This window comes from Malus domestica, chromosome 15 (assembly GCF_042453785.1).
Source record: "Malus domestica chromosome 15, GDT2T_hap1".
NCBI lineage: Eukaryota > Viridiplantae > Streptophyta > Magnoliopsida > Rosales > Rosaceae > Malus > Malus domestica.
In genome coordinates, this window is record NC_091675.1 from 12,586,364 (window position 1) to 12,647,311 (window position 60,948).

The window sequence follows — 60,948 nt, forward strand, 5'->3', positions numbered from 1 at the left end:
CCAGGGCGACTGATGCCAACAACTTCAAACGGTCGATCCCAGTTTGGACTAAGTGTTTATTCACTCGGGACTCTATCGTAGAGTAATCTTGTCTTCAATACCCAGTCCCCCACTTTGAAAGAACGAGGTTTAACCCTTAAGTCATAGTAGTTGGAGATGCACTGCTTGTAGGTGACATTCCTCAAGTGAGTCTGGTTTCTGTGTTCCTCGACTAGATCTAACTTGAGGGTAAGTTGTTTATCATTTTCGCTTTGCAGGTAGTTCTGGACTCGGAACGTTGCTTGCTTAAGCTCAACTGGGACAACTGCCTCTGTACCAAAGGCAAGTGAGAATGGGGTTTCTCCTGTTGATGTCCGATATAAAGTGCGGTATGACCAAAGAACTTGGGGTACAAATTCTGGCCAACAACCTTTAGCCTTATCCAAGCTGGTTTTCAAAGTTCGCTTGATTATTTTGTTGATGGCTTCAACTTGTCCATTAAACTGGGGATGAGCTGGGGAGGCAAAACATAAGTTGATGTTGAAATTAGAACAGAACATCCTGAACTTATTGTTGTCGAACTATCGCCCGTTGTCAGTGATTATCGCATTGGGAATACCGAATCTGCAAAGGATGTTCTTCCATACGAAGTCTTCTATTTTTGCCTTAGTAATGGTCGCCAAGGGTTCTACTTCAACCCACTTTGTGAAGTAGTCAACTGCAACAATTGCATAGTGGACCTTACCTTTCCCTGCAGGCATTGGGCCGATCAAATCAAGTCCCCATTGGGCTAAGGGCCAAAGGCTGATCATAGGAGTGAGCGGGTCGGGAGGGGATTGATGAATAGTTGCGTAGCATTGACACTTATCACATGAGCGAGATATTCTGATGGCATCTTGGTGGAGTGTTGGCCAGTAATATCCTTGGCGAAAAGCCTTGTGTGCTAGGGATCGAGATCCAGCATGATCTCCGCAGACTCCTTCATGTATTTCCCAAAGGATAATTTCCGCCTCTGCGGGCGTAAGGCATCTTAGGTATGGTAGGTTAAAACCCCGCTTGTAGAGTTGGTCATTAATAATCAAGTAACCGGTAGCCTTGTATCGAATCTGCTTAGCTTGGACTTTGTCATTTGGAAGGGTGCCATGAGCAAGGAATCTATAAATCGGGGTAATCCAACTATCCCCTATTGTAAATTGCACACTTCCGCAGCCATAGTGCTTGGTGTTGCCAACAATTCGACCTGAATTTTTCTCCCAATCTTGTCTTCCACCGCTGAGGCGAGGCGAGCCAAAGCATCTGAATGACTGTTTGCCGCTCGACGAATTTAGGTGATATGGTAGTGGAAGTGCTTGAGCAACAATTGTGTTTGTGCCAGATATGCTGCCATGGAGCTATCCTTAGCGTCAAAGTTATTGGTGACCTGGTTAACCACCAATTGGGAGTCACTGAAGATATCAATTCGTTTAACCCCAAGGTGTTTGGCTAAACGTAAGCCTGTTATGAGGGCTTCATATTCGGCCTCATTGTTTGACGCTTTGAATTTGTAACAAAGAGCATACTCCATTGCCACTTTGTCAGGGGTAGTAAGGACTAATCCTGCTCCACAACCCTGTTGGTTGGACGAGCCATCAACATATAAACTCCATGCTGGGGCTGTTGGTTATATTTTCTGAGCTTCCGAGGGTAATGAAACCACTTCTTTAGGCGTAGAAACAATGTCAACAAGATATGTGAAGTCGGCGATGAAGTCTGCCACTGCTTGGCCCTTCTCAGCTGGCTTTGGTTGGTAGGAGATGTCAAAATCACCCAATGCTATCGCCCATTTTATCATTCACCCCGAAGTGTCAGGACTTTGGAGTATCTATCGAAGAGGATGATTGGTAAGCACGATGATGAAGTGTGCTTGGAAGTAAGGGCGAAGTTTTTGAGCAGACATGACCAATGCTAGAACCAATTTCTCAATGTTAGAGTATCGTGTCTCTGCATCTTGTAAGGCCTTGCTAGCATAGTAGACAGGCCGTTTGACATTACCATCATTTCGAATGAGAACGAAACTTACTGCTGAAGCCGATACCAACAGATAGATAATGAGAGTGTCACCAACCTCAGGTTTGGTGAGCAAAGAGGCTTTACTCATGTAGTCTTTGAGGTTCTTGAATGCCTCGGCACATTCATCAGTCCATGTAATGTACTTCTTACTTCCCTTAAGTGCTTTGAAGAAAGGAGCACATCTTCAGAATGGTGAAAGTTTCAGATAGGTTAGCGATGTGTTGGTCAGCATGTTTACTCTTGACTAGCATATCATCAACGTAAACTTCCATGCTCTTCCCAATTTGTTCGGCGAACATTGAATTGACTAGTCTCTGATAAGTCGCTCCTGCATTCTTTAGGCCGAAGGGCATGACTTTATAACAATATAGTCCCTTGTCAGTAGTGAAGGCTGTGTGTTCTTGGTCCGAAGGGTTCATGAAGATTTGGTTATATCCTGAGTAAGCATTCATGAAGCTCAGGAGTTCACACCCTGCTGTAGAGTCTATAAGTCTGTCAATGAGAGGAAGAGGAAAGCTATCATTCATGCATCTTTTGTTTAGGTCGGTGTAGTTGACACACATTCTCCACAAGACCTTTTGGAGCAAGACACTTTCTTTGGTCAGATTTTTCTTAACAAGGACCACATTTGCTACCTATGTTAGGTAATTGACTTCGCAGACGGAGCCTATGCCTTTGAGTTTTTCAACTTCTGCCTTCATTGCTTCGTATCGTTCAGCGTCATAAGATCTTCACTTCTGTCTCACCGGCTTAGTCTTGGGGTCAATACTCAAGCGATGACATATGATATCGGGAGAGATGCCTGGCATGTCCTCGTATGACCAGGCGAAGACCTCAGTGTTCTATTGCAAAAAAGAGATCAATGCCAACCGAATGAGTGGTGACCAGGTGGTGCCAATCTTCACCATGCGATCTGGATAATCTTTTGATATAGAAACCATCTCCAGCTCTTCAACAGGTTATGCTTGCTGGGTGAAAGAGTCATCTCGATGATCATCGGGTTGACTGTTGTCATCGTGAAGATCCAAGTTGGCTTCGTCCGAGGTGGTCTTTATGACTTGGCATGTATAAAAAAGGTTTCCTTGGGCATAAGCAGGTGTTGTTGCTTGACTGAAGTGTTGTAACATGACCGTGCACTAAGTTGATCTACTATGATGTAACCATTGCCATAGGGGGTTGGAAATTTCATCAACAACATATGTGTGGATATCATGGCCTTGAGATCATTGATGCCTGTGTGTCCAAATATGACATTGTATGCCGTTGGGCAATCAACTACCAGGAAGTTAGTGGTAATGGTAGCCGTGTAAGGGCATGTACCAATGGTAAAAGGTAAGTGTATGCTCCTTATAGGTTGCACGATATCACCGGAGAAGCTTATCAGAGGAGAAATCGAGCGATCGAGTAAGTGTTCAGCTACATTAAGTGCCCTGAAAGCTTCAGCAAACATGATATTGACCGAAGCCCCCGTGTCTACTAGGATTCGTCTTACTTCAAAGTTGGCTATGTGAGCCTCCACGATCAGTGGGTCATTGTGAGGGTAGATGATACATTTTTCTTCCTTAGGGTAGAAACATATTGGATCCCAGTTGGGCTTTTGATACTTGCCTCCCCTGATGTCTTCCACGTGAAACACTTGGTGACCAGGCCTTAAAGCTCGTTCGCTGTTTTTCATGGCCTTATTGGAAGATTCAGATATGGGTGCGCCGCCGCTTATGGAATATATCACATTCACTTGGTGTTGGTTACGGTTATCCCTTGAATGGTGAAGGAGGAATCAATCAATTTTTCCTTATTACGCCAAAGCTTCAATATGATCACGAAGGGTGATACACTTCTTGCCGTCATGGCCGTTATGCTCGTGCTAGCAGCAAAACGTGCCCGTGTTCTTCGTGGGCTTGTAACCCGACTGCCTCGGCATTGGCTTTGGTATCAAGTGTGCTATGCTGGGGTAAATGGCCACGCATGTGGCGTTCAAAGGTGTGTATGTCTCATACCTCGGGGTAGGGCCTGTCTTGACACGTGTTTGGCCCACTATGTTGACTGCCTGGGGGTGGGCATTATCATGGCGATACCCTTGGTTATCGTGATAGTGTCCTTTACTTCTTTTACTAAAATGAGACTGGTGAGGATGAAAATCTTTCCTTTTGCCCTGAGATTGATATGTCTGTTGACTTGGCGAAGTATTAAGTAAGGCAGGGAGAAGCACCGCTGCCATTTGGAAGGTCGAGGTCTTCTCATTTGGTTGGATCTGGCTTCCACTCCCTACTTGCTGATAAGGGGTGGCTATGGGGGTTTCCCTTGATATGTCCTTGCCTCAGCGGAGGCATGGTTGTAAGCATGTGCCATCACCTTAAAGTAAGTCTTCCAAGTGTTGGCATTGATCATGTACTTGAAGAAACAATCACGTAGGCCTGCCGTGAAGGCTTTGAGGGCAGTCTTGTCGTCTGCCTCGGCACAACGGGAATACTCATGGCTGAAGCGGCCAATATACATACGTAATGACTCATCCGGCTTCTGGCGAATAGTGTACAAGTCATCCGCAGAGTGCAAGCGATCGGTCTGAAAATGTGTTGAGAAACAAACAGTTCTTCAATTCCTCAAATGAGTCTACCATCTCAGGTGGAAGACGACAATACCAGTTTAGAGCTTCGCCAGAGAGGGTGGAGGGGAAGAGAAGACATCGCTCTTCGTCGGTGTGCATCTGGTATGCCATGGTGGACTGATAGGAGCATATTTATGCGACTTAGTTGGCTTGTTCTTGTGCATTTATGTCGTGTTTCCTTAGTTATTTTAATGTTTAAAGTCATTTTCGTGTGTTTTCAGATTTTATGGACAAAGTAGGCAAGAAGATGCATTTTGGAGCATTTTGGAGCAAAATGGAGCTTGGAATGCATGTCAAATGCATGGGCCAAAGTGGATGGACGAATTTGAGAACTAAAGAGGCCAAGAATATGAAGAATTATGGTCCAAAAGATGAAGAAAACAGCCCAAAAATATGTCACCCCAACTTGCATTCCTTGCCATGCAAACCACATAGAATTCCCTTTGGATTCTATGCCATGCTTGATCACTCTTGTCCCCTACATAATTTCTAATTTCATGCTTCAATTCATTTAATTATTACACTCAATTACTTGATACCTCTTGTTCCCTTCACTCATTAGATTTTAGACAACATTTACATCCATTACATGCACCAATTGATGCTCCATCATTCACATTTGGAATCCAATGCCATGTGCAACACATGTTGTTGCACCTTTGACCCATTTGTTGACACATTTCACCTCCCTTTCCATCTCTATGCAATGTACACAATCATTCATGCTCCCTAGCTACAACACCACTCCATTTTACCCTTCACACTTTGCATCATTACTTCATTTTCACCCTTGGACCATTGCACACCACACACACAAATTGCCATGCATTTCATCCTTAACCTAACCTGATTTTCTAAGGTTTTTGGGGCCTATAAATACATGTTTACACCCCTTGGCCAAAGGACAATCCCCCATATTCATCATTTTATCACAAAAATTCGTCCATACACACCCTAGGAAGCAAAACACCCCAAAAACACCAATCTAGTGCCTAGAAAACATAACAGCCACTCCACCTTCTTCCACCCTCTTTGCCTAGTTCTCCACCACCCTCCAACCATCAAACACTCCTCCACACTCACCCTAAACCCTTCCATACCATTCCCCATCCATTCTACATCATAAAACTACCCAAAATCTGTCCATAACCCAATCTGCCTCAAGCAAGGGAAATGAGGAATCTTGGATGCACTTGCTACCAAGTTGGAGCATTTTAGGTGTTTTCTTTCCTTTGATTTTAATGTCTAATTTTATGTATCTTTGCTTTGTGAATGTGAGGAACTAAACCCCTCTTAGTTAGGGGGTGATTCGAAACTATGTTCATACTTGCAATATGATTTGATTACATCCAGTTGTGATTCATAAGTTGTGAATTCAATTTACTTATCCGTTCATATAAAAACTAATTTGTGTATGTTGGTTAAGAGTGCACGCTTAATTTTCATGCATGAATTTGACGCTAGAATATAAGGAAGTTTCACCTAATCGTTATAAACTTATATTCACAAGTAGTGAAGGTTGCTAGTCACAATCACGTTAAGTAAACTCTTGGCATAAGTTTCATGCAAATCATAGTAACGAGTGCCTCGTCAATGTGATAGACGCATATTTATGCGACTTAGTTAACTAGTTTTCTTGCATTTACGTTATTAGTTCTTAGTTATTTTAGTACTTTAAGCCATTTTCGTGTGTTTGTAGGTCCAAAGGGCTAAGGTAGCAAGAAAGTGCATTTTGGTGCATTTTGGAGCAGTTTTGAGCTTGTAATGGATTACATATGATATGAGCAAGATGGATGGACGAATTTGAAGACAAAAGAGGCTAAGAACATGCTAAAAATCTGGTGAAACAAATACAAGTTGCAAGAAGGGATAAATTTCTAGAAGGATTGGCCAAAACTTCACTCAAAACACATCAATGCCGTGGCTTTTACTTCCACCTCCACCAGAAATTTGAGTAATGATGCAATACTTAGCTCACCATGACATGTGAGTGGATGATGCAATGCTTAGCTAACCATGACATGTGAGTGGATGACTCAATACCTAACCCACCAACAATTCCCACTCTTTGCCATGCTCACCTACTCAATTCCACCAACATTTTGTGTTAAACAAGTCCATCCTCTTCCTATAAATACCATGGCATCAACCTCATTCAAATCATCCAGAAATTAACCATTCTCCAAGCCTTTCCTTGCCTCTCCTACATATCTAAACCCCTTCCCATCCATTCCTCCAAATAACCAACCCTTCAACATCATTCCAACCTTGTTGTGGCGGCAAGGAGAAGGAGAAAAGTCCTTGGACGCGCTTGCTATCCAACATGGATCGTTGGAACGTTTAGGTGCTTTCTTCCCTTTGTTTTTCAATGGTTAAATTTGTTTATCTTTGTTTTGTAATAATGAGGAACTAAACCCCCATTGGCTAGGGGGGGATTCAAAACCATGTTTATGCTTGCTATATGATTTGATTACTTCCAATTGCGTTTCTTGAATTGTGAATTCAATTTACTTATCCGTTCGTATAAAAACTAATTTGTGTATGTTGGTTGAGAGTGCACGCTTAATTTTCATGCATGAATTTGATGCTAGAATATAAGGGAGTTTCACCTAATCGTTATGAACTTATATTCACAAGTAGTGAAGGTTGCTAGTCACAATCACGTTAAGTAAATTCTTGGCATAAGTTTCATGCAAATCATAGTAACGAGTGCCTCGTCAATGCTTATGTTTTTCATAGAACTTAATGATTCTTGCTTGTATCTCTATTATGCAATTCATGTAGGGAACTTGTAGGGAATGTTTTGGGTTGTCGTATGCAATCATCCAATCTAATAACTTGTTGAAAAACTGAGAGTTAATTAATGCAATTCACGGTTAATTTGGGGCGTTGAGAATTAATAAGTTATTGAAATGCAATTGGAAATCATTTTGTATGCAAGCAAGACATGTGTGGAGAAGAACCCCTTAGCTAGCCTTCCATTATCCATTCAACCCAAATTTGTTTAAAATCTATTTAAGTTTTTAGTTTATTCGTTTTTACTTTCAACTTCACCAAACTCAAATCCCCCTTTTACTTTCTTGTTTTAAAATCTTTTGTTTACATTTTTAACTTTGTTTCTTTTTGTTTTTGAGTCAGTTTAGAGGTTTTAGCAAGCCCTCCTAATCCCCGGTTTAGAACGATCCCTACTTACATACTTTGCTACAATTGTCAAAAAAAGGGTTTAATTTGTGTGCTTATTTTATTCGCATCAAATTTTGGCGCCGTTGCCGGGGATTAGCAACTTTGCTAATCCCTTGGTTCTTTTCTTTTTGTTTAGTTTGTTTTTGTTTTAGTTTCTGACTTAGTTTTGTTTTCCTTTTTTTGTGTTACTTTTGATATTTGAGTTATTTTTCTTTCTTTGATTTTAGGTACAAATGGAGCAAGACATGGCACTTGCGACCATTCAAGCTCAATTGGCACAGCTCACTGCTCAATTGACTCATAATGCCGAACGGACCACAATGCCAAGTGTCCCTACATTTGATGTGCCCTATGGGCAAGGATATCAACATCCTCAATTCACTGTGACGAAGATGCTTGGGGTTATCAAGGCTATGATCAACCAAGCAACAACATGTTTTCCAACGCTTACAATTTGGCTTGGAGAGATCATTCAAATTATATGTGGGGGGAACCTCAACAATTCCAACAAGAGGGATATTGGCAGCAAGAGGAGGATTTCTATTCAAAATCTATGCAATATGCTCAATCAAACTCAGGTTCGTCAATAAATTATAATCAAATTCTTAATGAATTAAATTCTTTGGTGCAGGGCTCACAAAATCAAGCCAAGGAGGCTCAACAAGATGGATATTGGCAGCAATCTGAGGAGTTTTATTTAACGCCTATGCAGCCACCACCGCATATCCCACAACAATTCCAATCAAATTCAAGTATGTCCATGGATAGTGATCAAATTCTTCAAGTACTAACCTCTTTGACGCAGGACCAACAAAATCAAGACAAGAAGTTGGATAAATTGAAGAGTCAAATGGGAGAGATTATGGAATTCATGGTACAAATTCAAGAGCAAAGTGAACTCTCCAACTCAACTGTTGAAAATTCGAAGGAAGATTTTGAAATCCACGATGCTATCACTTTGGGAAGTGCTATGAAGGATGAAGCTGTCCCAGAACCATCCAAACACAGCCCGAACATGGATGAATTGCTGCTGCAAGCAGAAGAGGAGGAGGACGACCTGGGCAGTTTAGAAGAATTCTTGCTGCAAGCTCCTCAAATCCCTATGTCATCCAACTCAGGTGAGGAAGTTCTAAATTCACTTCATTCTAACATTATTCCACCGAATGTCCTTTGTCCTTGCAGGTTTTTGATTCCAAATATTAAAGAGAGTGAAAAAGACATTGTGGAAGCTCTTCCAAAGGTGCAAAGTGATATCCAAATTCTTGGTGCACCAAAACAAGTTCCCGATGGTATTGAAACGTTCAAAGAACCTTGCACACCAAGAAAAGGGATTCAAGAGAATGAAGTGGTTGAAGCATATCAAGAATACATCCAAGAGGTTGTGCATGAGACAATCAAGCCCAAAGCAGTTGAGTTTGATGACACGGGACAAGCCACAACCATCATAGTAAACCTGGCCAAGTTCAAAATCCCGGAAATGTTCAAAGATGTGGGGTTTGTCATTGAGTTTGTGTCGGAAAAAGAAAGTAAGCCATCTTCTCCAATTTCAATTTTAATTTATACTAACATGTTTCTGATTTTGATGATTCAGGCACCCACTCTTGAATTTAAACCATTGCCGAATCATTTCAAGTATCACCTCCCATTAAAAGATAAATTCCATGCTTTGGAGCCGAGGGGAATTTAAAGGAAAGATTCGTCCAGCTAAAGACGTTAAATCAAGCGCTTCTTGGGAGGCAACCCAAGCATTCAACGAAGGGAGACTTTGGAATCGCTAACCCAATCAGATTTGCATTCTTACACCCTTATCTTTACTGCTTTCATTTTGTTTTGTTTAGTTAGTTGTGTTATTTGGTTGATTTATGTGAGTTTGTGTTATTTAGTTTAAGTGTGGGGGAAGGTTAACCAAAGTCTTTTTACATTAATTTACATTTAAAATAATAAAATAATAATAAAAAAAATTAAAAAAAAACAAAAAAAAAAAACAAAACAAAACACACCTAAAATTAAAAAAAAAAAAAAAAAAAAAAAACATTAAAGTAAAAATATTTTACAATGATGTGTAAACTAATAGCATTCATTGGTCAGGTGGTGCTTCAGTAGTCGGCGGTGCTTCAACAGTCGGCGGGGCCACAGAAGGAGGAGGCAACAGAGGTTGATCAGTTGGAGCTTCACTACGCGATGCCGCTCCAGAAGACGAAGGCAGATGCTGTTGGAACAAACCCACAAACCTCCGATGATCAAGTAAAATCTGACCATCAGATTCATGTATCTGGTCAATTTTCCTCTTCATGGTTGTGGCATAGTTGTGTGCAAGCTTATGCAATTATTTATTTTCATGCTTGAGTCCTTTAATCTCCTCTTTGAGACTCTGTATTTCAGCCACCAACGATTCAACGTGACGGGTTCGGGCAAATAGGCGTTGGGCCATGTTGGACACGGAACCGGCACACTGCACGCTAAGAGCCAGAGACTCCTTAACCGCCAATTCATCAGACCGTCTAGCGAGCAGTCTGTTATCTCTGGGGGTGACAAGGTTCCGGGCCACCACCGCAGCGATCATGTCATTTTTCATCACCGAATCCCCCACGGTAAGGGGACCGGTAGGGGATATGAAGGATGGGCGCCATATGTTGTCTGGTGAAGGCGGAGCTGCCTCTTCACCAATGTTCAAGTCAAAACGACAATCGGAAGGGCCAGACATTTTCTGAAGGTGTTGAGAAAGAAGAGATCGGACAGATTAAGATTTCGGAAGTGCAAGAAGGGAGTGTTTACAGGAAGGAGCTCAAGTGTGTTGTGGAACAAAATTAGCGCCTCTATAAAAAGAAGAAATCAAAGAGGCGCTCCTAAAAAATTGAAGAGGCGTCCTCTCGCAAATCGAAGAGTCGGGGCTCCGTTCTCAAACGCCTGATTCTTTTCTCAAAAGAGGAGTTTCCTTTCTCAAAAGCCGGATTCTTTTCTCAAAAGAGGCATTTCATTTCTTAAAGGCTGGGCTTGCTCAGAAACCACGAGCCGAACCCCGGATTTCAAAAGATCAATTTGTCCAGACGTGTCGTCACTTGTCACACGCAAATTGCTTTGCAAAAATCTCGGGCAGTTTGTCGAAGCACCAATTCAGAAATCGAAGAGGGAAATTCAACAGTCAAAGACACGCTAGCTTTCTCAAAAGCTGGGCTTCAACCCACGGGCAAATCTTCTTTTCCAGATTTATCCGCACGTGTCACATGCCACCTCTACAATCGACAATGCTCAGAGCTCGAAGCGCCGATTCCAGATATCAATGAGGAATCTGCTTTGCGGAAATTACGGGCAGCTTTGTCATAAAGCGCGTAATTTGTACTATTCATCCATCCACCGGCTGCCGACAATGAGTGAGGGAATAGTTCCGGTTGTGAAGAAAAGTCCCATAAGTATCTACCTTCGCCTTCCACAGCAAAGGCACACCCTCTCAGCACTTCTTCCTCTCTGAAATGGCTTTCCAACAAACCCTCTCAAGTCACTCTGTATTTTTCATCCCCTGGGATACCCCTGCAAACAACTCATCCAAAGCAAAAGTATTTCATATCATGAAGGTTGAAAGCAAGAGTATCCCATATCATGCTTTCTCCCTGTCCTTTCTCCAGCCAGCACTTGCTCTCGAGTACTCATCATCTTATGTTTCCTCTTCGTCTCTCACGTATAAGGGAAGTGAAGATGATACCTCGAAGCATGTGGAGACAACGTGCTGATTCATCCTCAGCTAGGGACAAGGAGAAAGAGAGCAAGAGGTGGGCACTTGGAAAGATTGAAGAAAGAAACAGACCAATACCTCTACCTCGTGCCTGCCCGCCATGCAGAGGAAACAAGCAGAGAAGAATGCAGCTCATACAATCATCCCAGCAGAAGGAGTCCGAGCTGAAGAACTAGAGAAGCTGCCACATCTGCTTGGAGAACAAATAAGGAACTGCAACATCACCAAAGAGCAAAGTTTCGCCGTACAATATCATCAAATCATCACTTGCAAGTAAAAAGCTAAGTGTCACCCTGTTCAAGAGGAAAGCTGTGGAAAGTCAACAAGCACGACCAATTATCACTTATTAGTTCTATTCATTGTCTTTTATCGTGATTTTCAATTTTTCGTTTGCAATTTTTTTTATATTTTCTTGTGTTACTAAACTGAATTATTTCTTTTCTTTGCAGGAACTTTTGGTTATTTCCACCCTTGAAGTTGATTGCAGAATTTTAGCTTGGGGGGTCATCACTTGGTTTTACTGCAAACTAGGGAAGTTTTCAGTCCAATTGCTTTATTTTGTTTCTTATTATTTATTTATTTTATTTTTATTTGCATTATAGTGTTTTCTGACATTGGGGTATAGATTTCATGGGTCCTTTCCCTCCATCTTTTGGTTTCACTTATATCTTGCTAGCTGTTGATTATGTTTCCAAATGGGTGGAAGCCAAAGCCACCCGGACAAACGATTCAAAGGTTGTTGCAGATTTTGTGAAAACTAATATCTTTGCTAGGTTTGGCATGCCTAGAGTTCTCATTAGTGATGGAGGCAACCCATGGAAATAAAGAAGACCTAGGAATTTCCGACTCCAAAACCAGGTGTTTGCGTTCTTTAACCCTCCTCTCTGTTGCTTTTACTTTGCCATGTTTATCATGTTTCCTCGTTGTTTGTTTGTTTGCTTTTGTGTGAGTTTATGTTTGAAACATTGAGGACAATGTTATATTTAAGTGTGGGGGGGTAAACAAGTTGCTGTTGCATGATTTTCGTGGGATTTTATTCACCTATCACTTACAATGTTGTTTCTTGCTGTTTTAAGTGTTTTTAGTGTGTTTTTAAGCATGTTAGTATGTTTTGACATAAAAATCCGAAAATTTGACAAAAATTTGAAAAAAAAATTGTTTTGAAAAAGCCAAAAAGAGTTGTTTTTGTGTGTTTGTTTGTGTCTTAGGGTACCTTCCAACACAAATAATGAGGATTTGGTTTTTAATTGCATGACTGTTAAAGAAAGTTATAAACATGGATGGAAGTTTGATATGCTCTTGATTTATGCTTGGTTATAGTTATAGTTTACGAATTCACATGTAATCACAAAGAAAAAAAATCAGTTTTTGTAACATGCTTGAAGGAAGGAACTCAAACTAACACTACAACCTTGAGAGACTTGAGCCTAATACGTTCTTTGGAGAGTTATTAATCTGTGCATTTTTGTTTTCTAAAGTCGTTGCATGATCTCATCATTCTTTACTTGGTTGCTACTTAGAAGGCGTTTCATCATTTAGTTCCAAATACTAGAACTTATGCCCGTTCCATTCAAAGCATGACATTGATTTGCATAACACATATTCAAGATGAAGTTGTGTAGTGAACTAGAGCCAAAAAGCTTATCCCGTGCATATTTGTTTAAGTTTAACCCCGTTGAGCCTTGTTTTGCCTGTTTTCTTTGTTAAACCACATTTCCCTTACCTAGCCTAGATTAGGACTATTCATACCCTTGTTTTTAAAGCATAATGAAGCATGACTTAAAATGAATTCCTTTTGATTGTCCTTATGCAGAAAACAAGTGTGGGGGAATGAGATTTTTGTGTTTTGTGTGCCAAAAGAAAATAATAAGGCACGGGTTAGAAAAGAAAAAAAAAAAAAAAAAGAAAAGAAAAAGATTTTGAAATAAGTGAGGAAAGGCTCACAAGTGTTGTTTGTAGTTGAAATCGGCCCTAAAAAGTTGAATGAATAACCCCATTGTGTTTAAAGTTAGTTGCTGCATTCAAAGGGAATTCTAAGCATCAATTTCATTACTTTGCTTATTATGCTTTAAAAACGTTTGTTTCCTTACCTTTCATTGTTAGCCAATCACCCCTAACCCCGTTACAACCCTTAACTTCAATCTTGAGTGTTATGTGTTTCAATATGTGGAGTTTGGGATTGGTACGAGCATATGGTGTCCCTGGTTCTCGCATCTAAGTAGTAGCATTCCAGTCATGAGATCATATCTATACATGCTTAATAACTCCAGAAATTGCTTTCTTTGCTATAAACATATGTGAGTGTTCGTTTTCATGTTTACATCAATCTTCTCACATACATCTAGTGTAGGGTAAGTAGTCAGAAAATCAGAGTGAAAATAAGAGTGTATCTTGTAAGGAATTGAGCAAATTCTCTAAGGCATGTTACTACATTCAAAACATCGTTTTAATTGGTTATATGTGAACTAGTATGTGGTGACTTTGATTAAGTATGTGCTCAAGGGTAGGGAAGCCAAAAAAAAATCTGTGGTTATGATGATCTTTTGCATGTCATGTTGCATTGAAAATCCCTAAGGTAATTGTTGGAAGGTTTAGGTTTTGTTTTGTTCTTATGTTTTGTTTCTTTGTTTTGCTCGAGGACTAGCAAAAGCTAAGTGTGGGGGAATTTGATAGACGCATATTTATGCGACTTAGTTAACTAGTTTTCTTGCATTTACGTTATTAGTTCTTAGTTATTTTAGTACTTTAAGCCATTTTCGTGTGTTTGTAGGTCTAAAGGGCTAAGGTAGCAAGAAAGTGCATTTTGGTGCATTTTGGAGCAGTTTTGAGCTTGTAATGGATTACATATGATATGAGCAAGATGGATGGACGAATTTGAAGACAAAAGAGGCTAAGAACATGCTAAAAATCTGGTGAAACAAATACAAGTTGCAAGAAGGGATAAATTTCTAGAAGGATTGGCCAAAACTTCACTCAAAACACATCAATGCCGTGGCTTTTACTTCCACCTCCACCAGAAATTTGAGTAATGATGCAATGCTTAGCTCACCATGACATGTGAGTGGATGATGCAATGCTTAGCTCACCATGACATGTGAGTGGATGATGCAATGCTTAGCTAACCATGACATGTGAGTGGATGACTCAATACCTAACCCACTAACAATTCCCACTCTTTGCCATGCTCACCTACTCAATTCCACCAACATTTTGTGTTAAACAAGTCCATCCTCTTCCTATAAATACCATGGCATCAACCTCATTCAAATCATCCAGAAATTAACCATTCTCCAAGCCTTTCCTTGCCTCTCCTACATATCTAAACCCCTTCCCATCCATTCCTCCAAATAACCAACCCTTCAACATCATTCCAACCTTGTTATGGCGGCAAGGAGAAGGAGAAAAGTCCTTGGACGCGCTTGCTATCCAACATGGATCGTTGGAACGTTTAGGTGCTTTCTTCCCTTTGTTTTTCAATGGTTAAATTTGTTTATCTTTGTTTTGTAATAATGAGGAACTAAACCCCCCTTGGCTAGGGGGGGATTCAAAACCATGTTTATGCTTGCTATATGATTTGATTACTTCCAATTGCGTTTCTTGAATTGTGAATTCAATTTACTTATCCGTTCGTATAAAAACTAATTTGTGTATGTTGGTTGAGAGTGCACGCTTAATTTTCATGCATGAATTTGATGCAAGAATATAAGGGAGTTTCACCTAATCGTTATGAACTTATATTCACAAGTAGTGAAGGTTGCTAGTCACAATCACGTTAAGTAAATTCTTGGCATAAGTTTCATGCAAATCATAGTAACGAGTGCCTCGTCAATGCTTATGTTTTTCATAGAACTTAATGATTCTTGCTTGTATCTCTATTATGCAATTCATGTAGGGAACTTGTAGGGAATGTTTTGGGTTGTCGTATGCAATCATCCAATCTAATAACTTGTTGAAAAACTGAGAGTTAATTAATGCAATTCACGGTTAATTTGGGGCGTTGAGAATTAATAAGTTATTGAAATGCAATTGGAAATCATTTTGTATGCAAGCAAGACATGTGTGGAGAAGAACCCCTTAGCTAGCCTTCCATTATCCATTCAACCCAAATTTGTTTAAAATCTATTTAAGTTTTTAGTTTATTCGTTTTTACTTTCAACTTCACCAAACTCAAATCCCCCTTTTACTTTCTTGTTTTAAAATCTTTTGTTTACATTTTTAACTTTGTTTCTTTTTGTTTTTGAGTCAGTTTAGAGGTTTTAGCAAGCCCTCCTAATCCCCGGTTTAGAACGATCCCTACTTACATACTTTGCTACAATTGTCAAAAAGAGGGTTTAATTTGTGTGCTTATTTTATTCGCATCACAATGCTTATGTTTTTCATAGAACTTAATGATTCTTGCTTGTATCTTTATTATGCAATTCATGTAGGGAACTTGTAGGGAATGTTTTGAGTTGTCGTATGCAATCATCCAACCTAATAACTTGTGGAAAAAACTGAGGGTTAATTAGTGCAATTCACAGTTAATTTGGGGCGTTGAGTATTCATAGCTTATCGAAAAGCAACTGGAAATCGTTTTGTATGCAAGTGTGACATATGTGGAGAAGAACCTCCTAGCTAATCTTCCATCCATAAGTTTCATTCAAATTCACTTACAATCTGTTTTGTTTTACAAAGTTTGTTTTGTTTTCAAATTCATTAAAACCAAAATCCCCCTTTTACTTTATTGTTTCAAAGTGTTTAATTTCTGTTTTGGTTATGTGTTAGAGTGTTTTGATTCACCCAAATTTGTCTAAGAATTTGTTTACTTTGTTCTTGTCTTAATTTAATTATTTTCGTCGAAAATCAACCCCATCTTATTTCTTTGAGTCATATTAATTAGAACTTGTCTTAGATTATGTTTTTAAGTGTTTTAGTTCATTAGAAAACCAAAATTTGTCCAAGTTTGTATGAGAGTCCCAAAATTGCCCAGATTGTGTTTTTAAGGTAGTTTTGAGTGTTTAGGGGCTGTTTTGAGTCTTTTGGTTTGTTTTAGTGTTTTAAAGTATAGTTTTGCATTCTTTGAGTCTAGTTAGTGTTTTAAACTTTGTTTTCACGTTTTCAAGTCAGTTTCCAAGTGATTTAGCAATCCCTCCTAATCCCCGGCCTAGAACGATCCCTACTTACATACTTTACTACAATTGATAAAAAGAGGGTTTAATTTATGTGCTTAGTTATTTTACGCATCAAATTTTGGCGCTGTTGCCGGGGATTAGCAACTTTGCTAATCCCTTGGTTCTTTTCTTTTTGTTTAGTTTGTTTTTGTTTTAGTTTCTGACTTAATTTTGTTTTCTTTGTTTTGTATTACTTTTGATATTTGATTTAGTTCTCTTTGTTTGATTTCAGATACTAGAGAAGTAAGAGATGGATTTTGCTAGCATTCAAGTTCAATTGGCGAATCTTACTTCTCAATTGTCACAGATTGCCGAAAGTACCACAATGCAAAGTGTCCCTACATGTGGTGTGTCCTATGGGCAAGGATATCCAACTCATCAATGTTCTCAATTCGCTGCAAATGAAGATGCTTGGGGTTATCAAGGCCATAGCCAATCATGGGACATGTTTTCCAACGCTTATAAGTCGGATTGGAGAGATTATTCGAATTACATGTGCAGAGAACCTCAACAATTCCAACATGAAGGATATTGGCAGCCATATGAGGAGTTCTATTCAGGACCTATGCAGCCACCACAACCTCATATACAATATGCCCAATCAAACTCAGACTCGTCAATAGATTACAATCAAATTCTTAATGAATTAAACTCTATGGTGCAGGGCTCACAACAAGAAGAATATCTGCCACCATCGGAGGAGTTCTATCACTGGCCATATCAACCGTCACAGTCACCACAACAATCTGCCCAATTCAATTCAGGTACGTCTTTGGATGATGATATGTTTAATAAGTTACTCACCTCTTTGAACCAGAAAGTAGAAAATCAAAACAAAGAGATACAAAATCAAGCCAAGAAGGCGAGTGAATTAGAGAAGCAACCTGGGCAGATTATGGAGTTCATGGCACAAATTCAAGAGCAGAGTGAACTCCCCAACTCAACTATTGAAAATTCGAATGAAGATTTTGAAATCCATGATGCTATCACTTTGAGAAGTGCTATGGAGGTTGGAGCTAACCTAAAAACATCCAAACATAGCCTAGAAGTGGATGAGGAGCTGCTGATTGAGGAGGAGGAAGAAGACATACACACGGAAAGGGTTGAACAACCCTTGCCGCAGCCCCTTAAGCCCTCTAAACCACCCACCACAAGTAAGGACGTCCCAATTTCATTTCATTCTAATGTTATTCCTCCGAACGTCCCTTTTTCTCGTAGGTTTTTTATTCCCAAGAAAGAAGAGAGTGAAAAAGACATCGTGGAAGCCTTCCTAAAGGTGCAAAATGATATTCCAATTCTTGGTGCAACAAATCAAGTTCCAAATTGTGTTGAAATGTTCAAAGGACCTTGTACACCAAGAAGAATGATTCAAGAGAAAGTAGTGGCTGGAGAAGATGTAGAATGCATCAAAGAGGATGTGCTTGAGACAACCATTCCTAAAAAAGTTGAATTTTATGACATGGGACAAGTCCCAACCATCACATTCAATCTAGCCAAGTCCAATGTCCCTGAAACTTTCAAAAATGTGGTGTTTGTCATTGAGTTCTTGTCGGACAAAGCAAGTAAGTCATCTTCTCCAATTTTACATACGTTTTCCACTAACTTGCTGATTTTGATGATTCAGGCACCCACACTAGAATTTACACCATTGCCGGATCACTTCATGTATCACCTTCCATTCGAAGATCACTTCTATGGAACCTAGGGGAATGTGACGGGAGGTATCGTCCGGCTGGAAGACGTTAAAGCAAGCGCTTTAAGGGAGGCAACCCATTTATTCTGCTTGATTGTCAATTTTATTACTTGTTTAATTATTTTTTGTTGTGATTTTCTATTTTGAAACATTAACAAATATGCAAAAGATTTTAACATTAAACTTCGTGGAAATGAACAGCAAACTGGGAAATAAAGAAACATAGCATAATACAAGAGGGAGCCTTCACAAAGGCTGCTTGGGAGAGGTCGCAGTAGTCGACGGAGTCTCAGCAGTCGGTGGGGCCACGGAAGGAGGAGGTATCAGAGGTTGATCAGTTGGAGCTTCACTACGCGGTGCCGCCCCAGAAGACGAAGGCAGATGCGGTTGGAACAAACCCACAAACCTCCAGTGATCAAGTAAAATCTGACCATCAGTTTCCTGCAGCTGGTCAATTTTCCTCTTCATGTTTGTGGCATAATTGTGTGCAAGCTTGTGCAATTGTTTATTTTCATGCTTGAGTCCTCTAATCTCCTCTTTGAGACTCTGTATTTCAGCCACCAACGATTCAACGTGACGGGTTCGAGCAAATAGGCGTTGGGCCATGTTGGACACAGAATCCGCACACTGCACGCTAAGAGCCAGAGACTCCTTAACCGCCAATTCATCAGACCGTCTAGCGAGCAGTCTGTTATCTCTGGGGGTGACAAGGTTCCGGGCCACCACCGCAGCGGTCATGTCATCTTTCATCACCGAATCCCCCACGGTAAGAGGACCAGTAGGGGATATGAGTGACGGGCGCCATATGTTGTCTGGAGAAGGAGGGGCTGCTCCTTCATCAAGGTTTAAGTCAAAACGACGGTCGGAATGGCCAGACATTTTTCAAAGGTGTTAAAGAAAGAGGAGATCGGACAAGTCAAGATCGTAGAAGTGCAAAACGGGAGTTTTTACAGGCAGAAATTCAAGTGTGCTTTGAACGTCCTGCATACCTCTATAAAAATCAGCACGCGATGGGATTTCAGAGATCGAAGATGTGAGCTCAAAAATCGAAGAAGCCATTCGGAGATCGAAGAGGCGCCAGCTTTCTCAAAAGTTGGGCTTGCTCACAAACCACCAATTCCAGATACCGAAGAGCGTCAACTGTCTCAGCCTCGTCAGCACCCATCACACGCAACTCAGCTTTGCGAAAATCACGGGCAGTCTGTCGAAGCACCGATTCCAACCATCTGTCTCTCTCAGCCTCGTCAGCACTTGTCACATGCAATCTCTACCCTCAACGAAGCTCAGAACTTGAAGCGTAAATTCCGGATATTAAAGAGACCTCTGCTTTATCGAGACGTGTCAGCATCTGTCAATTTGCACATCTGCGTTGTGTAAATCACGCGCAATCTATCAAAATTTTTTAGAGAAGCGGAATGCACGTGGAAACTACTGTTAAATTATCCCAGGCTTGCCGACACGAGTAATGGAACAATGCCTTCCCAGCCATTAAGAAAATTCTATAAATGTTGAACTTCAAAGTGAAGCAGTCTCACCCAACTTTCAGCCTCACTTAACCCTTCATCCTCTCTGAAATGGCTTTCCAACAAACCCTTTCAAGTCACTCTGTATTTTTCATCCCCTGGGATACCCCTGCAAACAACCCATCTAGAGCACAAGTATTTCATATCATAAAGGTTGAGAGCACGAGTATCTCATATCATGCTTTCTCCCTGTCCTTTCTCCAGCCAGCTCTTGCTCTCGAGTACTCATCATCTTATGCTTTCGCTTTGTTTCTCACTTATAAGGAAAGTGAAGATGATACCTCGAAGCATGTGGAGACAACGTGCTGATTCATCCTCAACTAAGGACAAGGAGAAAGAGAGCAAGAGGTGGGCACTTGGAAAGATTGAAGAAAGAAACAGACCAACACCTTTACCTCGTGCCTGCCCGTCGTGCAAAAGAAACAAGCATAGAAGAATGCAGCTTGCACAATCATCCCAGCGGAAGGAGTTTGAGATGAAGAACTAGAGAAGCTGCCACATCTGCTTGGAGAACAAATAAGGAATTGAGCCTGCACAATCAACTCGAGAGTAGAAGGAGTCTGAGTTGAAGAACTCAAGAAGCTTCAACAACATCGCCAAAGAGCAAAGCTTCGCCGTACAATTCCAATCCAGTTCAAGATCAAAGCTGTGGAAAGTCAACAAGATCAACTATCTCCAAAACCAGATTTGCGTTCTTAAACTCTACTCTGTCTGGTTTTTACTTTGCCATATTTGTCATGTTTATTTGTCGTTTATTATTTGCTTGTTTTTGGTGTGAGTATATGCTTGAAACATTGAGGACAATGTTTGATTTAAGTGTGGGGGGGGTAACCATTGTTTTGCATGAAATTCGTAGAAATTTATCACCCATTACTTCTAGTGTTGTTCCTTGTTGTTTTAAGTATTTTTTTAAGCTGTTTTGGAGTGTTTCAGTGTGTTTTGACATAAAAATCCGAAAATTCATAAAAATTTGAAAAATTGTTTTTGAAAATCCAAAAAAGAGTTGTTTTTGTGCGCTTATTTGTGTCTTAGGGTACCTTCCAACACAATGATGAGGATTCGGTTTGTAATTGCAATACTGTTAAAGAGAGTTATAAACATGGATGAAAGTTTGATTTACTCCTTATTTATGCGTGGTTGTGGTTATAACTTATGAAATCACATGTAATCATAAAAAAAAAAAATTAGTTTTTGTAACATGCTTGAAGGAAAGAACTCAAACTAACGCTACAACCTTGTGAGACTTGAGCTTAAACGTTTATTTGGAGAGTTAAAATCTGTGCATTCTTGTTTTCTAAAGTCGTTGCATGATCTCATTATTTTTTTTGCTTGGTTATTACTTAGAAGGCGTTTCATCATTTAGTTCCAAATGCTAGAACTCATGCCTATTTCATTCAAAGCATGCTATTGATTTGCATAAAACATATTCAAGATGAAGTTGTGTAGTTACCACCACCAAAGCCAAACTGCCATGTATCCCATATCGTTATATGTTTAAGTTAACCCCATTGAGCCTTGATAGCCTACATTCTTTGTTAAACCACATTATCCTTACCTAGCCTAGTTTAGGACCATCTATACCCTTGTTCTTGAAGCATAGTAAAACATGATTCAAATTGAATTTCTTTTGATTAATGTATGGCAGAAAACAAGTGTGGGGGAAGTGTGAGTTATTATGCTTGTTGAAAAGAAAAGAAGAGTTGAAAAAAAAAAAAAAAAAAAAGAAAAAGAGTTGAAAAATATGCGAAAAAGAGTTTTAAAGTGCTGCTTGTTGAAGAAAGGGTCCAAAACATAGAATTCGGCCCTAATTATTGCTTGAATTTTCCCTTCGTGTCTAAAAGCTGATTTCTGCAATCTAAGTGAATTCTAAGTTTCAATTTCATTACTTTACTTGCTATTGCTTTAAGAACGATTGTTATCCTTATCCTTCATTTGTTAGCCATCACCCCAAGCCCCGTTACAACCCTTAACTTCATCTTGAGTGTCATGCGTTTCAATATGTGGAGTTTGAATTTGGTATGAGCATATGGTGTCACTGGTTCTCGCATCTAAGTAGTAGCATTCCATTCATGAGATCATATCTAAACTTGCTTATTAACTCCAGAAATTGTTTTCTTTGTGATACATATATGTGAGCGTTCGTTTTCATATCTACATCAATCTTCTCACATATAACTAGTATAGGATGTGTAGTTAGAAAATCTGAGTGAAAATTGAGTGCATACTTTGAAAGGAATTGAGTAAATTCTCTAAGGCATGTTACTACATCAAAAACATTGTTTTAATCGATTAATTGTGAACAAGTAAGTAGTGACTATGATTAAGTACATGTTTAAGTGTGAAGATGATTCAAATCTGTGGGGATAATGATTTTTAACATGTCATATGCATTGGAATCCCTGAGGCAAATGTTGAAAGGTTTAGGTTGTATTTTATTTGTTTGCTCGAGGACTAGCAAAAGCTAAGTGTGGGGGAATTTGATAGGAGCATATTTATGCGACTTAGTTGGCTTGTTCTTGTGCATTTATATCGTGTTTCCTTAGTTATTTTAATGTTTAAAGTCATTTTCGTGTGTTTTCAGATTTTATGGACAAAGTAGGCAAGAAGATGCATTTTGGAGCATTTTGGAGCAAAATGGAGCTTGGAATGCATGTCAAATGCATGGGTCAAAGTGGATGGACGAATTTGAGAACTAAAGAGGCCAAGAATATGAAGAATTATGGTCCAAAAGATGAAGAAAACAGCCCAAAAATCTGTCACCCCAACTTGCATTCCTTGCCATGCAAACCACATAGAATTCCCTTTGGATTCTATGCCATGCTTGATCACTCTTGTCCCCCACATAATTTCTAATTTCATGCTTCAATTCTTTTAATTATTACACTCAATTGCTTGATACCTTTTGTTCCCTTCACTCATTAGATTTTAGACAACATTTACATCCATTACATGCACCAATTGATGCTCCATCATTCACATTTGGAATCCAATGCCATGTGCAACACATGTTGTTGCACCTTTGACCCATTTGTTGACACATTTCACCTCCCTTTCCATCTCTATGCAATGTACACAATCATTCATGCTCCCTAGCTACAACACCACTCCATTTTACCCTTCACACTTTGCATCATTACTTTATTTTCACCCTTGGACCATTGCACACCACACACACAAATTGCCATGCATTTCATCCTTAACCTAACCTGATTTTCTAAGGTTTTTGGGGCCTATAAATACATGTTTACACCCCTTGGCCAAAGGACAATCCCCCATATTCATCATTTTATCACAAAAATTCGTCCATACACACCCTAGGAAGCAAAACACCCCAAAAACACCATTCTAGTGCCTAGAAAACATAACAGCCACTTCACCTTCTTCCACCCTCTTTGCCTAGTTCTCCACCACCCTCCAACCATCAAACACTCCTCCACACTCACCCTAAACCCTTCCATACCATTCCCCATCCATTCTACATCATAAAACTACCCAAAATCTGTCCATAACCCAATCTGCCGCAAGCAAGGGAAATGAGGAATCTTGGATGCACTTGCTACCAAGTTGGAGCATTTTAGGTGTTTTCTTTCCTTTGATTTTAATGTCTAATTTTATGTATCTTTGCTTTGTGAATATGAGGAACTAAACCCCTCTTAGTTAGGGGGTGATTCGAAACTATGTTCATACTTGCAATATGATTTGATTACATCCAGTTGTGATTCATAAGTTGTGAATTCAATTTACTTATCCGTTCATATAAAAACTAATTTGTGTATGTTGGTTAAGAGTGCACGCTTAATTTTCATGCATGAATTTGACGCTAGAATATAAGGGAGTTTCACCTAATCGTTATAAACTTATATTCACAAGTAGTGAAGGTTGCTAGTCACAATCACGTTAAGTAAACTCTTGGCATAAGTTTCATGCAAATCATAGTAACGAGTGCCTCGTCAATGCTTATGTTTTTCATAGAACTTAATGATTCTTGCTTGTATCTCTATTATGCAATTCATGTAGGGAACTTGTAGGGAATGTTTTGGGTTGTCGTATGCAATCATCCAACCTAATAACTTGTGGAAAAAACTGAGAGTTAATTAGTGCAATTCACGGTTAATTTGGGGCGTTGAGTATTCATAGCTTATCGAAAAGCAACTGGAAATCGTTTTGTATGCAAGTGTGACATATGTGGAGAAGAACCTCCTAGCTAATCTTCCATCCATAAGTTTCATTCAAATTCACTTACAATCTGTTTTGTTTTACAAAGTTTGTTTTGTTTTCAAATTCATTAAAACCAAAATCCCCCTTTTACTTTATTGTTTCAAAGTGTTTAATTTCTGTTTTGGTTGTGTGTTAGAGTGTTTTGATTCACCCAAATTTGTCTAAGAATTTGTTTACTTTGTTCTTGTCCTAATTTAATTATTTTCGTCGAAAATCAACCCCATCTTATTTCTTTGAGTCATATTAATTAGAACTTGTCTTAGATTATGTTTTTAAGTGTTTTAGTTCATTAGAAAACCAAAATTTGTCCAAGTTTGTGTGAGAGTCCTAAAATTGCCCAGATTGTGTTTTTAAGGTAGTTTTGAGTGTTTATGGGCTGTTTTGAGTCTTTTGGTTTGTTTTAGTGTTTTAAAGTATAGTTTTGCATTCTTTGAGTCTAGTTAGTGTTTTAAACTTTGTTTTCACGTTTTCAAGTCAGTTTCCAAGTGATTTAGCAATCCCTCCTAATCCCCGGCCTAGAACGATCCTTACTTACATACTTTACTACAATTGATAAAAAGAGGGTTTAATTTGTGTGCTTAGTTATTTTACGCATCATGGACTCAAAGAGGTTAAGGTGTTCAATCGGGTCCTCATTTCCAGTATAGAGTTGCAAGCCAAGCTTCTGTTTTTTATTTGCTTGGAGGGGGTGTCGAGGATCCTCCTTGTAAGAGGGCCAGGCCTAGGTTGGTTCCAATCAGGTATCTCATCTTTTCGTTCAGCCTTCAACTTGTTTACTTCCTTAAGGAGCTGTAGGACAAGAGGGTCCTGAGTGGAGTCATGTACCACTGGAGCTTTCTTTCGTAAATCTCCATATCCTCTTGGAAGTAGGAAGGTTTGATAAAGAGCATGTGATTTTTCCTTGGACTCGCCGTACTGACTTCCAATGTATGTCTGTCGGAACATCTCTGAGTCCCTTATACCTTCGTGTTCCTCTAGAACTTGTTTCCCCTTCCCTAAATTGGTAGCCGGCCTGGGACATGGGAGGGGACCGAGTATTTCAGAGACCCTTGGGTCATTGATCTTTGAGCTTACATGGATAAGATTGTCTCGACGTTGCTTTAGGAAGTCTCGACAGTCGCGAAAGACGGCTTTCGATCCTTCCACTCCTTCTGTAAGGAGGTGCCTTCCTCTATTCCTCCTGCTTCGGGTCGAAGCAGCTGGGTTGAGAGAAGTCTCATGTTGGTCGCCATTTCGATGAGTAGCTCGCTCCGCAACAAGAATAGCCATGTCGAGGGCAAATGACCCTCCGTGTTAAGGGGCACCCAGTTAATGGTTGACTTCCATAGGGGTGATGAGCTCGTGTGTTTTAGTATATCTAGCCTCGTAGAGCATCTCGAAGACCTTCTCATACTGCTATTAGAGGATCTCATTCTTCATCGTTATCTTGTTATTCTGAGCCTCCAGCTCATCGACTTTAACCTGAAGAGCAAACTTCTTTTGTTCCTTTTTTCGTTGATTCGCACCAGGTGCAAAAGGGATGTCATTCTGTGTGATGTGGCTTCCTTCACTCTCCATGTTGGAAAGGGATGCCTGGTCAAAAGAGAGTGTACGAATGGTGGAAACCAGCTTAACAAAGCTGAAGAGAGTAGGAATAAGTGTCGTTCCCACATACGGTGCCAAATGTTGATGCACAAAATTAATGGGGACTTTGGTACAACAGAAAATGTTAAGTTTGTGACCTTCGCTAGATTGCTCCGGTCACTAGTGTGGATAAGTATGTAAGTGGATAGAGATAGGGAAGCAAACACAAGATGTACGTGGTTCACCCAAATTGGCTACGTCCACAGAGTAGAGGAGTTCTCATTAATTGTGAAGGGTTTACACAAGTACATAGGTTCAAGCTCTCCTTTAGTGAGTACAAGTGAATGATTTAGTACAAATGACATTAGGAAATATTGTGGGAGAATGATCTCCTTTTATAGAAGAGAGTTTCTAGCTTTGTTCTGACATTGACACGTGTCGTGTTGTGATTGGCTTCTGATGCATGTCACGCTATGATTGGCTTCTGATGTCGACAAGTATCGCGCTGTGATTGGCCTCCTGGTTGGAGGGAAACTCTTATGGGTCCTTGACGGTATAACGTTGACCGATGCTCGGTAGTTTCGGGATTGGTCAAGTATGGTACAAACAATTTTCAATTAGATTTGAAAAATGTCGTTTACGTACCTTCGATGAGAAGAAAACTTGTTTCAGTTTCAAGATTAGTTTTGTTAGGGTTTTATTTTACTATGAATAAGTTTGGCTTCAATATTTTTTATAAATTCTTCCCATATTGGTACAGGATTTTTGGTTGATGGTATGTTTCAGTTTTCACTTAAGAATAATCAAGTTATCTTTAATACTGAGAGCAAAGAAACAAAATCACTTTAATCGTTAAACTTATGGCATAAAAGGCTTTGTCATATTTCAAAACCAAGGATGGAACTCTTAGTGAAAGATGAAATCTTGCCTCCATTAAATTTTAATGATTTTGATATTTGTGTGGAGTGCATCAAGGGAAAATTCACTAAGTCTAGGAAGGAAGGTTCCACACGAAGCAAACAACTTTTGGAACTCATTCATAGGGACATTTGTGGTCATTTTCGTACACAAATTATTGAAGGAAATAAATATTTTATCACTTTCATTGATGATTTTACAAGATTTTGTTATGTTTATTTAATTTCTGAAAAACTAAAGTCCTAGAAGTTTTTGAAATTTACCAAAATGAAGTTGAAAACCAGTTGGAAAGAAAAATTAAGGTTGTAAGGTCTGATAGGGGAGGTGAGTACTATTAAAAGTATGATCAAACAGGTAGACATCCAGGTCTTTTTGCTTCTTTCTTGCAAAATCATGGTATTGTTGCTCAACATACCACTCCAGGAACCCCCAAGCAAAACAGGGTGGCATAAAGAAGAAATAGAACACTTCTTGACATGGTTCGAAGCATGATAAGCAAGGTAAAACTCCCAGATTTTTTTGTGGGGTGAGGCACTGAAGACAACGAGTTACATTCTTAATAGGGTTCTTAGCAAAACTGTGGAAGAGACTTCTTTCGAGTTATGGGCTAGGAGAAAGCCTAGTTTAAAACACATTCATGTCTAGGGTTGCCAAGCAGAGGCAAAGCTCTACAATCCTAATGGTAAGAAATTATATTCCAAGACCATCAGCTGTTACTTCGTGGGTTATGCAGACAGATATAAGGGTTATAGATTTTATTGCCCTAATTACAGCATGAAATTCGTTGAGACTGCAAGGGATATTTTCTTGGAACACACTAAAGGTAATGACGACTTTACTTCCAATCCAAACAAGTTTGTGTTCGAGGAAGGATAAAATGCGGTTGTCGAGAATGGGGCAGAGATTGAAGATTATAATAAAGTGACTACCGTGGTTCATATTCCTGGGCAAATGACTGATATTAATGTTGATGACAACCATGAAGATCAACTACACAATAATTATTAATAAGGTGAAAATGTAGAGGTTCAAAATGAGATTGAAGTGCATGGGATCAGGATCCTCTCCTGAGTAGATGGAGAGGATCCTCCTGACCAGACCTATCGGGCCGTTCAATTTTTATCCAACGGCTACAAACAAGAAGCTCCTCTAAAAGTTATAATAATTATAGCCAATGGATAAAACTTGAATGGCCCAATGAGCTTGGTCAGGAGGATCCTCTCCATCTGCACAGGAGAGGATCCTGATCCAAGTGCATGCAGATGTCACCCATGAAGCACAACCAATCATGCAGCATGCACAACCAATCATACAACAAGCACAAACATCAATGCAACAACCTATTATTCCATTGAGAAAATCAACTAGGGTAAGAAAGTCTAACACTCTAGAAGATTTTGTTTATTTTTGCTGAAAGTGAATCACACTTGTCATAATTCGAAGACCCTAATTCATTCAAGGAAGCCATGACTAGTGGCAACTCCGACAAGTGGATTGATGCAATGAAAAATGAATTGAGTTTCATGGAAAGCAACAATGTTTGGGAATTAGTAGAACCATTTCAGGGCATCAAACTGATAAGGTGTAAGTGGGTGTTTAAGACAAAAAGAGATTCGAAATGAAGCATCGAAAGGCATAAGGCAAGGCTAGTTGCAAGGTGATTTACTCAAAGAGAAGGGGTTGATTATATAAAGACACGTTCAGTCCGGTATCGATGAAGGATGCATTCAGAGTTATTATGAAAATGGTGGTGCATTTTGACTTGCTTTTACATCAAATGGATGTAAAAACAGCGTTCTTAAATGGTGTTTAGAAGAAGACATATACATGGCTCAACCAGAGGGTTTTATGGCGGAAGGGAAAGAACACTTAGTTTGTAAATTGAAGAAATCCATTTATGGATTAAAGAAAACGTCGAGGCAGTGGTACTTAAAAATCCATCGAGTAATAAGGGAGCATGGTTTTTTTTTGAGAATCCCTCTGATGCATGCATTTACTTGAAAATTAGTAGGATCAACTTTATTATTTTGGTGCTCTACGTAAATGACATTTTATTGGCCACAAACAGGATGAGTCTCTTAGATGACACCAAGTCTTTCATGCCAAACCATTTTGAAATGAAGGATTTGGGTGAGGCTGGATATGTTTTGGGAATCAAGATTAAAAGGGACAGGAAGTGAGGGTTACTAGGGTTGTCACAAAAGGGATATATAGAAAAAGTGTTGAAGATATTCAATATGTCAATTTGTGAAACTATAGAAATGCCGATATCCAAGGGAGACAAATAAGTAAAGAATAGTGTCCTACAAATAACTTAGAGAAAGAAGCCATGCAAGACAAGCCATATTCATCACTAGTTAGGAGCCTAATGTATGCACAAGTTTGTACAAGGCCTGATCTTGCTTTTACAATTAGTGTTTTGGGGAGGTTTCAGTCCAACGCTGATGAGGCACATTGGAATGCAGGTAAGAGAGTATTGAGGTACCCTCAAAGGACTAAATCACACATGTTAGTCTACAAAAGAACTGGTGATCAACTGGTTCTAGAAGGATATAGTGATGCATATTTTGCAGGTTTTCCCGATGAATTGAAGTCAACTTCTAGTTATGTATTCATGATGGGTGGTGGAGTTATCTCTTGGAAGAGTGTTAAACAAGATATAGTGGCATCATCAACAATAATGGCTGAGTACTTGTCCTGTTGTCAAGCAATTAATCAAGGAGCCTGGTTGAAGAATTTTATCATAGGTCTCAAAATAGTTGACTTGATCTCAAGGCCAATACAATTTTATTGTGACAACAATGCAGCCATATTCTTTACCAAGAATAACAAAAGGTCCAATGCTACCAGAAATTTGGATATTAAGTTCCTTGTTGCTCGTGAGAAGGTGGCAGAGGGCTTGGTTAAAATAGATTACATGGAAACATCTTCCATGATTGCTGATCCATTAACCAAGCCAGTTCCAGTGGTGGTCTTTAAGAAACACATACAGAAGATGGGGGTTTTAAAGAACCTTGATATCGTGGATTAGTGGGAGCCTATGGTTTGATTACATTATGTTCTTGTTTTCAACCTTAGTTTTTTGATACATGCATTAAAGTTTACAGTTTATCTTAGCTAATAAAGTAATAAACTGCTGGTTGCAGAAGTTTCCCATGTTTGCAGTTTATAGTTATGATACAATACTTCTTTTTAATGTGTTATTTCAGAAACAATTTATATTTAATTGTTATTACAGAAGGCAATTTAAAGGTCTCAATGTGAGACAATGAAGAAGACTAGTTTACTAGTTTTATTAAAGGTGGATTATAATACAAGGTGCATTACAAAAACATTCAAGCATGCATGTTGTATTAATTTTTCATGTCTTGTTGGAGTTTCATGTGTATGATAGTTTCATGATAGTGATTCAGGGAATAGTGTTTATGTTTTAAGGACATGACTCCCTTTGGTTCTTCATGAATGCTAGCATATGACAGAAACTGTTACTGTGTGAAAACAAGTGTTGGCTCTAGTGGGAGAATGTAATCTAATTAAAGCTACACACTTGGTTTATCATGTGCTTAAAGGATTGAAGTCATAAGAGATTGGGATAGACTAGACTTGTAAAGCTATTAGGGGATGTTTTTTTTTATCTAATATAAAGTTGAAAGTAATCTTGGTATCAATAGGTTTAACTATTATGATATGATAACTTTGGTTTGTGGTGATAAGGATATTAGTTTATACAAATTGATTAGGATTACATGATGGGAAGTAACCAAATCAAATACCACCACTAAGGATATATAATAGAGGTTCCTGCATTCACACTGATTATGCAAAACAGATAGAACAAGCCCTATTGTTTGTTAATTGCAATTTGCATACAGTGTTGAGTGTAAAAAAGCTCTAGTTTTTCTGCTGCAATGGCTACACAAGGTTAGTGGTTAATTGTATTTGTGATTTGCTTATTTTCGCTATTAACTATATTACATGGATTGCTGGGGTTATCTTAAAAGGGTTACATCGACAAGGTTTTAAAAAGATTCAACATGGCTTATTATGGCATTACTGAAATGCGAATTTCAAAGGGTGACAAATTAAGCAAAGAGCAGTGTCCCAAGAGTGAGTTGGAAAGAAGAAACATGGAAGGCAAACCATATGCCTCTCTTGTTGGAAGCTTGATGTATGCACAAGTGTGCACAAGACCTGATCTTGCTTTCAGTATCAATGTTCTTGGAAGGTTTCAATCTGACGCAGGGGTGCCTCACATGAATGTAGCGAATAGGGTATTGAGGTACCTTCAAAGAACCAAGGAACATATGCTTATTTACAGGAAAACTGATGAGCTTGTGTTAAAAGGGTATAGTGGTTCAGATTTTGCTAGATGTCCAGATGACCTTAAGTCTACTTCAGGTTATATTTTCACTATGGCATGTGGTGCAGTTTCGTGAAGAAGTGTGAAACAGGCAACAGTGGCAGCCTCTACCATGGTGGCTGAATATCTCTCATGTTGTGAAACTGTCAATCAAGCTATATGGTTGAAAATTTTCATTGCAGGACTTAGTGTAGTGGATTCTATTTTGAGACTAATTCAAATTTATTGCGATAATAATGCAGCTATTTTCTTCAGCAAGAACAACAAAAGATTATCTGCAACATGGAATTTAGATATCAAATATTTGATTGCTCGAGAGAAGGTTTGGTGAAGATTAATTACTAGGAGACCGGTTTTATGGTTGTAGATCCTTTAAACAAAGCAGTTCAGGTATTGGTTTTCAAGAAGCATGTTGCAAAGATGGGTCTGTTAGCTAGTTTTGATGATGTTAATTAGGGGGAACAAGTAAATCCTCTAACATGTTTTGTTATCAGTCACTAGTTCACATGACCGGTATTTATGAATAAGTATTAATAAAGTTTTCTTCACTGATAAGGTTTCCCCACTAATGAAGTCTTAAAAGCTGTGTGGTTGTTTCGAAGTTTTCCCTCTAGATGCACAGCTTTAGTTATGACAGTATGCGTATATTTTATTATGCATAATGGTTTTGACAATATTATGATTGTCAGTAGGACAAACAACCAAGAGTTTCAATATCAAACATTAAGATGAATTGATGTATCGATTCTTAAGGGGACCAAGTGCAGGATGTGAGAAACTATACATCTACAGACACATTTTACACAAATTTTTTGCATCTTGTATGTGTTAGTTTTGTGAATGGAATTATGGGGATATTGTTCGACAAATTGAACATGTTACCCTTTAGTTCTTCATGAATACTAATTAATGACTTGAACTTGTATTCATGATTCAAGTTGGTGCTGATCTCCTGGCCATTTAAGAATAACTTCACATAAGGCCAGCTACTGTTGAATCAAGCGTTAACTCTAGTGGGAGAATGTAAGTTCTAATGAGAGCTGAACACTTGATCATCTTTAGTTTGGAGACGTGAGGATTTAAGAGATTGGAATCAACTTAAGGTTGTAAGCTGATAAGGAATTTGTATAATAGGGGTTTCAGCTAAAACTGTCACGATAGTGTTGAAACACTTATAATGGATGTGAATGATAGGTTTTCTCAGTGATAAGGTTAGATTGATTAGGATTGTATAATGGGAAGAGCCCTTATCAATCATCATCGTATGCAGTATAAAAAAGGGGTCCATTCGCTCTCTCAATCACGCAAACTAAAGAATACTCAGATCCCATTCATTGAGTGTGAGGAGAGCTGCAGAAGATCCCTAGTTTCTAAGAGATGTCTTCTTCAGGTTAGTGGTTACTTTTGGTACTGTGATTATTCTATTCCGCTGACTTTATTTATATTGATCATACAGTTGTTACCAGAGCTTTATGTGGGCTATACGTGGTACAGTTTTCGGTTCTGATTTATTAAAGTTGCAGCTGGTTGTTTCGCCTGGATCACAGTTAGTTCTGTTATTGCCAGATCTATTATAGCAGAGGGCGACTTGGGCCAAATATATGAATGGTTTACTTCCATTGTTGCTCTTCTTCTGGTATTGTTGATAGCATCTGATATTGACGGAATGTCCGCCGGTTTCGGACTCAATTGCCTTTGTTATCTGATCGATGGAGTACAATTTGTACAACGACATCTTGGGCTGAAGTGGTTGGGGTACAATATTATCCTTCTGCAAGATTTGAGCTATATCAAAATCATGGTACATCGCTAGGGTCTTCCGGAAGTACTCGGTCTTCAGGAACACATTGTCGGAGCACTTTCCGTGCTTATCATACTCTCGTTGCCAGAATTCGACAGGCTTCCCTTTTCTCCAATCCCACCACGAACTAAGTAGCGCCTTTTTCAGTGCATCATCCATCTACATATATTATTTAATTAAAACATAAGAAGAAAACTAGTTAAGAATACACGTACATACACGGTACACATGCAGGGAGATATATAATGATACATATATACATACATACACACACGTAGGGACGCACATGCATATTAACTATTGAGAGTTAATTTGTGAATAATTACCTCATTCACATTAAAGGCATCCCCTTTGCAGCCAAGGGATGAAGAGGATGATTTATTCGCAGGCCAGAGACCATGAATAGTGAACTGAAGATGAGATGGTTGCATGATGTGGCATTTATTCACCCCCCCTGTAGCTTGGCATTCAGCAGCTGGCCAGAACTGAACATGCATAAAGTATTGGAATGGTGTGTAAGCGGATGAAACTGTGACAAACAAGAAGAAAAATAAGACTTGCACTAACTTCGACTCCATTTCTAATTCTACCTGATGTTTTGAAGACAAAGTTGCATGTATTTATAGTACCTATGGGGTGGAGGTGGAGGTGGTGGAGGGGTTAAAATGAAACCATCGAAACAAATGCGAAATTGTTAAAAACTTAATTAACATTCCTACTCCCACTACAAATGAAAATCAATACAAGTCTGAAATTCAGTATATAACTTGTTACATATCACTATCAAGTTTCAACATGATATTGGTTATCTCGAATATCTCTAAAACTCAGCAGCATTCTTCTGGAATGTGGAGAATAAAGTGCCTCTTTAATGATTAATTCAGTACCATTAGACAACATTATACGGGCCTTTCTGTATCCTTCTATCAAGTTGGATGGGTCTGAGAGGGTTGTCAGAGGTGCATTCTTAGGTACGAAGTTAGTGAAATAGTGTTTCTCACGCAATATGGTGTGCGCGGTTGCACTATCAGCCAGACAACTAACTTCCCCACTAGTCTTACCTAGAAATAAATTAATTGAATCGGTCACATGCATAAATATAATTCCATTCATTCAATTAATCAATTTGAGAAATAATATCCATAAAATAATATCCAAAGTTCAAAACAAACCAAAACCAAACAAATAATTCCAAATACTTAGAAAAAAATTTCAAAAATTAAACCATAAACCTTAAAAAAATAGAGAGGGAGGTTCGGCCACTCCTAATGGGTTCGACCACTAGGGGTTAAAATGCCCTAAAACATGTCTAAAATTTATTCTTCCATAGGAGCAGATGCTTCTTGAAAATCTGAAACCTCTAGAGTTGTAGTAGCAGCTTCCGGGATTGCTCCATGCACAAAGTTGGACTCACGACGTAAATCATACTTGGCAATGGCCTCAGGGGTAGCTCAGCATACACATGACCAATGATCCCTTGATCCATAGGGATAGCACATGTCCAATTCAGTGGAATCCGATCAAACGGTAGCTTTTCCCGTGTTCTTGAAATTTGGGGCCTTCAGGGCAAAGGGTTGGCGCTTCTGGATCAAGTTTCCTTCCTTGAATGGGCCTCTGGTCGGTGGACCTTGGGCTCATGGTGGAGCTTGTCGCCCTTTGCCACGGCCACGACGGGATCTTCGTCTGTTTTGGCTATTCGAAGTTGTTGCGTGCGCTTCAGGCGCGACGTTTAAGCCGGTAAGTCTAGCTTGATGATTTTTCATCAAAAGCTGATTCTTCTTTTTAGCGAAAAGTAGAACATATATCAAATCTGAAATTTTAGTGAACTTTATGCCTTATATTGTTGCTGCAGGACAATATTGGTGGTATTGAAGGTTAAATAGGTCTTCTCCAAGAGATCATGTTTGGCTAAGTCCTCGTTACAGAACTTAAGTAGTGATCGGATTCTACAAACTTCAGAGTTGTACTCATTCACAGACTTAAAGTCTTGGAAACATAAATGCTGCCAGCTGTGTCTTGCTTTAGGTAAGAAGATGTCTTTCTGGTGATTCAAACAATTTGCTAGAGCGAGCCAGAGAGTACATGGATCCTCCTTTGTGAGGTACTCGGTCTACAGTGCATCATGGATGTGTCTTTGAATGAAGATCATAGCAGTAGCTTTCTGAGCTTTGTCGACGGGTGCATCGTCGGTTGGTTCCTCGATGGTAACTCTAAGACTCTTTACAGTAAGGCAGAGCTTTATGTCTTGAACCCACTTCAGGTAGTTTCTTCCAAAGACTTCCAGAGCGATGAAATCAAGCTTGTTCAAGTTCGACATGTCCCTAAACAGAGGGTACACCAAAACGTTGTTAGTCATATAGACATATATCGCAGAACATTCGGGTTCTATAGACATGTATTGGTTTAATTTATGCATGTAAGCTACAGGTTTCATGTGGTAAGTTTTGAATGAAAACTTCAGGTTTCAAAGGCACTAAATTCGAAACTACATGTTCGATTTAGTTATGAACATTTAGTTCATATAGGGGTTACCTGCAATAACACAGAATACAATATACAATAAAGTGTAGTGGATTTGTGGATTGTTTCAGGAACCCAAGTGTGAGTGCTTCAGGACTACGAAAGATAGTCAATGATTCAAATAAACTAAATAACTTATTGAATCGTTAATGCCAAAAAGTGAGCTTCAGGCCAATAATTTTAGATTAATTGTCAGATTAGTAGACTGCTGGTTACTTTAATTAATTCAATAGATTGAGACCATTCGGGGTCGATCGTAGAAGCAAAAATAATTATAACATATGGGTTAAAATTATTTAAAATGCCAAAAATTAGCATTGGATCGAAAAAGGATAGCCCAAAAAATTGAGGCTTAGGTTCGGTTGCAAATAGGCAGCCCACAGGTTTAGAGAATTGGGTAAGTCCAGCAACCAAGGCTGCTGGCATTGGGCCAAAGGGGTGCGCAGGGACAAGCCCAGTCGAAGCTGGCTTGTGGGTTATCACACGGAAGACCCAGCCGAAGCTGGAGCCTGGTCTTTGGGCCGGGGGAAGAAGCCCAGCCATCTGGGCTGGCTGTTTGTTTGTGAGCCGGGCAAGATCAAAGCCCAGCAAGCTACAGGCTGTGCTGAAATAGGCTTGAGTGGGTCAGGGCTTCAGGCCCCTGTCAGGGGACAAGCCCAACATGCTTCTGGCGTGCAGGTTTGGGCTGGATTTGTCCGGGCTTCAGGACCGTGTAGCATACAACCCAAGCCAAAGCTTGGTTGAGTCCAAGGGATGAAACAAGCCTAGAGGGCTGCGTACAAGGTCCAATGACACCAAAATGATGTCGTCCCACAATTTGTCGCCACACGGCTGGGCTACAGGACAACACGGTGGTGCCGCAATTTTCCATTTTTCTTCTTTTTTTCTTCTTCAAATATCTAGGGTTAAAACCCTAATTACTTCTAAATTAATTTTGATTCTTTGACTCACAATTCCACATAGCATATATGCGTAATGCATGAACAATTATATATATTGACAAAATATATGAACATATATACGATATATATAATTGGAAGGAAAATATAAATATAAGGGGTTCATGCATCAAGGTTTTTTTCAAATATCTTAATTTATTTTAGAAGAACCTGATTGGGAGAAAACGATTGAAAGCCCTTGAATTTGTAGAAGATAGCCTCCTTCTACGATCCTTCATCCCTTAGCTTCTGGCAAGAGCATGATGATAACGTGTTGTAGGCTTATTTAACTGAGCTATCTAAGGAATACAGAGAGGGGGCCAGCAGCAACAAGAGAGAAAGAGAGAGATTTAATTATAAGATGTGTGTTGTATCACCCCCTTATGTCTTTATTTATAGTGGTAGGATGGGTAAAGTCCTTACCTTATTAGTATTACATCTCTTAATACGTGATCAACTCCTAATGGTAACTACAAGATACTCGTAGATATACTAGGATTTACATAATCACATTCCTAATCTGATACGACTGCAACAAATATGAAGAAAAAAAATGGTATTAATATTGCGTGGTTTCCATGCGTTCCTCACAAATGGGAAAAATAGATGTAAAAAAATAAATACTCTAACCTAAAAGTTAGCTTACTCATCAGTCTAATATGGAATGTAAATTGGGGGTAGCAATGTACTCAATAGGTTTAAAATTGAAGAAATAAAATATTAAACAAATGCTTATGTTTTTGATCTTTTATCTAACTTTCTATTGAGGGGAAACAACACATGTGAATAAAGCAAATGTTAGTCAATGGTGTTGGGTCTTTTTTCTAACTTTCTATTGAGGGAAACAACATATGTGATTAAAGCAAGTGATTTAATGATTTATATCTTAGGGATTAGGCTAGTCTTACCATAGTATACTTTAAATAATATCGTTAATAATACTAGTATAGTATGAGTGTAATTGTGTAATAAGACAATCTTAAATTCTTAATAGAAAGCATAGCTGACAGATAAGATGCATATATACCTTCCACCAAATGCAGAAAAAGAAATAGAGATACAATGTATTCATATCTCAATACACTAAAATGGACATGATTCATATCTATTCCATAAAGAATGCAAATATTACACATTTTTCGAATAACGTATATTCACAATATGACTTGGGCTAAAATGAAGTCCTGTCTAATTCACATTCGCCATGTGGACATGACGTGACAAAATAAAATGAACCTGGGCTAAAATCAAATAACATGACGCCCACAAATAATGAATGATATCAAGCCAACCCAACTGTAAGGTTATGGGGTCAAATAACACAAGTCTCACACTTGGTCATATCCATCCAACCTAAAACAATGTTCCATCATAGTTGGAGGTTGTGGGTTTGAACAATGCAACTCTCACACTTGGTCTATAATTTTACAAAATTAAGGCGTTTTTTAAGATGCAAACTTTGCGTGCGACCTTGCATTAGAAACTCCCTTAGAAACGCCTATAAAATTGAAGTTGAACTTGAAACAAATCCCCTCCCAGTTGCATTGAATCCTTCTCCTGCGGGGGTCTCTTTCATCTTAGGTAATTTCTACAACAATTAATTAAATCTTTAATTAATAATCTAAATCAGTTTCTATGATGATTATATATATATATATATATATATATATATATATATATATATACGCGCACAACCCCATGTATAATTGAACCTTGCTTCCAAAAATTAATCAAAGTTTTGATCTAAAATCTTAATCGGTGTCCTGTATATAATTTTTTTTTCTTCTTAGAAATCTTAATTAAAAAGTTTTATAATTTGTCGTGTAAGGGAGAGCGCGAGTAGTGTTGCAGCAGCAAAATGAAAATGGGACAAGATATGTTGGTGAAAATCTTGCTAACTCTGCCCCCCAAAACTCTGATGCGATTCAAATGTGTCTCTAAATGGTGGTTTGCTCTCATCAACAATCCGGGTTTCGTGTCAAAGCACCTCTCCAACTCTGCAAACAACAATCTCACCACTATCCACGTCTTTTTGGCACGATTAGTAGTGCAGCGGCAACATGAGGAGGAGGAGGAGGAGGAGAACCCCAAGTGTAACAGCACCACTAAGAAGGAGGAGACTCAAGAATTATTATCAATTCTTGGGTTTTGCAAAGATGACGATAATACTGATGACGAGCATAGCAATAGCTGCTCTCTTGTTGGTGTCCAGGACATCATTATTCCTCAATCTTTTATTCAAAAGATCGGAGTCCCGGAACAACCATTTGGTATCCTAGGCCACTGCAATGGCATTGTTTTACTATCTAGTGACAGTAGCCTAGTTTTATGCAATCCCGGAATTGGGGAATTCAATCGTATTCCCGATGAGCCATGCCTTCCAATGTGGCCCTTGGACCAGCCGGATGATCACGATGGGCAAGAACATATGGAAACTGGTTTTCATATTGGATTTGGCTATGATCCCGTGTCTAATGAGTGCAAAGTTGTGACCTTTACTAATTATTTTGAAGAGGTAGATGAAGACTGCAGGAGATTTCTTAGTCGGCACAAAGCAGTAGTATACACCACGGGTTGTGATTTTTGGGAAGAGCTCAACACAGATTCTTTAGAAACCGAAACTACTTTGTTTTGGCCTGAGTATTTCCAGATGCCTTTCAAGGGAATGTGTTATTGGCTGGGATATGAGCAAGATAAGGAATTATTTCCATTTGACGCAGTTGAGCATCGATTCCGTGCGAATGGGGGATTGATCATTTCCTTCGATACAAGTCGTGAGGTATTTCACGGTATACCCTTTCCATCTGAGCTCCAACCGTTAAACCGGTCGAATCACCTTTATATGAAGCTTACTGTTTGGAATGAATCAGTTGCTTTTTTTGCCCTTGGTGTGAACGATCGTCGATATCCTGAACCTTATGAAATGTGGGTGATGGATGATGACTTTAAAGGTGCTTGGACAAAACACTTTACTATTGAGGGCACAGATGATCAGATACGTAGGTCTAGTCCTGTGGCGTTGTGGGGCGATGAGTGTCTTATGGTTGACAATGATGGGCACGTAGTTTTCTTTAATCTTTGTACCAAAAAGCTTAAGCATACTCCCATTGAAACAGTAGATAATAATATTGTTGTTTATGTGAATAGCATAGTTTCGGTCATGGGACGCAGCCACAAGCTTAAGAGCATAGAGAATACTTGCTCAGATAAAGATGAAGATGCGATGGTGGCGGTAGACGGGAAAAGGGAAAGCTGCCGGAGGTTGTACTCATATTCGGTTTGGGCCATTCCACCGGCTGATGTTTCCCGTAGAATCAAGAAGCTGATGGAGAGCCTCGAGGCAGAGTTTGGTGGGCCGGAGATTGAACCTCACATCCCCATCTTGGGATCTATCCAGATGATGAGTCGTGAGGATGCCCTTAACAAGTTTAGATTTGCTCCTATGGATGACATCGTTGCTAAAGTTGATCGGGTGATTACTAAGAATTACTATTACCAGTGTGTTTCACTATTGATGGATCGAAAGGTATATATTTTGTCGATCCCTTGTTAATACATATTCATTTTCTTGATGTTTTGTTTTGTTTTGTTTTGTTTCCTTTTCATCTTTCTCGTTTTGGTTTGAGCTTGAATAGACTCACTTATCATTACACCTTTTCTTAGTTATTTGAAAATGCCCAACGTTGGAGCTACCATTTCGGTTTCTACAACAGTAAGTTGTTGTTTACAGTAACTTAATTTCTTAAAGTGTTGACGGGAATGTACGTATGTAATCTGCGTGTTTGAAATATTTGATGCAGGTTCTATGCCATATTTGAGTCTCCTCTACGGGAAGTTGACGGAAGAAGAAAGGAAAAAAGCTGGAGAAATTGTTAATATTCTCGATGAGAGCATTACAGGCTTAACCTTCCCCATAACTCACTTTGCATTGTATGAAATTGACAACGATGACAGATCTCTGAAATCTTGGACCAAGATTGCTGAAATCGGTCGTTAGACAAGTTCTCCGGTTGCATATATATGCATAGCACATTAGCACTTGGCACTACAAAAAATATGGGCACTAGGGACTAAATTATTTGTGCCCTTTGAGGCCGAAGAGCACCAACATATGTGCTCATAGAAAAACAACAACGGTGCAGCAACAATAATTCTATGTGTGACCTTTATGAGTGTGTCCTTTGGTCGAAGGGCACAATATAGTTGTTTGTGTTATTAAGGCAAAGCACAATAAAGCCTTATTTGTGCCTTCATTCTGACAGGTCTGACGACCCTTCTCAACTGATTGGGCACGTCTGTGTAATCGTGCCCTATACCAAATTTATTTAAAAAGAATTGAAGTTTTTTTTTCACATGACTTACATCCGGGTTCCTGCCCACTCACATACTAATTGTATCGATCTATAATTAAAAAAACCTTAAACTGCATCAGTTGAGAAGAAAATTGAAAAAAAGAAAGAAAAAAAAAACCTTAAACTCAAATTCACGAATTGGGTGAGGTATTAAGATTAGAAACAATATATTTCTCTGGAATGAGTTTAACTAGGTAATATTAAGCGAATGAAGTTGTCTAACATTTTACAAGATAACAGCATCTAAAATCTACCAAAATTGAGGTCCTCCTATCTCAACCTCCACATGAATATCATCAAGTATTAGAGCCAATATATTTCTCTGGACAACCTCCACTGCCATTTTTTCTGCTAGCATTATACACATTATTGGAAGAAGTATGTCAACTAGGGTTAGGTTGCATATCCATTGTACAAGTTGTTAACCTAGTCTTAGGGTGATGTTTTGATGTACCGTGTAGAATGGCTGTTTTCTGCCATCTTTTGCATTGGTATCACCAATAGTTAGTCTCTTGTTGTCACTCCCCTTAATTCAAGGGATGTGTATCTTGTTGATTTTTAATTTGTTTGTTAGCTTTAGGTGTAAATCAAGGAGGGATATGAGGTCTTGTTCCTACTCTTCACACATATATATTGGTTAGGTCTCTTGTACTTCTCTTTATGATGAATATACAACTTACAAAATACAATATGGTATCAGAGCAATGATCGTAACCGGCCTATCTCTGTATATTTTCTTCAGAGTTTTGTGAGCTTATTCTTTTTCTTCAAACATGGCTGAAGAGAGCTCAGTGAATTTAGAAGGTGACAGCTCCTATGCTGCTCCATCATCACCTCGTTCAAATGTTGATATCAACCCAAATCAACACCTTAGTTATGTCTTACTAAATGAGTATAACTACCTTCCCTGGTAGAAAGTAGTTACTCTTGTTCTGGGAGGACGATCAAAGCTTGGTTATGTCAATGGTGTTATCCCAATGCCCGAGATTACCTCACCAAATTATGATGCTTGGCTATGCAAAGACCAGTTGGTCATGTCGTGGTTACTCAACTCCATGGATCGTAAGATTGCAGAAATTTTCAGCTATGCTGAATCCTCCATGACTCTTTGGAAAAATCTCAAAGTCATGTACGAAAATCAAAATAATGCGGCTCGTGTATTTCAGTTGAAGAAGGATATTATTGACTTGCAACAGGAAGGAAAGTCATTTGTGCAACACCTTGGAAAGTTAACCACCATGTGGAATAAGTTGAATGTGTATCAGCCACACACCATCGACGCTGTTGTGTTAACTAAGAGAGTTGAGGAAGACAAAATATTCCAACTTCTAGCAAGCCTAAGTCCTGAATTTGAAGATCTTCGAAGCCATATTCTCATGAATCCCGACATGCCTTCTTTCTCAAGTTTGGGTGCCATGATTCAAAGAGAAGAAGTTCACAGGAAGGTCATGAACTTGGAACTAAAGGCAAATATACGTGAAGTTAGGGCCTATTTTTCTAACCACAAACTTGGTGAGGAAAGAGGCTACAAAGGAAGGAAATCTGGCTTAAAATGTAGCCATTATGATGCTGGTGGGCATTCAAGAGACCGATGTTGGATTCTTTATCCAGAGCTAAAGCCAAAGTTTCCTAGGGACAACAAGGGATTCTCTAAGGGCTCACACAAACTTTCTTACAAGGTAAATCATGTTGCCACAACTTCTTCTGATGGAGCACAGAAGTTCACCACTAATCTGGCCACACTGATCAACGAATTTGCTATGTTTCTTCACAAGAAACAAGGTCATGGAGATAGTGAAGGACTAACAAATCAGTGTGACAACAACCAAATTGCCCTATTAGGACAGTTTGATGGCTTCCTGGCTGAAAATGAAGGTGTGGTACAACGAGACATCCCAAGTATCCTACACTCCTTCTCAATTGCTTTCAAAGTTGGTAATGTGCTTGATTATTGGATTATAGATTATGGAGCCACCGATTATATGACTAACAAGTCTATAAACTTGCATAATTTTGAAAAACTTTCAACTCCATCTCAAGTGTCAATTGCCAATGGCAATGATGCTATGGTTGTAGGAAAAGGGAAAACACATTTGATCTCAAGTGATGTCAAGTCTAAGGCTCTTTATGTTCCATCATTCCCCTTTCAACTTTTATCTGTTGGCAAAATCACAAACTTATTAATTTTCTTGCTATTTTCTCTCCAAAAAATGTTATTTTTTAGGATCTAGTCACCAAGAAGACGATTGTTGAAGGATTTTTCTTAAATGGTCTCTACTACATTTCCAAGCATATTCAAGTTCCCAAGGTTTTTCAAGCCACTTCAAGCTTAGTTCAACAACAACAATAACTTTGGCACTAACGACTAGCATATCCTTCTGAAAAAGTCTTATCCACCTTGTTCCCAAACCTGTGCAAAATTACAAGTCCTTGTGACGTCTATCACTTCTCTAAGTTTACTAGATTACCATTTACTTCCTCTTTGTCTAGGGCTAGTAATCCTTTTGAAATCGTGCATTCTGATGTTTGGGGACCAATTCTAGAGTCTTTTGATGGATACAAATATTTTGTAACTTTTGTGGATGATTTCACAAAGATCACTTGGTTGTACCTTTTGAAATTTAAAAGTGAAGTGATGAATGTTTTTCAAGATTTTCATATAATTGTGACCACACAATTTGCTTCAAACATTCATGTTTTATGATCAAATAATGGCACTGAATATATGTCCCATAACATGTCACAATATCTGAGCATGCATGGTGTATTTCACCAAACAAGTTGTGTTGGAATACCCCAACAAAATGGGGTAGCCGAGAGGAAGAATAGAGATCTACTTGAAAAGACTAGAGGTCTTATGTTTCACATGAATGTGCCAAAGAAATTTTGGTTCCAAGCAGTCCTCATTGCAGCATATCTCATCAATAGATTGCCTAATAAAGTGTTGAATTTTAAATCACCTTATGAGGTCTTGAAAGACAAAAAGATCAACTTATCTCATTTGAAAGTCTTTGGGTGTACATGCTTTGTTCACATTCAAGCACAAAATTGTGACAAGCTAGACCCAAGGACTGCCAAATGTGTCTTTCTAGGTTACTCATCCACCCAAAAAGGTTACAAGTGTTACAATCCAACAACTAGAAAAATGGTTGTTTCAAGGGATGCTAAATTTGATGAACATGTTCCTTACTTCCCACGACCATTGGATTACTCTAGATAGGGAGAGCATTTGCTGGATTTATTCCCAATTCCATATCCAAATGGAGAAGATACAACATGCATTCCTAGTGATCATGTATCGGATGCTGCCAATCGTTTGTGAAATCTCGTTTCTGGATTTCACTGTTATAATCTACGTATTTGTATTATTGAGATTTTATATTATTTTTCAAGAATTTATTTTAATTTGTTTGAATTTAGATTTTTTATTAAACTAGTTACGAAAAGAGAAGTTTGGAAATTATTTATTTAAAACTCGTAGGCATTTCGAGGTCACAATTTCTATCTTTGGATAGAGCTCGATATCACGAACACGAAGACACAAACCGTTCGTGAAACAGAGCTATAACGAAGAAATTAGAGACATTTTGGTATTTAAAAGAAAAAAAAAGGGACTGGATGCTGCCCGGTAGCAGCGAGAGAGAGAAGAAGATGAGGTTGCGGGAGAGAAAAGGAGGGGAGGAGTGACCAATGGGAGGGGGGAGAAAGGAGGGAAAATGAGAGACCTGAAATGGGTCATTTTTGACCCACAAACCACCATTTTTTATCCAGCCATATCTCCTTCATCCGACTTCCGTTTTGGGTGATCTTGGTGTCCATGGAAAGCTCTTGACGATTCCTACATCTCTGTAGTGTTAGATTTCCATTTTTATTTTTCCATTTTTATAGGTTGAACCATAAAGTGTCGAGGGTTTTCCGGCGAGTTTTCTCATTCTACGGTGATTCCGACAATGATTACCGTCAATCACCACCACCAATAGACTCCCCTCAACCCCTGGAGCAAGTACCAAGCATTGGATGAGGCGTTGAAGTTCTTTTTGGCGATGAATCGAGGAACACCCATTTCTAGGGTTTCTGGCGGGTTTGGATGAAATTGGGACACTTCCCGGCCGAATGGGACTTGTCCACAGGTATGAAAATTTCTCCCCTAACTGAGATCTAATTGTTTATAAAGTTTGGTAATTTCCAAAAATTGTTGAATTTTCTGGCAAGTCGGGACAGCCGATCGCCACAGGCGGAAGCGCGTGCGGCGGCGCTCTGGCCAGTGGGCCGACAATATCATTCTAAGTTCAATTAGATGTCTTGAATTTGTATTTAATATTCGTATGACGTGGTTTGATCATTTGAACATAATTTCACTATGACACATTACTTGATCAAAATATGAATCGATGATCCGACCGTTGGATCGTCTCCAAACTTTCATACAAAATAGAACGTAATATTTGAGGATATTAGGAACTGATGGATCAGGAATCCAACTTACGGATCTTCCCGAATTGGATTTCTAAGTTTGTAAAACAAATTGTTAATCCCCACCTAATTCTAGCAATTGGCAGAGATCCGACCGTCGGATCGCGATGAAATTTTAATTTGTTGTTCTAGAAGAATAATGTGTGTTTTAGGAAGTTATGGATCTGAAATCTGATGTGAAAATCTATCGGATCAAATTACGTAGGGTTGTGAGCCCCACCGTTGATAGAGAGTTGACTTTTGATCAACATGTCTCAAATCGTTTATAAAACTAAAATTAGTATTAATAGAGGCATAGTGAGACTATGTGGGCTTATCTCGGTGAGTGACTTTAATATATGTGATGTGGTGATTACCTAATTCTTTATATTAATATCCTTTGTGGATATGACTTGATTTTATAAATGTGTTTTATGCTAAAATGTGATTCTATTATAATTGGCCATCGATCTATTTTTATTAAATGTGATTTGATTCATGGATTGGTAATATTTGTGAAAAAGTGATTCGAATTGCATATTGAAATATTTGTTAAATTGAGGGCTAGTATGGGCTATGACCCTGCTTGGTCAATCCGCGATAGATGGTCATTAGTGATCCTGCTTGGTTAATCCGCGGGGGACCATATTATTTATGGATCGTGCTTGGTTAATCCGCGATAGGCGATCCTTATGGCCATGTATACTTAGGAGTGATCATGATTGGTTAATCCATGATGGGTGATCATTGCCTATGACCCTGCTTGGTTAATCCGCAATAAGGGACCATGGTCCTGCTTGGTTAATCCGCGATAGGGGACCATATTTTCTATGGATCGTGCTTGGTTAATCCGCGATAGGCGATCCTTACATCTTTGATATGGTCATACACACACACTTGGGGGTGATCATGCTTGGTTAATCCGCAATAGGTGATCACAGTCTAACAGATGCGTAGGAGTGACTCTGCTTAGTTAATCCGCGATAGAAGGTCACTACCTACGTGGTTACTGTAGGGGTGGTTCTGCTTGGTTAATCCATGATAGGGGACCACTTCCTGGTTGGTTACTTACGTACGCTTCGGCTGAACTGCGTCCCTCTAGCCCTAGTTTTTAATGTACATATGAACAATGGTTTTAAGAGTCTTGTGGGTTAAGTTAGAAAAATTGTTGGATGTCTGGGTGACTCCTACGGAGTTTTCAACGACTTGATTATGATTCCATAAAGCATGATTATATACTTGATGTTCATAGATTGTGATCGATGGTCTGTTTTAATTGAATATCACATACTTGTATTATTGTCACTCACCCGAGCTTTGCAGCTTATTCGAGTGTCTAATTTGCCCAGTGTGCCATCTCCTTGATGTAGGCATGATTGTACATATGACAGGTCTGGGTAGATTACGAGAAACAGCTTGGTATTTTAGTTCCGTTGAGTGGTCCGGAACCCGAGATTGTTAGATTTCGTTGAGTGGTCTGGAATCTTTGCTCTTGCTCATTTCCATAAGGTTAGTCTAGAACCCTAGGTTCGATTGAATGGGAATAGATGTTGTGAATGTAAATTAGAATTACCATGTTTATTACTCATAATCCAAGTAGGGAATTATATAGAGTTCTTTAGTTAAATTCGTGAAATGATAAGTTATCGCATTGATTGATTAACATAAATAAATGCTAAGATCATGCATTTTTATTCATGAATTGATTAATTGACGGGGTTGCGGAATGACTTTGGATATGGATGTTATTATTATGATTATTTTAGTTGATCAATGTGGCTTGAGAGGAATATTGTGCTTTGTCATTGGTTCTTTGACATATTGCATGGCATGCATTATGGTATATTGTTGAGACATAGCGATTTATGTGATGGATGTTCGAGTGTAGTGAAATGACGAACTACGAATGGCTTGATCCCTATTGAGGGTACATAGGCAGTCTAACGGGAGGTTAGATGCAGCCATAAAGTGTACGAAAAATTACTACTCAATTCAAGGCTTGGGATGTGCTTGGTACATATCCCAGAGACGGGTATGTTAGATATACGGTTATTTGATGATGCCACGTGTCAATCCTGGATGTATGTCAGGATCGGGGCGTGACATCGTTACTTGGTGCCACATTAGCAGGAAACTCCTCCATTAGAGACTCAACTTGCACCTTTCAGTGCTCTTTCCAACCATGATATTATTCAATTGCCTGCAGCTTAATCTCCTCCAGTTCGTCGCAATCATGCTCGTGAGAGGAAACTTTCATCCAAGTTACATGATTATGTGACCTGCAATGCCAGGTACCCCTTGACTGATGTTATTGATTATAGCAAAGTCTCACTCTCTTTTGTTGCATTCCTAAGTGCCATTAATGAAGCTCGCGAACCACAAAGTTTTCAAGAAGCCAATCTTCATAGTGAGTGGAGAATTGCTATGGCAAAGGGACTTCAAGCTCTTCATGAAAATCACACATGGACCATAGTAAAACTTCCAAAGAAAAAAAGGCAGTGGGGAGCCGTTAGGTGTGCAAGACTAAGTTTCATTTAGATGGCACGATTGAAAGGCATAAGGCTCGCTTGGTTGCTAGAGGATTTACACAAACCTATAAGGGTTGATTACAAGGAAACTTTTGCTCTCGTAGCAAAAATGAATTTGTTAGGGTGTTGTTGTTAGTTGCAATCAACAATGCATGGCCTCTCTTTCAAATGGATGTTAAAAATGCTTTTATGCATGGTGAACTTGAAGAAGAAGTTTACATGAAGCTTCTCCCAGGTCATTGTCAATCAAATAACCCAGAAATGGCGTGCAAATTTTATAAATCCATCTATGGTCTCAAGCAAAGCCCATGTGCATGGTATGCCAAGCTTAGTCATGTTCTCAAAATGGTTGGTTTTTGTCGAAGCACTGCGGATTCTTCCTTATTTGTTCGCTCTAGCTCAGTGGGTAAACTCATTGTGCTAATTTATGTTGACGACCTAATTGTGACAGGTGATAATATGTCAGAGATCAATGCTCTTAAACAGTATCTCAACAACAAGTTTCAATCAAAGAACTTGGCACTCTTAAATACTTTCTAGGAATCAAGATGGCACACTCTCACAAAGGCTTCTTCCTCAACCAACGCAAGTATGTTATTGATCTTTTTCATGAAGCAAATATGACAGATTGCAAGCCTGCTCACACACCCTTGGATAGCAACTTGAAGCTGAAAACTCATGGTGATCCTATTCCAAATTTAAGCTACTATCAAATAATGGTTGGCAAACTCATTTATCTGACTATCACACGTCATGATATATCATATGCCGTAAGTTTTGTTAACCAATTTATGCACTCTCCAACAATTGATCATTTGAAGATTGTTCATTGTGTGCTTCGTTACCTCAAGGGTTCCGTTGGTAGAGGAATTATTATGCGCAACAATGGTCACACTCACATCTCAGGCTATACTGATACTTATTGGGCGGGAAATTCTCTCGATCGTAAGTCTACCATTGGCTTCTATACGTTTGTGGGAGGCAACTTAGTTAACTGGAAAAGCAAGGAACAAAGTGTTGTTGCTTGCTCTAGCTCAGAGGCAGAGTATCGTGCTATGGCATCGATCGTTTGTGAACTTATTTTGCATCGAATCTTGTATTCCATGAACGAACCAAACACATCGAGGTTGATTGTCACTGCGTTCGAAATCAAGTTCATTCCTAGGTGATCGATACTCACTACACATGCAGTCATGATCAACTAGCGGATATTTTCACAAAAGGATTGACATTCGCTGTTTTTCAGTGCTTTTTGTTCAAGCTTGGATTAGTTAACCCCTTTGATCCAGCTTGAGAGAGAGTATTGGAAGAAGTATGTCAACTAGGGTTAGGTTGTATATCCACTGTACAAGTTGTTAACCTAGTCTTAGGGTGATGTTTTGATGTACCGTGTAGAGTGGCTGTTTTATGCCATCTTGTGCATTGGTATCACCAATTGTTAGTCTCTTGTTGTCATTCCCCTTAATTCAAGGGATGTGTATCTTGTTGATTTTTACTTTGTTTGTTAGCTTTAGGTGTAAATCAAGGAGGGATAGAAGGTCTTGTTCCTACTCTTCACACATATATATTGGTTAGGTCTCTTGTGCTTCTCTTTATGATGAATATACAACTTACAAAATACAATACACATAATACGAGAGAGAGAGAGAGAGAGATTCGGTGAGAAATGAAGAGAGAAGTGATGGTGGGTATATAAGAGAGAGTGGAGTGGTAAGTGATTACCCGAACATTACTATAAACCAACAGTGCATGATGACCAAGTAAAATATAATAACTACCAAGACCATAACGCCGGTCATCACCACATGCAATATGTGTGACACATTCGGAGAAACCGAAAACGACATTCAAATGCAAAAATTGTGTAAGCGGATGAAACTGTGACAAACAAGAAGAAAAATATGGCTTGCACTAACTTGGACTCCATTTCTAATTCTACCTGATGTTTTGAAGACGAAGTTGCATGTATTTATAGTACCTACTAGCAAAAATGCCCACGCTCTACTGCGGGTCTTGAAACCGTTGAAGATGATACTATTGTTTATTAGCTTTTTTCTCTTTGAAATTTGGACTGGACACTTGAATTTCAAATGGGTTTTTTCTATTTATGTTTTGTACTGTGTTTCTTTGTTTGATTATACTTTGGGTTATTGATTTAGCTTTATCCAACCTCTAGAGTCTAGATGGTAGTGATGATTCGTTACTCGGAAGCTCTCATTCCACATATCTCCGCCATATTTATAAAATCAACAACAACAAAAAACAGAAAAGAAAAGAAAATACTCCACCAAACAAAAAATGCGAGACTTCTACGATCCAAAAGGGAGGATTTCTAAGTGAAATGGTGGAAAACAAACACTAATTTTCAAAGCCTTAACTAATACAAATTCGAAACACTTCATTTTACTTGTTTTCATTATTCAATTTATATCCTAAGAATAATTACTAATAGTTCAAATATTAAACGTTCCGCAACCAAAAGCATTGACACCTCAAAAGTTATGGAAACTCTGATTTCACTAACAAACACAACAAACCCAGAACACCAAATTCAGTATCCATGCTACTCTCATACTTTATGAGCATCCAAACAGAACCCAGAATACCAAATTCAAAACCCCTAAAATCAGAAAAACGGCCCCAAAAAAGCCCTTAATACACATACCTATTTGCTTTATTTTATTTTTAAATCTAGAGTAAGATAAATTGCTTACCTACTGGTGGTGCGGCGTGATAAATTTACCACTCGATCATAATAAGGGAAAACAATTAAACCGTAAAATTAAAAACAATTAAACCCAGCAAATTTTCTGTAATTAAAAAAACACAGAAAACAGTTGGCAACAAAGATTTAGAGTTAATTTATACCATGGAGTGCCAACTGATGGACATAAACAGGATGCAAAGCGAAATTTGAAAACAACAAAATATTCCAAGAAAAAAAAAGGAACAAAGGTGGATCATATAAGAATCTTCTTTCTTTAATCATATTGTATTGCATTATTTCAAAAACTAAGTATGTAATTTCACCCAAAAAAAATTACCTAGATCAAATATTTCACAAAAATTAACTCCAGAAGTTACCTTCCAAGAGATGAGTTGGTAGCTTCTATCTATTCGACTTGCAGTGGGTCTGCAAAAAAAATGTCCTTTAGTGACCCTAGAGGAAGACGGAGAAAAACCCATCTCTCGAATACCCTTTCAGCTAAAGCAGTTTCACTGCAAAAATCACAAAATCAACACAATTTCAACATAAACTTGAAATTAAGGAAATGACTTAACACTATAACGATTCGAAAGTATTGGAATTTAAATCACAATTCTTACAAATTCAGCTAGATTATGACTATAATTCGTCAGTAGCTCGACCCCCTCTTGCTCATACATGAATATCATCTTTCGGAGGCCATGGCTGCAACAAAATAACAGTACAATTTTCATTTCCCACTACCAACTGTGCGGCAGATGCTCATGATCTGGGAATGATTCCTCCAGTCATGTTTTTCTGCCAACATATTAATTTTGCTCAATGATAATGCCATAGTCGTCGTACCCAGTGCACAAGGCTCCCGCTTTACGCATGGTCTGGGAGAGGTGAATGTCGGCTAGCCTTACCCCCATTTATGGAGAGGCTGCTCCCAAGCTCAATGATAATGCCATAATTGGAATATTTTTTTTTATAGAAATGATGTAATGGGTTAATATGAAATTCCGAACTTTTGGTGATGATTGAACTCTTACATGACTGCTACTGTACTTGTTCAAATCAGCATAATTTTAAACGTTCAGTTGAAATCTTATGAAAATAGTGTGGATTTATAGCTAACCAAAAGACACAGTCACAGCGCCACAATATTTAACTACTATACACAGTTTTTTTTTAAAATGAGTATAAGACTAACCTTTACAGAGCACCAATGAATCACTTCCAAAATGAGATACACAAAATCTGAAACAGCACCTATCCAAAGTTAAAAAACAAAACTAATTAAATAACAATTAGGCAAGAACAACAAAATGCGACAAACAAAATGAAAACACCAAAATCATATAAGGGTTGAGAATCTCTAATTTATTAGAATTAGGGATTCCATTAATACAACTATGTCACTCTAGTACTAAATTTTTTATTTGGCCAAAAACAGAAGAAAAAAAAACTGAAAACACCAACTTAAAAAGAGTAGGCAAATGAAAAACATTTACACCCACACTTATCAATTTACACATAACTTTCAATTTGGAATCATTTGGGCTTCCAAAATTTCATCACCCATAAATTCATATATATTTCCATTAATTCTATCTCTCTCTCTCTCAAATTACAAATCTCAAAAGGCTTCACAAAAAAGTTAGGGAAAGAAGCGCACACTCGCAGGAATAATTCACTTTCCTTTCCAACTATCTCTCTCTCTCTCCCTCTCTCTCTCTCTCCAACATTACAATTACACACAGAGATCCCATTCAATCAAGACTCACCCCAAAATTGATATCAAGCTCTGTTGCACAGAATACCTTACAATTGACAGCACGTTTACAAAGGTTTTGAAAGGCTTAGATTCAACTTTCAAATATGTAAGACTCTAAGCTTCAAAACCAATACAAACCCAATTGCACTTTTAGTTCACTAACCCCATTGAATAAAATCCAATTCAATAAAATAACAGAAAATTAAACAACCCAACAATCAAAACAACCCCACTTGTAGTTTTAGCTCACTAATCCGTTGGATAAATTGATGCAAAATTCAATCAGAAAACATACAATTAACAACAACCCATAAGAGCCATCCAAAACCCCAACCAATTAACCAAAAAATGCCACTTGTACTTTTAGCTTAGTCTTCCGATTGAATCAGATCTATCATCAAATTTCAATCAGAAAATGGAAAATTAAGAACAACCCAGTATTTCCACTCACCTGTTGTGAAACTTGTCCCTGTTGAGCAGCAGTAGGAACGGGTAAACTGGGTGATATATACAACTGATTAAAACACTCAAGCTGCTTCAGCTACATAACAGAAAATGAAAAAAATGTTAGCACAACAGTATAAATGCAGGTAAAGGAGTCAATATATGGAGCAACCATCTTGCCCTCCCCCGACTGTTTGTCTCTTAAGCTAAATTGCCATCCAAAATAAATAGAACAGACACTCACTTACCCTCTATTTCTGTAAACGGATCCTATAACCGACATCGAAGCTAAGCATCTAAAACCCTCCTTAGAAGTTAGAAGTAAAAGTTCTCTACTTTATGGAAGAATTAAGCACCTCAATGCCACTAAAACCAAATCATCCTAATAATTCACCCTCCAATTTCATGCCCGAACAAGAGAACGGAAATTTATCACCATGTTCTTTAACTGAAAAATAAAAATTGGGGTAAGCCCAGTTCTCATTTCTAGCAGAGTTCACTCCATCTAAATGCTCATCCAACAAAAAAAAAATTGAAATTCCAGCTTCTTTGTTGCCTCCTATATTTTATTAGCCTTCAAAAAGTCCTTAACTTGGAGCTTTAGAGCTTTGGAGCTAGGATTTCAAAACGTGAGCTTGTGAGTGCATGAGAGAGAGAGAGAAAGTGCATACCTGGCCATGGGAGAGAACGGAGGCTATAGAAAGAGCTATGCTCGGCTTAACCGTAACCACACAAAAACAGGAGGGCATGGAAGGGCATGGAAAATAGGAGGGCAGACAATCCTTGTCCATTCAGAATATACTTTAAATAATTTCCTTGATATTAATGGTATAGGGTAGGTGTAATCGTGTAATAAGACAATCTTAAATTCTTAATGGAAAGCGGGGCTGACAAAGAAGATGCATATAACATACGAGGCCCGCAAACAAATAATGAATGATATTGAGTCGACCCAAATTTGAAGTTATGGGTTCGAACAATGCAACTCTCACACTTGGTCTATCATTTTATATAAAATTAAGGCGACCCAAATTTGAGGTTGTGAGAAGATGCATGTAACATCAACACTTATATAATTGAACCTTACTTTCGAAAATTAATCAAAGTTTTGGTCTAAAATCTCAGTCAGTTTCATGTATACGATTTTTTTTCTTCTTATAAATCTTAATTAAAAAGTTATCATAATTTGTTGTTTATCGTTAGAGGGGGAGCGTGAGTAGTGGTGCAGCATCAAAATGAAACTGGGACAAGATATGTTGGTGAAAATCCTACTAACTCTGGATCTCAAAACTCTGATGCGATTCAAATGTGTCTCTAAATTGTGGTATGCTCTCATCAACAATCTAGGTTTTGTACTACAAAATGGACTTATTGTGTCACTGGGTGATGTCGCTTTAATATAATATAGTGGCGGATAAGACATTTGCAATACCTACTGAACTGTCTGATTTACTGTCGCTTGTAAGCGTCATGAACTGTCTATGTCGATCATCATGACATAAGTTTAAACCTTGCTAATGGAACTCAAAGCTTGCATGTTATTCCTTTTACAAAATCCTCAATTTTCATCGATCATCATGACATAAGATTTTGTGGTATCCACTTCTGTAAATATTTTAAATTGACGATCAAATTAGTTCATTGTATTCATATAGGATCAAGGAGTGTAGCTGTAAAAAATCACCAAAATCGGAGTTAAAATAACCGTTTAATCGTGATTTTTCGTTTATAATCGTCAAAAAGTTTTGTCTCCTTACTTGATCTCTGAATGTTTGTTTTTTGCAATTTTTGGCGTATGCGATCTCGAAGCATATACAAACAAGTTTGACGGTTGGATCGTTGAAATTAGTTTCGTAGAATGCATATCCCATCAAAACGATAGATTCATTAACACTTAAGTTTATTTATACTTTCATTAAGTATAACATAAGAATTTGTGGTATCCACTAGTGTAAATATTTTAAATTGAAGATCGAGCTCATTCATTGTATTCATATAGGGTCAAGGAGTGTAGCTGTAAAAAATCATCAAAATCGGATTTAAAATCACCGTTAAATCGTGATTTTTCGTTTATAACCGTAAAAAAGTTTTGTCCCGTTACTTGATCTCTAAATGTTTTTTTTTGCGATTTTTGGCGTATGTGATCTCAAAGCATATATAAACAAGTTTGGTGGTTGGATCGTTGAAATTAGTTTCGTAGGATGCGTATCCCATCAAAACGATAGATTCACTAACAATTAGAGTTTATTTATATTTTCATTAAGTATAACATAAGATTTGTGTGGTATCCACTAGTGTAAATATTTTAAATTGAAGATCAAATTCATTCATTGTATTCATATAGGGTCAATGAGTGTAGCTGTAAAAAGTCATCAAAATTGTAGTTAAAATAACCGTTAAATCGTGATTTTTCGTTTATAACCGTCAAAAAGTTTTGTCCCGTTACTTGATCTTTGAATGTTTGTTTTTTTGTGATTTTTGGCGTATGCGATCTCGAAACATATACAAACATGTTTGAAGGTTGGATCGTTGAAATTAGTTTCGTAGGATGCGTATCTCATTAAAACGATAGATTCACTAACACTTAAAGTTTATTTATACTTTCATTAAGTATAACATAAGATTTTGTGGTATCCACTAGTGTAAATATTTTAAATTAAAGATCGAATTCATTCATTGTATTCATATAGGGTCAAGGAGTGTGTAGCTGTAAAAAAATCATCAAAATTGGAGTTAAAATTGTTGTGGTATATTTTTATCTGACAAAGGAAGAGGGGCCGGCGGCACAGGAGAGAGGGAAAAGAGATGTGTGTTTGTAGAATTGTAGGGGAATGTGTGTTGTTATCCCTCATACATTGTGCCTTTATTCATAGTAGTAAAGGGAGATAAGATATTCTTTCTTCTCCAAGTAATACAAGTTGTAATAGGAAAGGATAACTAGAATCAAATCTAATCTAGGATTTACACAATCATACTTAAACTAGGAATGTTCACAACACTCCCCCTTGAGTGTGTAAATACTCAAGGTAGATTCAGCATCATGCAGAAGTTGAGGAAGTCGACTCGTCGGCACTGATTCCAAGGAACAACGCTTATTCTCAATAAGGTAGGAACTTGCATAAGTAGTAAGTCTCACTAAAAAACCTTAAGGCTATGGCAAAAACCCGAGTAGGGACAAAATCCATAGTCTAAGGAAAAATGTATGAGAAATGCAAAGTTAAAAGAAACGTCTACAGGACGTCATCAGGGATATGACCATCCCAAGGTGGGTGCTTCGTTAAAACCTAGTTAGGTAGCAAAAACCCATTGGGAAAAATGCTCCTAATCGTAGGGAAAAAGAGTACATTAAGATCAAGCAAGTATCTACAGGATACTCCCCATGAGTTTGACATAATTCCAAAGAGAAATAGCAAAGTTACAACTCAAAAAGTTTACACATACCGATTCCATGAACAACCTTCTGAAATGTCGCCTTCGGTAGTGATTTGGTGAAGAGGTCGGCCAGATTGTCTTGTGAACGGATTTGCGTAACTTCAATCTTCTGATGCTCTTGTTGTTGATATGTAAAGAAAAACTTCGGCGCAATGTGCTTGGTGTTGTCTCCTTTGATGTAACCCTTCTTGAGTTATTCGAGGCAAGCTGCGTTGTCCTAAAAAATCGTCGTCGGGGCATTAACGGCGGGATGAAGATCACAGGAGCTTCGAATATGGCCCACTACTGCTCTCAACCAAAAGCATTCCCGAGTTGCTTCATGTAAGGCGAGAATTTCAGCATGGTTAGACGAAGTGGCAACTAAGGTCTGTTTAGTTGACCTCCAAGAGATTGTGGTGCCTCCAACGGTAAAGACATAACTCGTTTGAGAACGGGCCTCCAGCGTCGGCATAACCAACAAGGCGAGAATCAACCCGATGAGCATAAGGTGCGGCATCACTCGAGGATTCGTAGGGATAGAACAAGCCCACATCCATAGTACCCTTAAGGTAGCGAAAGATGTCTTTCACGCCAGTCCAGTGTCTGCGTGTTGGTGCATTGCTGTATCTTGCCAAAAGATTAACATCGAAGGAGATGCCGGGTCTAGTGCATTGAGCTAATTACAATAAAGCGCCTATCGCACTTAGATAAGGAACTTCAGGCTCCAAAATCTCTTCATCATCCTCATTCGGACGGGAGGGATCTCGTTTTGCATCTAGCGTATGAACGACCATAGGAGTACTCGAAGACTTCGTTTTATCCTAATTAAAACGGCGCAACACATTCTGGGTGTAGTTCGATTGATGTACTAGGATTCCATCCGAACAATGCTCTATCTCGAGACCGAGACAGTATCGAGTCTTACCTAGATTTTTCATCTCAAATTCCGACTTCAGGTGCGAAGCAGTTCTTGCGAGCTCTTCAGGAGTTCCGATGAGATTCATGTCATCGACATATACTGCAACAATCGCAAATCCAGAATGTGACTTTTTAATTAACACACAAGGGCATAGTTCGTTGTTCACATATCCCTGACTAGTCAAATACTCACTCAGACGGTTATACCACATTCTTCCGGATTGTTTCAAACCGTAGAGTGAACTCCTCAGCCGAATTGAAAGCGTGTTCCGGGGTTTGGAAATATTTGAACCAGTCAATGTAAGTCATTCGGGAACTTTCATATAAATTTCCGTATTAAGATTCCCATAGAGATACGCGGTTACTACGTCCATCAGCTGCATATCCAGTTTTTCGGAAGGTAGTGAAAGTAATCACATCCATAACGGGTGAGTAAGTTTCGTCATAGTCAATCCCAGAGCGTTGCGAGAAACCTTATGCTACAAGATGAGCTTTGTAACGCACAATCTCATTCTTCTCATTAATCTTCCGAACGAAAACCCACTTGTAGCCAACGGGCTTCACATGTGGAGGAGTAGGAATTACAGGTCCAAACACCTTACGTTTCGCAAGTGAATCGAGTTCGACTTGGATTGCTTGTTTCCAGTTTGACCAATCAGCTCTACGTCGACATTCATCAACGGAACGCGATTCAATGTCATCGCTCAACATGATCTCAGTAGCTACTGCAAATGCTAATGCATCGTCGACAATCATCTCATTTCTACGTCACACATCATCTAAGCTAGCATAATAGACCAAAATCTCACGATTCTCGGGAGGAGGATTCATCTCTTCAAGGATGCTTCCGTAATCTAGAATTTCCTCATGAGTTGGGTAGAATGAGTAAGCGATAGTCGGATTCACGGTAGGGTCTTCAGGACCTTGTGTCGTGGTTTTCCTCTTCTGGGGTGTGAATCCTTTGAACCAAGGGGTCTGCCACGCTTTTATGTAGGGGCAGATGATTGGCTAGCCGCTAATGTACGTGGATCACCAGAATTGGCGTCCCGGGCTTCCAGAAGGGCAGTCTGTCGTACATTTGGTACATCCATCTTTGCAGGCGTATTTGCAACTGGAATATGTGATCTTGTCACGCGCGCTAGATCGGTGAAAGCATCTGGCATGCTCTGAGCTATGCTCTGGAGATCTAATATGCGCTGCACTTCAGCTTCGGACTGAGCGGTGCGGGGATATAAATGAGACAAAGTAGGAGTCGTTCACGATAATTCGCGTCGTTCATTAGGAACGTTGACATTCTTATCTCCCCCTAACGACGAGAAGACTGTCTCATAGAAGTGACAATCCGCGAAATAAGCGGTAAACAGATCGCCTGTCAAAGGTTCTAAGTAACGAATAATCGAAGGAGAATCATATCCGACACAGATTCCCATCCTTCGTTAAAGCCCCATTTTTGTACGTAAGGGCGGTGAGATCGGCACATATACCGCACAACCAAAGACGCGCATATGCGATATGTCGGGTTCGCATCCGGTGACCAACTGAAGGGCACTAAATGGTTATGTCGCAACAGGCCTCAGGCAGACCAACTTTGTTGTGTGCAATATTGCATGGCCCCAAGCAGCGATCGGGAGCTTGGTACGTATGACCAACGATCAATCAATCATTTATAAACGCTTAATGAAAGCCTCTGCCAGGCCGTTCTAGGTGTGAACATGGGGTATAGGATGTTCAACTTCAACCCCAACCGACATACAATAGTCATCAAAAGTTTTAGATGTGAATTCTTCAGCATTATCCAATCGAATAGATTTGATCGGATAATCAGGGTGGTGAGCCCTGAGCTTGATAACCTAAGCCAATAGTTTGGAGAATGCAGCGTTCCTTGTGGACAACAAGCACACGTGTGACCAACGTGTGGAAGCGTCAACCAAAACCATAAAATATCTAAATGGTCCGCAGGGAGGTTGAATTAGTCCACAAATGTCCCCCTGAATCCGTTGTCGAAAAATGGGAGGATTCGAACGAATCTTGTCATAAGAAGGCTTAGTAATAAGCTTTCCCATAGAACATATTTGACATGTGATTTCATGGATCGAACCTAAGCTTCGGGTTAGTGGATGCCCGTGTGAAGATTTGAGGATACGGCGCATTAATATTCATCCAGGATGTCCCAAACAATCATGCCAAGTGTAATTTCGTGCGCAGTCCCTGTGGTAGGGCTGGCCACATAGTGGCATTCTATGGAGCGTATGGTCGTAGTATACAGACCACTCAGGATACGCTCCATCTTCTCGAGAATACACTTCTGGCCATATTCGTAGAAAGTTATGCACAGAAATTCAACTCCGTTTTTTACGTGGGTTTCAGCGTGGTAATTGTTATCTATAATGTCCTTGAAACTGAGTAACGTTCTTTCGGAACGTGGAGAATATAGTGCCTCAGGAATGGTCAAGATTGTACCATTGGACAACATTATACGTGCCATACCGTATCCTTCTATCAGGTTGGATGAGCCTGAGAGGGTTGTCAGAGGTGCATTCTTAGGTATGAAGTTAGTGAAATAGATGCGTTCACGTAAAACAATGTGCGTGGTTGCACTATCTGCCAGACAACTAACTTTCCCACTAGTCATACTTAGAATGAAAAATTAATTTGAATCGGTCACATGCATAAAAGTTTATAAAAAAAAATATCAATTCAAAATAATTTCATTTATTCAAGGATTAAAACTTAATATCCAAAATAAATCGCCAACGAATAATCCAAAACATAAAGGAAAATTGTTCAAAATCAACCAAAAAAACAAGGGGGGTTTGGCCACTAGGTGGAATTCGGCCCCAATGGTCTTATTTTAACTAAGAAAGCAGTTTATGTCTAAGATTCTAATCTTCCATAGGAGTGGTATCCTCCTGAAAGTCAGAAACCTTCATTTTTGTAGTCTCCGGTTCGTCCACTTGCATGAAGTTTGATTCAAACTTCTTATGACGAGAATGATATTCATCTACAACCTTCTTGGGAGCTCGGCAAACACGGGACCAATGGTCCTTTGAACCACAGCGATAGCACATATCGTCATCCATGGTTTTGGGTGCTTTGCCCTTATTCTTGAAGTTTGGGGCCTTGGGAGCGAGGTTTGGGCGCTTATGGGCTTTGTTTTGCTCCTTTGGATGGGTCTTGACTCTGTTGACCTTTGTGGGATGGCTTCTGGCCGCCACTACCACGCCTCTTTTGGCGTGTTGGGTGCTAATTAGTGCTATAATGTGCTTTAGGCACAACAGTAGCCCCAGTAGGTCAAGCTTGATAATTCTTCATCAACAGCTGGTTCTGCTTTTCAGCAAGAAGTAAAACAAAGATCAAATCCAAGAACTTGGTGAACTTCTGAGCTCTATATTGTTGCTGCAGGACAATATTAGAAGCAGAGAAGGTCGAATAGGTCTTCTCCAGGAGATACTCTTCAGTTAAAGTTTCATTGCAAAACTTGAGAAGTGATCGAATTCGACAAACTTCAGAATTATATTCATTCACAGACTTAAAGTCTTGGAAGCGCAAGTGTTGCCAGTCGAGTCTTGCTTCAGGCAAGAATATGTCCTTTTGGTGATCGAAACGATCAGCCAAAGCGACCCATAATGCATGTGGATCCTCCTCAGCAAGGTACTCAGTGTGCAGAGCGTCATGGATATGTCTTCGGATGAAGATCATAGCAGTGGCTTTTTCAGCTTCGCCAACAGGTTCATCTGTTGCTTCTTCAATAGCAGGACTCAAGTTCTTTGCAGTGAGGTGGAGCTTCACATCTTGAACCCACTTGAGGTAGTTCCTTCCAGAGACCTCTAAAGCGGTGAAGTCGAGTTTGTTCAAATTTGACATGTTCCTTATAATAGATGGACAAGATGTGGTTAGTGTAATGGAGAAAAATCAATCCATTCACATAGGAGTAGAACATACTGGTTCTAATAGACATGTATTGTTTTAATTTTGCATGAAAAACTTCGGGTTTTCATGGGTGATATGTTTAAGTGAAAACTTCAGGTTTTCAAACAAGGCATGTTTATAAGAAACTTCAGGTTTCAAAGTAATGATGAACTTCAGGTTCATGTATTCCTGTAGGCAAACGCAAATATATATGCAAACAAATATGCAACAAGTATAT

At 38.9% G+C, this 60,948-nt stretch overlaps 3 protein-coding genes and 1 long non-coding RNA gene across 4 annotated transcripts; 2 read left to right on the forward strand and 2 right to left on the reverse strand.

The window, feature by feature from the left end:
* Nucleotides 1-30,645: 30,645 nt before the first annotated feature.
* Nucleotides 30,646-31,302, forward strand: LOC139191687 (secreted RxLR effector protein 161-like). Its single transcript, XM_070812682.1, has 2 exons — nt 30,646-31,009; nt 31,154-31,302. The coding sequence occupies exons 1-2, from the start codon at nt 30,646-30,648 to the stop codon at nt 31,300-31,302; spliced, it is 513 nt and encodes a 170-aa protein (XP_070668783.1).
* Nucleotides 31,303-32,369: 1,067 nt separating this feature from the next.
* Nucleotides 32,370-33,516, reverse strand: LOC103400354 (ribonuclease S-7-like). Its single transcript, XM_008339002.3, has 2 exons — nt 33,099-33,516; nt 32,370-32,931 (listed from the first exon to the last, which is right to left on the reverse strand). The coding sequence occupies exons 1-2, from the start codon at nt 33,348-33,350 to the stop codon at nt 32,431-32,433; spliced, it is 753 nt and encodes a 250-aa protein (XP_008337224.3). The 5' UTR covers nt 33,351-33,516; the 3' UTR covers nt 32,370-32,430.
* A 4,222-nt stretch (nt 33,517-37,738) lies between these two features.
* On the forward strand, nt 37,739-40,584 carry LOC139192494 (F-box protein CPR1-like). Its single transcript, XM_070814668.1, has 4 exons — nt 37,739-37,811; nt 38,059-39,756; nt 39,894-39,942; nt 40,031-40,584. The coding sequence occupies exons 2-4, from the start codon at nt 38,089-38,091 to the stop codon at nt 40,225-40,227; spliced, it is 1,914 nt and encodes a 637-aa protein (XP_070670769.1). The 5' UTR covers nt 37,739-37,811; nt 38,059-38,088; the 3' UTR covers nt 40,228-40,584.
* A 10,214-nt stretch (nt 40,585-50,798) lies between these two features.
* Nucleotides 50,799-53,209, reverse strand: LOC103407643 (uncharacterized). Its single transcript, XR_011576770.1, has 4 exons — nt 53,144-53,209; nt 52,480-52,569; nt 51,465-51,523; nt 50,799-50,974 (listed from the first exon to the last, which is right to left on the reverse strand). It is a non-coding gene; the product is annotated as an uncharacterized lncRNA (long non-coding RNA).
* Between the last annotated feature and the right edge of the window lie 7,739 nt (nt 53,210-60,948).

What these genes read in the sequence shown, in the direction of transcription:
- LOC139192494 (XM_070814668.1), top strand. Translation starts at nt 38,089, where the DNA reads ATGAAAATGGGACAAGATATGTTGGTGAAAATCTTGCTAACTCTGCCC. An exon ending in CACTATTGATGGATCGAAAG is followed by an intron (nt 39,757 to 39,893) that starts GTATATATTTTG and finishes ACCTTTTCTTAG; the next exon opens with TTATTTGAAAATGCCCAACG. An exon ending in CCATTTCGGTTTCTACAACA is followed by an intron (nt 39,943 to 40,030) that starts GTAAGTTGTTGT and finishes TATTTGATGCAG; the next exon opens with GTTCTATGCCATATTTGAGT.
- LOC103400354 (XM_008339002.3), bottom strand. Translation starts at nt 33,350, where the DNA reads ATGGAGTCGAAGTTAGTGCAAGTCTTATTTTTCTTCTTGTTTGTCACA. An exon ending in ATGCCTTTAATGTGAATGAG is followed by an intron (nt 32,932 to 33,098) that starts GTAATTATTCAC and finishes TAATATATGTAG; the next exon opens with ATGGATGATGCACTGAAAAA.
- LOC139191687 (XM_070812682.1), top strand. Translation starts at nt 30,646, where the DNA reads ATGGCTTATTATGGCATTACTGAAATGCGAATTTCAAAGGGTGACAAA. An exon ending in TGACCTTAAGTCTACTTCAG is followed by an intron (nt 31,010 to 31,153) that starts GTTATATTTTCA and finishes TTTTCATTGCAG; the next exon opens with GACTTAGTGTAGTGGATTCT.